The sequence below is a fragment of the Sinohyriopsis cumingii genome, chromosome 10, assembly GCF_028554795.1.
Source record: "Sinohyriopsis cumingii isolate HCF-2022 chromosome 10, ASM2855479v2, whole genome shotgun sequence".
NCBI lineage: Eukaryota > Metazoa > Mollusca > Bivalvia > Unionida > Unionidae > Sinohyriopsis > Sinohyriopsis cumingii.
Genome location: NC_142970.1, coordinates 98,153,738 through 98,225,826, shown reverse-complemented (window position 1 = coordinate 98,225,826; position 72,089 = coordinate 98,153,738). Strand labels below are relative to the sequence as shown.

At 36.8% G+C, this 72,089-nt stretch overlaps 1 long non-coding RNA gene and 2 other non-coding genes across 3 annotated transcripts; all 3 read left to right on the top strand.

Moving 5' to 3' along the window:
• Positions 1-23,832: 23,832 nt before the first annotated feature.
• LOC149790702 (uncharacterized) lies at positions 23,833-46,466 on the top strand. The gene is made up of 2 exons (XR_016423888.1): positions 23,833-23,933; positions 45,206-46,466. It is a non-coding gene; the product is annotated as an uncharacterized LOC149790702 (long non-coding RNA).
• Positions 46,467-53,558: 7,092 nt separating this feature from the next.
• On the top strand, positions 53,559-53,632 carry Trnar-acg (transfer RNA arginine (anticodon ACG)). The gene has a single exon. It is a non-coding gene; the product is annotated as a tRNA-Arg (tRNA).
• A 13,740-nt stretch (positions 53,633-67,372) lies between these two features.
• Positions 67,373-67,446, top strand: Trnar-acg (transfer RNA arginine (anticodon ACG)). Its single transcript has one exon. It is a non-coding gene; the product is annotated as a tRNA-Arg (tRNA).
• Positions 67,447-72,089: the final 4,643 nt, after the last annotated feature.

Sequence of the window (72,089 nt, the reverse complement as noted above, 5' to 3'; positions counted from 1 at the left end):
GTGACTCATTTCGATCCTCGTTCTTCTGCTAGAAACGATGTGAAAGTAGATCGATGGTTTTGTGACCATTATGCTTATCTTTTGTCTCAAGCTAGGAAACGTAGTGTCCATCAATGGCCTAATGATTTCCAACAGTGGAAATCACGATTTCATTCACAACGTTGTCAGCCTTGCTTAAAGTAGACTGTCAATTGAGAAAAATGCTGTGTTTTGAAAAAAATTGTTTGATGTTATAGTATTGGGTTATTGTTAAAAATGTTAGAGTTGTTGTTTAGTGTTAAGTGATTTTTGAATAAAAAATGTTGTGTTTTGAAAAAATGTCTTTGTCTTTTGTTTAGCTAGAAGAATGTTGGATTGATGCTCTTTCATTTCTTACTATCCCTCTCATGAACGTTGCGGCTCGAAAACCGTGTGGGGGATGTTTTCCTTCACGTCCGCGCTTTAACTTTAAGAACCGGGTTGTTCCCAGTCTAGCCATCCATTGTCGACTCATCCTCCTAAGAAGATGTGCTCCAAACTAGCTAAGCTCAACGAAGCCTACGTGAATCTGCATAGGGTCAGACACAGTCTGATACCGAAACCAGAAGAAATAGAGAATGTGAGAATGTTAAAAATCACTGAAGACCTGATAGAAGAGCTCTTCAGAGAAGAAATGAACAGGGAGAAAGAAGAATGGACAGAGAAGTACAGACTTCAGAGACAGCAGCAACAGCAGCAACAGCAGCAGCAACAGCAGCAACAGCAGCAGCAACAACAGCAACATCAGCAGCAACCTGAAGCTGACAGAGGCTTTGTCGATTGTCGTATCGACACCAAAGAATTCTTCTTCTCTTTCCGAAGAAGCAGACCTATTGCCAGAAAGTCTATCCTCAGAGGACATCGCATTCTTAGAAACTAAAAAAGAATGCCATAGCAAACAAAAAAACAGCCCTTTTCAGGGCTACCCAATACTCTAGAAAAGAAATAACTATTAATTTGCCAATGTGTGTAGGTAGAGTAGAGTGAAAATAAACACTAACTCTTCATTAATAGTGGAAGTGTATGTGTTTGTGTGATTGTGTTTGTAAGTGATAAAGTAGGTTGGTGTGGATAGTAGATTAAAATGATGTTTGTTTTTTTTGGGCTGTTTGAGGTGTATATTTTGGGTTAGATTGGATTGCTTTGCGTATGTGGATAGTCTATTGAAGTGATGGATAGCATAAAAAAGTGAGCTAGTGTTTCTTTTAGGTCCGCGCGTTGTTGTTGTTGTTTCTTGGTCATGATCTAGGTAAGATGAATTTTATGTTTTTTAGGGGGATGTTTTCCTTCACGTACGCGCTTTCAGTATAAATTGAAACTCGTTCGGCAGTCCAGCTACCCTTGTTGATTGATCAACACAGCCAGAAGAATGACTAGCAGAATAGTGAAACTGTTAGAACTCCAGATGCACCTGGAATATGCCAGGCGGATAGTAAACGAACTATCAGCGGAGGCTATAGTAGAAGAAGCAAGAATAAAGAAGGAAGAAGAGGAGAGAAGACAGAGGGAAGAGGAGGAAAAGAAAAGAGAAGAGATGATGTCGTTTAATATTCCTGAAACAGAGGATTGGGGTGCTGAAGCGAATCATCCTCCCTCTGCGCTCCCCAGAAGAAAGGTGAAAGAAGACTGGGGAAGAAGATGCGTGTGTGGCGCCAGGCCAGGAAGGTGCAACCATTAGATAGGTGCATCAGGAGTTCAAAAAAAAAACAGCCCTTTTCAGGGCTACCCAATACTCTAGAAAAGAAATAACTATTAATTTGCCAATGTGTGTAGGTAGAGTAGTGTGAAAATAAACACTAACTCTTCATTAATAGTGGAAGTGTATGTGTTTGTGTGTTTGTAAGAGCTCAGGTATGTTTGTGTGAATAGTAGATTATGGGTTTCTTAGCAAATGTGGAGAGTATAGTTAGGGTTATATTATATAAAATGAGAAAGTAGGGGGATGTTTTCCTTCACGTACGCGCGATGTTGGTCATCATCTAGGTAAGATCCATTTTATGTTTTAGGGGGATGTTTTCCTTCACGTTCGCGCTTTTCGTATAAGAACCCACAGTATTAGTTGTTCAAACCATTCTGCAAAGAATACAAAGAAGATGGCGTCAAACCAAATGGACAAATTACAAACCTTGCAAGACGTTTTAGACAACTTAGGAATAATGGAACAGATGCTAATAAGACTGGTTGAAGACCATTATTCCTATAGTCCCCATCGTGTGAAGATGGAAATTAACAATTTAAGGAAAGCAAAGGACAAGATTAGTGGTGTCATGAAAGAGATCAAGGAGGAGAAGGAGGATGAAGAGGAAAAGATCAGAATAAGAACATGGAACGAAAAAATTGAAAAAGAAGAGGAAAATGAGAAGAGGAAGAAAGAAGAAGAGGAGGAAGAGAAGAAAGAAGAGAAGGAGAAAAAAAAGAAGAGAAAGAGTGTTGGAGCTAAAATAAGAAGTTGGTGGAGGAAAAGAAGAAATTAGAAGAAGAAGAAAACCCAAAGGCCCTTTTCAGGGCCAGCCATATTTCTCGAAAAGAGATAGCCTTTCAATTGCCTACCCCTTTTTTAAAAAAAATTTTTTTAAAAAAAAATTTAAAAAAAAAAAATCCCATGTTAAATTTCCCTTGTCGCTAGACAAGCCCAGGGTTTTTTCCCATGTTAATTCCCCTTGTCGCTAGAGTGGCCCACGATTTTTCTCCATGTTAAATTTCCATTGTCGCTAGAGTGGCCCAGGGGTCTCTGTAATGCTAATTCCCATTGTCGCTAGGGTGGCCCCCTTCACTACTCTTGACCATGCTGTTATTTTGAATATTCGACCGTTTTCGCTGTGTAGCAACCTTGTCAGCAATTACCGTGTAGATATTTTATACCACCATAAACAAACAAGCAAAACAAAAACAAACCGAAACTTCACAGAGACTAAAGCAAGATCAGCAAATGTACTGTCTCTTTTCCCTGGCATTTAATAGTAACTTATACCTTAAATGCTGAATCCACGTAAGGAAACCAATGACAACCATGACCTTACAAATGCATGTACTACGTGTTTATCACTGACATAGCCCCAGTAAAGTTATGCCTGTTGTAAATGAATGAAGTTCGGAACCCCAAGTGACCGGTACTCTTCTCCGGTTCCTCCTCTACCAAATATACTTGCTGCCTTTACAGCCTATCCCATGTCTGTTTCGATTGTCTGGGACCGTCCATTTAGTACGTACGCATGGAACGGAGGGGGGTGGGATTAACCCAAATGCATAAGCTTATGTCTACTGACAATGTACGTACGCATAGGAAACGGGGCGGGGTGGGGTGGGGGAATCTACAATAATTTGTCTAATACGTAACCTGTACGACGAGGTTCAGTCGGTATTTGAATTTTAACGGACACTAGACAAACTTTTTAAAGTTACGCAGCTTATTTCTTTGATGCAGCCAGACGTTCAACGTCGGTTGACTAGTGGACTATGTGTTTTATTAAACACGTTAATATTATTAATCCTTGATTGTTTCTGCGTGGATTAAATATAAGCCGTTCTATGTAAGGGGGGTGTGTCCGTCAAGCGTACGTACGAAGGTGGTGTTTGTGTAAAAAAAATACTGATGTGTAGGTGGGGGGAGAGGATCAAGCTTTGCCAGATTTTGCGTACGTACTAAGTAGATGGCCCCTTAGTGGACCTGATGTCCGCTACTGTGAGGGAGCTTAGGTAGTTTTGAATGGTTAGGTCTGGCCTCTCCATCTTAAGCTATTGCAAATCAATGCTGCCACTGGAATGGGGCATTCGTGGTACTTCTCCCCCTTCAGTTTTATGTTGGTGGCTGCCTTCCTAAAACTGATTTTGGAGGCTTTTGTGAGAGCGTGTCTCTTTCTTTTAGCTGATTTTACCCGATGATGTTCTATCTGCAGTAAGGCGGATTTTAGATTAGCACATAGTCTTTCGATTTCCGTTTCCTTTGTCTCGTCTCAAACATACTGCCATGCTTGTTGAACTTACGCTGGTTTGTTTGTGACGATGTTTGCTACAGGCTTTGGAGTCCATGTGGCTAGACGCTGGGATTGATTTCCCGCTTCCGCCTCATATTTTGTTTTCTTATCTTGAGTCTTTTCTTCTGTGTCCTTTCTTCCTCTCCTTTCTTTTCCGGCTCACTTGGTCGGATCAATTTTTTTCTATTGTTTTAGATGCTGTTTTTTGTGATCGTCTGGGTTGATCAGTAGGGGCGCTCGACTTCGACTGTGTCCTCCCTCTTCGCCTGCGCTTTTCCCTTCTGTCTTCCCTGAGGCCTTCTTGTATATATCGCTTTATCCTCATTTGTGTTCAGCTCACGTGTAGTGTATTGAGGGCATTCAGCGGATAAACCGATAACACTCGGCATATGAAATGTAGGGTATGAACTTTGAATTTTTGACATACAGCATTGAAATTTCAACCACCGCTGTGTAAACTAAATACATCAAATCTACTAAGTCGATATAAGAAAAGAAAACTTTAACCACAGCTATGTAAATCAAATGATACATGTTTTCTTTGGTTTTTGTTGAGGTTTTCTTTTCTAAATCGACATATGAGGAAGAACTACATGTAAGATCAAATTATCGACATTGAAACATCCAACTGTTGCTTCCTTGTTAGGCCATATTTTGTCGCCTAAGGCGCCTCGTACAGGAGGTCATATTTTATCGCCTAAGGTCCTCGTATAGGAGGCCGACGATGGCCAAGTGATCAATGGGACACACCGTTACAGATATCACTCATTCGCACATCAGTCTGTGAGTATTCAAGTATCGGCTCGGCAAACCTGTGTATATGAGAAAGTTTGCCAGTAGCTTTACCCTAGGTCAGTGTTTCTTACCAGGTTATTCCTCCGCCAAGTATGCTGGACGCCATGAAAATGGCATTAAATCCACAAAATCAAATAAGTATGTTGGATTTTGTTGACATGTGCTTAAGATTGTTATGTGTATATCTGAAACTGTTTTAAAAATCCCCTTTGAACTTACTGTTCACTCTTAAGTCATTTCAGCCCAGGTGGCAGATTTATAGATCGCCACGAAAACTGACAGTTCAATATATAACTATCCGTGTATATGGGTATAGCTACGTATTCATGTATCACTCTATTATATGCGTGTCTCTCTCTCTCTCTCTCTCTCTCTCTCTCTCTCCACACACACGCACACAGAGTAAAATCTCTCAAGGCTGAAACAATCTCACGAAACCAAAATAAACCACAAACCGAGACATTTGTTCTGGTCCCGATTTTTCCTTCTCTAATTTGAACTGAAGTGATGTTGTAAGCTGCAACCCTTCTACTCTCAAACTGATACAAAGTTCCGGTTCCGGTAATATCTACACTGAAATGAACCTCATTCGACCGAACGCTATGTGGCGCGATCGCTGCTAGATAAGACTTATGAGGTCTGCCATCGGTCACGAAATAGCCTACGACCACGCTTCAAGTAAAACAAAGACCAAAACTCTCCCGCTGGCAAAAGATACAATGGATGTAAATTAGTAACATTCACACCTGGCTGAAGTGAACTCTTGCACAGTAGTGGTTGATGGTCTTCAAGCAACCGTTTCAACTTAATACACAACGCTAATTTCCAGGCCTTTGACACTTTTACCAACAATGAGCAACAAAAGAACATTTTGCACAAATATTCGCAAATATTTACTGGCTACTAAGCTTTGATCAAACTTAAATTTAAATTAAACTTAAATTTGTAAATTTAAATAAGAGGAGAAAACGCATGTTTTGTTTCTTTTCTTTTTCTCTTTTTATTTACGGGGGTGGGGGGGGCTTTTTTTTATTCAAAACTGGTTTAAACACTGACATTATCAATTTCAACAGTAGGTACTAACAAATATGCGCATTATGTATCACTAAGGAGAATTAACTGATTATATCGACTGCTCCAGTGGCCTCAGTGGTTAGAGAGGCGCCTCGGATGCCGCGTTCGCGGGTTCTAACTCTGGCCCAATCATATAAAGACTTATTTTAAAGAAATTGTACTAATAGCTACCTCGCTACGCGCTCATCATTAAGAGGTTTGTGTTAAGACTGGTCGGCATGGTATCAGGAATATGTGACTGGATGGGACATCATGCTACATGCATGCGGCATGTTGCCTCTGTGCTAGACATCACTGTAAACTGCCACACCGCAGACATCGTAGCGATATCACTGAAAAAATTGGAACGTACGTAAAAATCCAAATCTCTATCACACACACACACACACTAATTACATCGCTTTTAATATGAAATTTGAAACTTCAATAAACCAAACACCGTTCAAAACCAAACTTTATATTTTGCCCCATGGGATTTAGGTCTTCAGGCACACACACACCAACACATACATCATAGCTGGTGATCAGTTTTATTTTCGACTCTGTATAATTAGTAATTTCAACCATGCTTCATTTATCATGGAAACGTCAACACTGCATAACAGTCTGATGACGAGTCGCGTTCATTTAAAACGAGTCACCAATGAAAATGTATTACATTTTCTTTACTTCATTAGATCTGTACATGCACTTGATTTGCTTCTAAGCTATATATAGCTGTTTTCTATATGATTTATTGGTTTATCTACCCAGTTTGGACAGTTGATTGCAGGAATTTTCATACTAGTCAACAGCTTTAACAAATAATTTAAATGTCTCCATGCTGACTTGGTCATGCTATTTTTTTAATATTCGACTTTTTATTTCACCGTGTAGTGACCTTATTAGCTCCATTTTGCCATGTAGCCTTCATATCACCTAAAGAGCCCCCCCCCCCTTCCCAGAAAAAAACTACAACAAAAGAAAACACCAACTTAACTTAGACTGGGGGAAGATTCTAATTGTATTGGACAATAAGTATGATCACCAAAAATGCACTCTGTCCTTTCCTTGGCATTCATTAGTAATGTATACCTGAAAAGTTTAACCGATGTCAGGAAATGGATGACAACCATGTCCTTTCTAATGCACGAAATACAGGTTTATCACTGATATAGCCAACCATAACACTGTCACTTTGTCAACATGACTAAACATTCTTAAATGCATGGGACCCTTTCATGTCTATGACATGGCAGTTCTCTGACCTGGAACACTTTGCAACTTTATAGTTTTATTTTGCCCATTTTGTTGATCTTGGATGTTTTCATGTGCCGTCAATCATATTGTGACTTTAAATTTATACTTAGTACGACACCAACAAAGTGGCGAACACAGTGGAAACGCCATATTGACTCAGACCACGATTACTGTGTTTCCAATAAAGTCCCTACGTTTCTCTGTCAGTATAGAATTTTCCGGTGTGTCTAAATCATAATAAATCATGTGTTAATCTAAAGCATCTTCAAAGATCAACTCACAGTGAAGTTTTTGTTGCAGGTTACACGTTATTTTTTTTTTTTTTTTTTTGAGAGGCAGGACTGTAAGCAAAGCAGCATGCATTAGGTCACATATTTCATCTCCCTCACCAGCAGCAATGCTTCATTACGCACAGTGCAAGGTAGTTAAAATATGCATACCATAACGCTCATATTCTAAGGAAAAAACCAAGTCCCTTTAAATCATCACCAACAATCCCTAAATCTAACTCACTATCATCAATTAAATGAGGGTGAAAAACATGATCTAAAAATAAATTGGGACTACATTCGTGAGTACTGACTCGGAAGTAATAACTGACTTTAGTCTATATTTAGAAGTAATTTATGATTATGTACCGATTCAGGATGGCGGACAGGTGGTTGCAATCTTTGTACTTGCTGGGTTCCGCGTGTGTATTATATCGTATGCTTGATAATGTAGGGAGTTTGAATAGACACCTTTAGGCCGAGCACATTTTTCACCCTGTTTCGTAAACTTTTTTACTTAAGGGCCACGACAGTACTGTGCCAACATACTGATATCACATCTCTGTGGACCCTGGTTCAACTTACGGGTCCCATACTTGCGAGGACGAGCGATTGTCTCGCTGGGCTCGTTAGTTTCCTACTGTGGCTTAGGTTTCATCTGTCCTCAAGACTGTATATGTTATTATCTCAAGCAAATTCGACACAAGACAGTTAAAGTTTAAGAAACAAATGATTTTAGTTCCATTTCAGTGAGCTCATCTTCTGGATTTTTTTTACCGCTTTTGGGATATGTTTTTTGGTTTCTTGACCCTTTTTCTTCGTTCTGGATTTGCGTGCGTCTTCACGTAATTATACGGACATAAATTAGATAGATAAACAGACAGGCTCATACATACATACATACATACGTACATACATACATACATACATACATACATACATACATACATACATACATACATACATAGAAAGGTAGGTAGGCAGACAGACAGATCGATAGATAAATAGATTTCAGTTTTCTAGGCAATATATGTTGCAGGGAGCCCCTGGTTGCCAAGAGGTCGAAGGCGATCGAGTTTACAGACCAATGTTTCCTCTGTCCACGTGGGTTCATGTCTCAGCTCTGACAACTTGGGTAACTTAACGGTGCTTGCCTTAGGTCGGTCGTTCTTCCTCAGTTAAATATTGTTGCTGCCATTTATAGCCTTGCATGTGCTCCAAATGACGTCATTAAACAGAAAAATAATTATGACACAAACATTTTACTGGTCCCGAAAATTTCAGTTTAGTAAACCGCAACCCCTCTCTCTGAAAACTGAAAACAAACTAGGTTCTAGATTATATCTGTACTGAAATAATAATAATAATAATAATAATAATAATAATAATAATAATGAGGACTTTGTATAGCGCCTAAACTTCAGAAGCTATAAGCGCTTTACGACATTAGACAACACCTATAAGATAAAAAACATATATAATGATATTATTACAGAAAACAAACACCATGAAATTAGAAAACATAAAAACATGCTGTAAATAATTAAGGTACGGAACATTATTAGGTCTTTTAGTTTGTTCTTGCAGTCGAAATAAGTCAGTTTTAAGAACACTCTTGAATGAGATCACTGTGTCTTTGTGTCTAAGTTCAGTGGGCAATTCCTTCCGCGTTGCTGGCCCTGGTATGCAAAAGAACGTTGTCCATATGACTTCGATTTCGTAGTGGGAATAATGAGTATACGGTGAAGTGATCCTCATAACACCGAAACCTATTCAAAGTGGGGGGATGCCGCTACCTGGCGAAGCTCAGATGTCTGTCCACGGTCACGAAATATGTAATGAAATAGCCTAGGACCAGGCCTTTAGTAAAATAGGCAACGACACTCCCATTGGCAAAATATACAGTATAAATCGGTAGCATTTACACATGGCTTAAATGAACTCTTTCAAAGTTAATTCTTTGTAGCATAAATGCCAGTGGCTATCCAAATCAAATTAGATAAAGCCTGTAGCTATGTCCGATGATATACATAAACCTAATCTTCAACCATCCGGCTTTTGAACTTAAAACAAGGTGCGCTCCCACTCATGACGCCTTTACCGACAACAAACAACGAAAGAAAAGTTTGCAACCATCTTCGGTCATAATTACACACACACACACACACACACACACACACACACACACACACACACACACACATGTGTATATATATACATATACATGAGAGAGAGAGAGAGAGAGAGAGTCTTGCCACAATACGACTAAAATTAGATCCGTACTGTCCTGCGTGAAGATCTGACAGCGACCGCTGTCATGTTTGGTGACCTTTAACTATCGAGATCTGAGATTGCTGCTATCCACTAAGGAATTTCCATAGTTGGGACTCATCTGTCTGAAAAAGCGTTTGTAACTACTAACCAATTTAAGATAGTAGCTGTTAATAACAACAATTTATTGTAGCTTTGTGTGTGTGTACACACACACACACACACACATATATATGCATATATATATATATATATATATATATATATATATATATATATATATATATATATATATATATATATATATATATATATATATATATATATATATATACAATGTGTGTGTGTGAGTGTCCTTAAACATAATTATGTCGTGTGGAGGACTTTAATATCATGAATATTGTCATCTAAAAATGAATAAAATTGTCAACTTTTCAGTAAAAAAAATCTTTGTTACATTACAGGGGCTGTGTGGACGAGTGGTATAGGGGGTTTCACGGTTGCAACGATCGTAGCGCCTAAAATTACCTCCCTTAGCTCCAATGCGCATGGCCACAAAAAATTTCCAGTTCCGGATAGTTCACCGTTCTACACTTGGTTAGCGAAACATAAAGTCGACAAAGTAAGGTATCTTAGCTGTACTACAGATCATTATGGTTAAACCAATTAATTAATTATGTATGTCAAACATATTTTGTTCATACTAGGAGAATAATTATAGACATTAAATCAGATAATTAGATTCAGTGTCCATACTTAAATTATATCAGATAATTAAATAATATTTACTTTCCATACTGAAATGATATCAAATAATTAAATTAAATACACTGTCCATACCTGATAATATAGATTCATTAGCCATAATTTCAGATACATTTGTAGGAACATTTCACTCTACTCTCCGATTTTAAACATTTATTGCACGTTTTTGGTTATATAACTTTAACGAAAACAATCTCAAGTCTCAATAATTTGCATTTTTCATATGTTGATATATCTTTCTTTCTCAGTTATTTTCGCAAGGCAAGTAGTTCGTTTATAACACGAGTTAAGAAAGTTATAACACAAGTTCGATAAGAAATTATAGCACGAATTCGATACGCCAGCTGATTTGTAATGCTGAATATTTTAAACCAGAAAAGTTTTTTTTAATATAAAAAATTGAAAACAGTATATTAATGTATTCAGTGGAACTTAACAAAGCAATAATTACATTATCTATCATAACGATAAATGAGTGTAATTAATACTGCGTAATATTTATTCATATTTGGGTTTAAATATCGTACAATTTCAGATTAAATAACATGCCCAAGAACGTGTTTTTGTTGTTTCAGTTTCTTTTTGATTTTTGAAACATCAAATATCAGACTGTACATGAAAAACAACATAAACAAACAGCTTAAGAGCAAAAAACAAAAACAACAACAAAAACAAAAGCAACAAAAACACAGACAAGATATATATCTATGTCTCTAGTATCATCTGGAACAGCCTTCTTAAAATTAGTTTAGTTCTGTTTAACTTTCCTTGCATCAAATATGTAAGTTTTAAAAATCCAATTATTTCACAGATTCCGTCATATTACTTTCGTTCGCCTTTGAAATCAATATTGATCCACGTGACCGGATGTACAGTTGCAAACAGTATGATTTAAAAAAGAGACTGCTTGTAAGAACATACTCTTCAAGTCAATAATAAATGGATACTCACAAATATTCATATTTGTTGTCTTTATCTATCAGTCACTCTTTCTAACTTAGCATCATTTTATACTCGTTTTTAACCAGAAGTATGTTTGTGTAATATACGTATACGAACACACATTCATTCGAGGATATACATACACATGTACCAGATGAAAGAAGGCAGACATACATACAGACAGACAGGCAGATAGGTGAGAGCCACAAATGTCATATACATGTATAGTGTGTCTAACATCGATATTTCTTCAAATTGTATGCTCTAATATTTCCAACCGTTCAAGGAAATAAAATTAAAACAATCATCAAGGAGACTCGTGCGTGCGCCTGTCTGTTCAAGCGTGGTTGACATTTGTGCATTTTGAGAAAACTCAAGTTATTTCATGAAAAATATAATGAACATTAGTAGAAAAGCAACAGACAAAATCAATAATTAAAAAAAAAACTTAAAAGTTTTTTTCTCGTTGTCGTTCAACCATCATTAACTGCTATGATTGAAGCTGTACAAAATAAATATATTTTTATTATTCTTCAAGCGAGATAAATTGCAAGAACCTTTTACGCAGCGATAAACTTTCGCACAATCCAATAATACAAACTAAAGCATAAGGTAGTAATGGAAAGATAACGAAGTTCTGAAATGGGCAGATAATATTTATATGAAAGCTTGGAACAGCGCAAGTAAATGACAGAGAATATTGATAGAATTTCTTTTTAAGATAGTGAGATATCGATCCTGCTTGCATGTGAGCTGTCTGTCACATTTTCTTGATCTACATCTGCCATCTTAATTGATTGAACTATCCGAAAGTGAGTTGCACCGTTATGCCCTCTGGTGTTTTCAAGGGGAGATACTAACCGTGAAACATCACTGCCATCTCACCTCTGCGTGGGTTACAGTCTCGGGCTCAGCAAATGTGGGTATGTGAGGAAGCCTGCCAGCAGCTTCTCATGGGTCGGTGGTTTTTCCCAGGTTCTTCCTCCACCAGTTACACTGGCCGGCCGCTATGCATAACCAACCTATCAAGCTCTGATAAATTGCGTTAAACGCCGAAAGAACAACAGCTGATAGAATACTATGTTGGCGCTTGGAAATATAAACTTTGTGAATAGTGCCTGCTATTCAGAGGTAATTTCTTTATAGAAAAGGAAACAGCCTATATCATACCATAATGCAAAGACATCCTGCCCTGCTGATAACACGTCCTAAATTGACATGCCACTGTCATGTCCGTAAGTAGTTAAATATCTGTCTCCAGATTAATTAGTGGATGACGTCATTCACACGAAAGTCAATATGAAACGTTTCCCCTGAAATCAATGGCTGACAACTTTGACATCGGTGTGGTCCATCATGGATCAAACGTACAGAGTTCCGCACTATCAGGAAGATGGCTTTGGGGGATGTTAGCTATCTGCAGTCTCTGTCCAACACCATTGAGTAATCTTGTTCTTTTTATCACTTTTAATTTAATTAATTTAAAAGATGAATTGTATCGTACTTAGCAGGCTAGTGTGTGTATGCCATTAGAAAGTAGTATGGCTTACGTAAATCACGCAATAATGTTCAACATTTAGTAGGAGCATTTTCAGTCTGATTAAAACCTCTAATTTTATCAACCAGTCAAATGAAGTCTTATATCTTCGCTTTAGGAGACTGAGCAGTGTCGACGATGAGCACGAATGTGTACTGAGCAATCTGATTCACGTTCAGATTTTTGAAAGCTGCATTTCCATTGGCTAATTCAAAGGTCCCCAAAACATATTCCTTAAGCGGTCGTCGTCAGATGTTTACGTAGAAAGCGGAGATCTGATTTTAATCAGATTGGAGCATGTTGAAAGTTTGTGTCACTACGGGTTTTTTTTTCTTCAGTTTTATAGGTTATGTGTGGAAGTAGGAAATTCGTAGTTATTTTCTAAACAGAAAGATTATAAAGAAACGTTAGGTCAGGTGGATATAGCGGACAGGAAATGGGGACATGGTCGATGATGTATAAGGTATGCAAGGGACATGTTTAAAGGGATATAACGACAAAAGGAAAGAAACGTGAATCGAACGTGAACAATTCATAAATTGAACAAACATTTTTTAGCAGTGACTTTTGTTTTGTTTTGTTCTGATTTATTTAATGCCACCAAGTCTTCGTGTAAATTTAGTAATCGTCAATTTCATGTAACAAATGACTGAAAAACTATGTAACCCATTTCTCCACAGTATGTATAAAATTCGGAGATATTAGCAACTGCAAGTGTTATTAAGTTATAAAATTGCAATTAGGTCTCCCCCACCCTTCCTCTCTCTCTCTCTCTCTCTCTCTCTCTCTCTCTCTCTCTCCTTGACATTTTGCAAAATAGGCTGTTTGTAGTTTACAATAATTGTACATGAGCTTCGTTATTTACGCGTTTTAAGTGCTATAAAATACATTTGTTTTACGGTGTTCCTTAGACATCGCAACCCCACACCACATTTCATCATTATCCATAGACATCCAACTCCCACTCCACATTTTATCATGATCCGTAGACATTCCACCCCCACCCCCACACCACATTTCATCATTATCCATAGACATCCAACTCCCACTCCACATTTTATCATGATCCGTAGACATTCCACCCCCACACCACATTTCATCATTATCCATAGACATCCAACCGCCACTCCACATTTCATCACGATCCGTAGACATTCCACCCCCACTCCCCATTTCATCGTGATCCGTAGACATTCCACCCCCACTCCACATTTCATCATGATCCGTAGACATTCCGCCCCCACTCCAAATTTCATAGTGATCCGTAGACATTCCACCCCCACACCACATTTCATCAAGATCTGCATCTCCGGAGAGTAAAAGTTATTAATTCTCGCAGATTTTGCGGCCATTACCATAGTATCGATCCCTCCCTACTGAATCTTGAAAATATCTTCAGTTATATCAATTTTATTTGGAGCATATACGTCCAAATGGAGAACAAACAGGGACAATCGCCATCTTGGATATAAACGTTGAGACTTGGCGACAGCACACTCCAATATGTGAGTAAAAGCTCCAAGTATTGTTGAGCTTTTAGCCTTTGAAAGCCATTTCAGAAAATGACAATGTTCATTCGGCATTCAATTCTGGGGCTGAGTTGAAGAGCGTTTTATGAAAAGGGACAGACTTACAGGTCAAACGGCGGTTAGTCAATCATAACACGTGCTTATCAAAAGTTTGTAAACTAAGACTGCCATGTAACAAATTTTTGCAACTTGACGCGGCTTTTATTTCGTCTGCGCAATAAACTTTTGGACAGAGTATTACTTGACGCGGCTTTTCTTTCGTCTGCGCAATAAACTTTTGGACAGAGTATTAAAGTGGCCTTTTAAAAAAATGTCGTTAAAGGAAACATTCTAATACATACGATTTATACTCACTTGTAAGTCGAGTCCAGTTTCAAACAACATGGACCCTGATATGCCGTTGCACAATGCGTTGACATAAAAGGGTCTACATTGTTTGTTCTAAGGATTATTCCTAGCAAATTACGTAGACACAGATCTGCCTGCGCATTATGAGATGGTAGGACTAATATTATATTTATGGCAATAAAATATGTTTTCAACTAAATTGTAAGTACCCATATCTCCCTGGAAGTGATGCGAAATGTTTCTAAATGTATCATTGGTGCAGCAGATTAACACCAGAAGCTTTATCAACACCGTCCGAAAACGTGAAGATGTTGCATACATATCCATAAACAAATCAAACAGTAATCTTACTTAATACAATTATTGCCGAATTTCACATAGAAAATAGCAGTTTTCTTCATTGTGCGAAGTTTTCTATTAGATCGACCGCCACACTAGTTCATTTTATAACTGCTTCAGTTTTCAGCCTCGCTTTTCGGCATGCTGAGAGTGTGTGTGTGTGTGTGTGTGATATTTGTATTTTTAACGTAGCTTTAACAACTTTTCAGTCGTATCGCTATGGTGTATGCAGTGGCAGTTTATAGTGATGTCTAGCACTGAGGCAACATGCTGCAGACATGAAGCATTAATTTCCCACCCAGTCACATTATCCTGACACCAAGACGACCATTCCTAACACTAACCTTTTAATGATGAGCGCCTAGCGCAACTGTTAGTACCATTTGTATAAGCCTTTGGTATGACTCGGCCTTAGTTCGAACCCGCGACCTCCCACATCTGAGGCCGACGCTGTAACCACTAGGCGACCGGATATTAACTAAAGATGCAATAAGCGCATTTTATATATATATATATATATATATATATATATATATATATATATATATATATATATATATATATATATATATATATATATATGTGTGTGTGTGTGTGTGTGTGTGTGTGTGTGTGTGTACAATGCACACATGCACACAGCAGAGATCTAAAATTTGCATACTTTAAAAGGAAATAGACGTTTAATGCTTTAACTTTGATATTGCTTACCAGGCTTCTAATGCATCTAAATCACATTTATTTTATTCCAAAGATTGAAAGCTAGTACGAGTGCGAATACAGACGTAGATAATACTCGTACAAATCAGCTTCTACACAGTTAATCATTGAGAAATTAAAATGTTTAGTTTAACGTAGGAGATTTCTAAATCAGACATAATCAGGACATTTTGAAAAATATGATAACAGTACGTACTCTGTAAAGTCCAAAGCTGAGAGGGCAGTACTGGCTATCAGTGATAGGTAGCAATTAAATATGTAGCCCAAAGTTTGTTTATTAGTACTTCCTCATGTAGACTTCAACCACCATGTAGCTACAATGATAAGGTGAAGATAGTATACTATAATTGAATTGCAAGCAGTCTTCTCCTACTGGCTGCTTAACATCAGGCACTATTGAAAAACTAGCACGGTTTATTTATTTTTACTTTAAAATAAAAAAAAATTAAACCAGTGACATATGTTTACATTACTGTATAATGTTCACCTAAAACATGCATTTTTCATTGACTCCATATATATTAATTTTAATTGTTATACCATTGTACATGTGTATATGGCCTAATACAGAAATAAAATTGTTTTCTTACTCATCTACCAATTGCATGTTGTTGTTTTCTCTCTCTCTCTCTCTCTCTCTCTCTCTCTCTCTCTCTCTCTCTCTCTCACACACACACACACACACACACACATGTTCATGGAAAGCATTTGACATTGTGTGGACACAAAAAAAAAAAAAACATAAGTATAAAATTGTTCCATCCAAAACGTGAGAGAAATGCCTATGTAATATGTACAGACAAATTAATTCACGCGTGAACTTGGTAACAAATACTCTGATTTAGTACGTGTAAAACTGGTGTTCAACAGGGTGCAAACCATTTCCCCATTCTATATGTGCTCTACATGTTCGGTTACTCAAACACTACATTTTCATATTGTTAATATCGTACTATATAAACATAAAACTTCTCGTAAGAAAATTACCGTACTCTTAGACACGCCCCCCCCCCCTTACTATTCCCATTCAAAACGTTTAGTACTAATGGTGTATGTATACTTGTCTAATTGTATGTTCAAGAGTCGCATACACGCAAAAATCAATCAATCGCATATTGGTATACTCAGCTCCTACCCAACCGTCCCCACTTTTTTTTTAATTTTTTAAAAAGGTAAAATTCCTCTATATTCGGTCTGATGATGCGTACTACAGGCGGTAATAAATTTGAACAAAAATACTGTAATTGCTAAAGAGCAATGATGATTTTGTAACTTTACTGAATTTTGAGAAGTCCCTAGACTGTAGTACCCATTTATTATAATATCAAATTTAAGCGTGGAGGAAAAGCCTACATTGTATTAAAACTGACATATGCACATTCTCATAAGGCGAAGGCATGATAGCGATAAATTTACAGATATGGTGTAAATATAGCCGGATGAAACCATGTCGCCTGCCGTCATCTGCACGTGCCTGTCTTAAGCTACGACTGAACTATTTGGGCCAATCAGTTGATGCTGCATCGTACTGTATGCACATGCCCTAGGTACTGTTATTTCTGTGATATTTCCTGAAGCTTTGCTAACCAGAGTGTTAATTGGATTTAACAGAAATCAGTACTGAAATTTACACAGAAATAAAACGTTTCTTTAGTTCAATTTATATGCTTTTGCATAGACGACAAAGCAAAAGGTTATGATTCGGCCAGTACTGGAAAGATCAATTTTCAGTTATTTCACTCGAATTCAGCTAGCTTTAGAAAATACTCAAAAAGCAACTTAACCTATACTTTTTTATGTGTTGTGTCCTCGTTAGTGCCTAACATTAGTTAACTAATCTTGGTGCAGTTGTACTTATATCTAATGCAGTACAATTTATCAAAAATGAAGTAAATATAGATTAATGTATTGGAAACTTAATGCTAGTGTGTAAAACAAGGTTAATCATTGTATCGCATTTTATTCCTTACATGTTTTTATACATATGATAAATTCTCTCTCTCTCTCTCTCTCCATCTAAATGTTTAAAAAATAAAAAAAATGAAGTGTTATTTGACAAATTCTGCCTATCGATCTTGTCACTAATAATTTCACAAAAAGCACATATGGTCCAAGAATTGCAGCGTTGTCTAAATAACGGAGAAATATGACCCAGTTATTTTTTTTTTTTTGTCATTTATCTCAAAAGGATGCAGTATATGCTATTGTACCTAACTCGTGGAGCATTCTATATATTGCCAATGTTGTACACAACTGGGTACAATAAATTCATCGTAACCCTACACTGGTCATTTTGAACAACGATGGTATCTTCAAGTGCACATTCAAATGTCGTTGAAACTGACCTTTATCGTCATGAACTGGTATCAGTAGTAATATATTATCGAATGACACTGATGACATTTCAACGACAGAGATAAAGACATTGGGAAGTGGATCGATATATCGATATCATTAAACTAATCTATACTTTTCTACCCTAATACTAAATAATATTTAATATTATTAGTAATACCTATTACACTATGAAGAGTCAAAACTAGATCGAATAAATGTGTGTGTGTGTGCGTGTGTGTGTGTCTGTGTGTGTGTTTTGGATTTTTAACATAGCTTTAACAATTGTAGTCATATCGCTACGATGTCTGCAGTGTGGCAGTTTATAGCGATGTCTAGCGCTAGTGCATCATGCCGTAGACATATGACATGATGTCCCACCCAGTCACATTATCCTGACACCAGGCCGACCAGTCCTGACACTAACAACTTAATGCTGCGCGCCTAGTGGGGCAGTGGTTAGTACCGTTTTTATAAGCCTTTGGTATGATTCGACCGAGGTTCGAACCCGCGACCTCCCGCATCCATGGCGGACGCTGTAGACCACCGGAGCGGTAAATACATGTATTTACTGATAAATCCTTAAAATCGAAGTCCTTACTAATTAGCAACGCTTAATGAATTTCATGCACTTTAGTATTCTCCTAAATTGCATTTTGAAACAGAAAAAGGAAAGTTTAATGTATGTGGAATAGGTTTGATTCTTAATTGTGTTGTTTCTTTTTATACTCATCACAGATGAACATTCCTCTGTTGATGTAGCTAGTGTTTAAATATACGTAACTATAGTTATAAATTTTACTTTATCTTCTTACATTTTACAATCTGAATTTATACAGACTGCTTTCTGCATCAAGAATTAATTATGAAGTTTATCGTTTTCAACATGTCCTTGAATTTTAACCACCATTCGAGTTATTATTTCTCTAATATAACTTGTGTATGTCAGAAAATGTTACTTCAGCACATGTGTGGTTTGAATAATACAAATTACTCGGCTTTATGTTTCCATCTTGAAATCAGTAATAATTTCTTTCCTCGCAATTTTATTTTTAGTTGCAGATGTCTGCAGGAATTTGGTGGTGGGGATACTGCGAATCCGAATAGAACTTGTGACGTTTGCTTGAGTTGCATAACTTTGGGTTAAATGTTTAGAGCTGGTTCATCTACGACTTTTTACTTAATCATATAAACATACATACATACATACATACATACATACATACATACATACATACATACATACATACATACATACATACACACACACACACGCACATACATACATACATACATACATACATACATACATACATACATACATACATACATACATACATACATACATACATACATACATACATGGGGGATGGAGGGAATAAAGGATGGATGGATGAATGGATGGGTGGGTGAGTGAATAAGATGTGTAGAGATGGGTGCATGTTTGGATACATAGAAAACGATGTAAATGCATATATTAGTATATTAGTATATACGAACTAAAGTAAGTTGTAGAAGGTACTATTTTTCTTCGATGGAATGGAAGTGTCGATGTTTATTATCGACATATGTTTCAGTTTTGTGATTCTTTTTTGCACTTTACTGATGCAGCTGCGAGAGACGGGTGGGGGGTTAAAGTGTAGCTGGGCTTGATACAGGATTTAACATGTTACCTTTTTGTCTTGTATTACATAGATAACAGAAATGCTTTATCTACTTCTCGAGTTCAGGACACTAATTTATCAATCGTATTACCTACGTGACTGAGGTATGGTAACTACTCCAGACTCAGTACTAGGCAGTGAAGGGTCAAGATAATATATTCTACCTGGTGTAATATACTTACAGTGATCACATGTACCTGATGACATGACAGTCTGTTTTACCCAATGGCGTTATACATATCACGTTTGCATCATATCACGTTTACATCCTCGTGGTTCTTATCATTTTAATCGTGGCAGGTCACCGTTTAAGAACTCGGTGAATGGTCATTATTGTACCAGGTTTTTTTGGGTTGTTTTTAATATATATAAAAAAGCAAAAAACAAACAATTTTGATGTTGTGTTGTGATGTGATTTGGATTTTTAACGTAGCTTTTAAAAAAATTTCAATCATATCGCTACGATGTCTGCAATGTGGCAGTATAGTAAAAGCAACTTTGGAGTTGTATGCTTGATTTTTCATTTTTACATTTTAAAGTATACAGGGAATAAAACTGCATATACAGATTTTTAGTTTGTTATCTTTAATTTTAGTAGCAGAGATTCTTGATGAAGAAAAGTAATGATGTACATACCACTCTATTTATACCACTTGTGTCTCTCTTGTCTGATTAATATATATATATATATATATATATATATATATATATATATATATATATATATATATATATATATATATATATATATATGATTAGTATATGTGTGTGTGTGTGTGTGACTTTTTCTTAAACCTCTTAACAAGGGATCGCATCGGGTTTATCTGATTCAAGATAGTGCATGATCTTGAAACACAACAAAAAAAAAATCAAATTATAAAATATAAGAGATTTGGTGAGTAAACTAGCGCACTTACAACATGGAATCTTTAATTAATTACGACCATATCAATATGTCCATAGAAATACGAAAAACAGTATAGGTTTGATTGGTGTAGTACGGCCGTTCTTTAGACACTCGCTTTATGCTATTAATGACACAAAATTCAAGAAGTATTGGAATATATTGATACCGGATGAATATTACCTTTGATACGGTAAAAAATACGAAATTTTTACGGATGAATTTGCAACATATTTTTTTTACTGCTATTAATATTCATACTGCATACGTTGATGCAATTATATGCAACTTGCATTGTGTACAGCATGATAGCACACAGGCTTAAACATCTTTTTAAAAATATCGCGAATATTGCGTAGTATTTCTCATAATATCTATGCACTGAACAATTAAATACTTTATAGATAAAAAACAGAAAAGAAATTTTAAAAAGATGGTAACATTGTGTGTTTTTATTACTATATGACATAGTGACTGTCGCATACATTCTTCGTCGTTGTGGGGATTAGAAGGAGTTGATTAGAACTTTGAATAACTGTAAATGAATCGAAGGGATAGGTAACAGTTGGGTATATTTCCCCCCACCCCACCACACAACACAACACCCAACCTCCATCTTCATTTTTTATATTGGTTAGTGAAGAAAATTAATTTAAAAAATTGGCATGTTTTTAAGGAAGCATCATTAAAGATAAATAATAGTATTTGGTGATTTTATGAAAATAGGAAGCAAACAAAGTCGAAATAATTAAGTAGTGTATTTGTACCAAGGCGATTTTCCGAAGAAAGAAAAAGAAATGAAGAAATGAAATCTCAGGCAAGATTTTTCATGCGATTATTTAATGAACCCCAAAAACGACGAATGTGAACGCGTGTTCCTGCAGTAACCTTGTCAATGATAAACCCTGTACATTTAGTGTCCTTTAATGACATTTAAATTGTCTTAAGATACCGATAATGTCCATGCGTACAAGTAATGACAATGTCCGTAAGTGAGGTACACAATGCACCATAAATCTTAAAGATTTTGTGAGATACTACAGAAATCTTTGACCAAGCAAATATATTATTAACTACAACATAGAGGGAGCGAATGACCGTAGGATATTGCTGTGACACGTACTTGAGAGGGCGATATAAATCTGTGATGTAGGATAAAGTCAAGCTAGATCTATACTGGAAATTGGATTTATAACTTATGATGTACATCATATAAGTACTGTATATCTTATCAGATCATGTAGATATTAAAAATATAAGACAGAAGTGGTGCAACAAAAGAAATCAAGTGAATATTCCCATAAACAATCCTTCAATAAATGCATATTTATATACGGAGGTTTATGTGTGTGTGTGTGTGTGTGTGTGTGTGTGTGTGTGTGTAGAGAGAGAGAGAGAGAGAGAGAAATGGGTAATGCGAAACATTTTATAGCGCGATACGGTATATCATTACAGTGGTCCCCCTTATGAACGGTCCCCTGACCAGCGGCCACCCACTCTTTACGGTCAGAATCCCTTGGTACCGACGAGGTTGTGTTCAAACGTTCCCCTCAAGAAAGGCTACCCCTCTAACGTGACCAGTGGCCAACAGATTGGTGCACACATATAAAATTTACCCCTCACAAACGGCCACATTTTATTATTAACATATGTTCAGAACCAATATTTAAATTACGGTAAGTTAAGTATTCCGATTACCTATACGCGATGTCGTTTTCCGGATGTCAGGTTTTCGTTACTGAAAGAAGTGTTGGGTGAAGTACACCTACCAGTAAGGTTATTATTTTAACACTAACGCAGACGTTTGCAGGAAATGGGGTCAGCAATGCTAGTGCTTTGTGGTTAACACAGAGGACTTTTTTTTTTTTTTAATTTATTTGACGCTTACGACCGGACGTAATTGTCAAGATCAAAGCATGGTCAGATAGGCTAAAAATAGATTTTGCGGATTAACACACACACACACACACACACACACACACACACGAACAATCAACTTAGTACAAAATAGGGTACCAAAGACCCAAAAATCACGTGACAGTACATGTATCACTTCCTATATAATAAGGTTTTTCGTGTACAAAAGTTTCTTCTGCAAAATTACAGTATCTACAATTAGTAACATCGGAATAAATCAAATAGAAAACTTTAAGATGTCATCACGTAAACGAAGAATAATGCTTCAGAAGAAAAAGTAAAAGTTATTTGACATGACGACAATGGGGAGAGTTCACTTGCCGAAAGATATTATGTTGCATACATACATACATACATACATACATACATACATACATACATACATACACGAACCTCCGTATATGAATATGTATGTATGGAATGGACGGATATTTATATAAAAATATTTATTTACTTGATTTCTTTTTCTGCACGTCTTCTGTCTCATATTTCTAACATCTAAAGGACCTGATAGATGTACAGTACTTATATGCTGTAAATCATAACTTATAAATCTACATACCCTACATCACAGATTTATATAGCCCCGCCCCCCGCCCCCCCCCCCCCCCGTACTTGTCAAAGCCATATGTTACGTTCATACGCTCACTCTATGTTGTAGTTAATAATATATTTGCTTGGTCAAAGATTTATGTAGTATCTTACAAAATCTTTAAGATTTATGATGCATTGTGTACCTCGCTTATGGACATTGTCCATACTTGTAAGCATGGACACTATCGGTATTTTAGCACACTCTAAATGACATTTAAGGTCACTAAATATACTATATATGTCATTCACAAGGTTATTGCAGGACTACACGTTCACGTCCGTCGTTTTCAGCTTGTTAAATCATCGCGTGAAAACGTTTGTTTGAGAGTACCTTTTTTTTGGGTGGGGGGGAGGTCTCCTTGTTGCATATACACTTTGCAATATTTTTTATTATTTGTTTGCTCATTTTGACCATAAAATCATCCAATATTATTATTTATCCTTAGTTTTGCTTGCATTATAATATGTCAAATTTTGAAATATTATTATGATAATATTCTTCACAAACACATATAAAGAAAAGAAGATTAAGGGTGCGGTTGAGATGGGGTGGGGGGAAATATACACAAAATGTAAACCCGTCCCCGTCATTTCATTTACAGTTATTCAAAGTTCTAATCAGCTCCTCCTAATGTCCACAACGAGAAGAATGTAAGCAACATCGTACAGTCACTGTGCAGGCACGTAGGTTCAAGGAAGACAGGTAAGAGTCCCTATAAAATCTCAAAGTTTTACAGTCTGCAGCTTTTAATAAGAACGAAGTTATAATCATAGACAGTTCATAATATTTTATGATTGTAGGGCCACCCTAGTTTTCACTGCTAAATTTCAGTTAAACAAGAATTTACACTTAGTATCATACACGATTTTAGTTGTTTAGATTTTTTAGCCCGCGTTGAAATTTCAAGCTCAGACACGCCCACCGCGTTCACCACCTACCCATCCACTTACCTTAAAAAATATTCCTTACTATAAGTACATGTAGATTACATGAAAATTAAATCAGGTTTTTCCCATATTGGGACAAAAATGATAATCATTTCACATTTGACACACCGGGTGTCTATTTTATCGCGAAGTTTTGAATCCTCTTTAATCTTTCTATTTTGAAATCAAGATTATTTTGACTTCTGGCAGAGAAACTCAGTATTCCCCAATGCAAATGAAAATGACACTGTTTAAAACTAGGTAATAAAGACTCTCTCCCTCTCTCTCTCTCTCTATCTTTCTCTCTCTATCTTTCTCTCCCTCTCTCTCTCTCTCTCTCACACACACACACACACACACACTGACAGTCTCAACATGTGTGTGTGTGTGTGTGTGTGTGTGTGTGTGTGTGTGTGCTGTTTTGTATCGTAAAAGGAGAAGAACATTAACAGGTACAGGTCTTCGTTCTATATTGTACCTCTTATAATCTCAAATTACAAATGTATGGAATAAAATATGTTTAAAGTAAACTAATACTTATCATGAACTTTTGGACCGTTTATAATCTCATTTTGTCAACCTTACAGCTGATCTCTGTTTCCAGTTTAAAGTGTAATCTTGTTATTAGTACATTGAGAGTAAATAGGTCTACCATAACGATAAAACATCAATTCTTTTGTGTTTACCCGACAAAAAGAAACCTTGATTGAGCACGTTTTAATAGCAAATAGTGTTTACTTCTAAAATCAAACATATCAGTTTACAATAAAACCAGACGGTATTTTGATAGGCGTTCAGATGTAGACAATTACAATTTACTCGACAAATAACAACATAATTACACAACTTGCTGCAAAAATGGAAGAAGTGACATTTGGACCGACGTGTTGGCTTGATTCCAGCCTCCCAGGCAGATATTGGCAGGACATATGAACTTTATAAGTTAAACGTTATAATTCCATGTTGTTCATGGGGTTTTTTGTGTGTGTTCTTTTTTAAGTCTTGTTTTGTTTTGTTTTAAAGCAGATTTCTGTGAATATTTCTCTATGTTTGAGCTTCTCCGAAAAATAACTTGAGGTTAAATAAAAACAATAAAATCCCTGTTTTAGTCAAACTGATTATAAAGGCCATTCCGAGTCCAAGATATAGATGAAGATCTGTTCGTGTGTATATCCATAAAAATCGTCTAGTAACCAAGCATTTAATTCCTAGGGTGGGGTGGGGGCAAGTGATGTTTTTGGTAGAAAGAAACGTTTCAGTCCCTCAAATGGCTGGAATATATATATATATATATATATATATATATATATATATATATATATATATATATATATATATATATATATATATATATATATATATATTCTTGCTTTGATATAAGGAAGCCAGACTGAGACAAAATTACGTCCATTGTATTAGTTGATAAAAATTACCTTCACGTACAAGAAACAAATATAGAAAATCGCAGGCTACCCCAACCCCAATAAATGAAATGGTCAGTCCCTTAGGGAATACTTGAAGCAAATCAAACAGAACTCATGTCACCTGTGAAATTATTATAAAGTTGGTATCCAAGAAAATATTGTCTATTTAGAATTAGAAATGTATTTGATTTAATTTCCAATTGTATAATTCGGTTCTGCTAAGTTGGTGGTATTTTCTAGACATTACAATTATATTTTGGGGCTGGGTGGTGGTTTTACAAGAGAAAATTAGTTCATTTGTTATCGTTAAAATGTATAGATCGTACAACAAATAGTAAAACACGACCACCCGAGGAAAAAAAAAAACATCCCAAAGTTTTTACGTTTCAATAGTATTATCGAACATATCCAAACAGGAAGGGCATACATTGTCTCATACCGTCAATACTCGCATGATAAGTTGCTGGAATATACTTCATATACTGACAAAAAGACTGGATGTTGATGATAGAATCTACGGGACAAGCATTTACTCTATAATGCAAAAAAGGCTGGGTGATGATTGTGACGTCCTTTGGGCAAGTATGTGCACTATATAATGCTACAAGGACTGGCGGTTGACGGTAGAAAATACGGGGTAAGGATGTCGACTTATCATGCTAAAAAGACTATGTTGACTGTAGTATCTATAGGGCAAGAATGTAGACTGTATCATGCTAAAAGACTGGATGTTGATGGTAGTATTTATGGGGTAAGGATTAGACTGTATCATACTAAAAAGACTGGATGTTGACGGTAGAATCTATGGGGTAAGGATGTAGACTGTATCATGCTAAAATGACTGGATGTTGACGGTAGAATCTATGGGGTAAGGATGTAGACTATATCATGCTAAAAAGACTGGAAGTTGATGGTAGTACCTATGGGGTAATGATGTAGACTGTATCATGCTAAAATGACTGGATGTTGACGGTAAAATCTATGGGGTAAGGATGTAGATTGTATCATGCTAAAAAGGCTGGATGTTGACGGTAGAATCTATGGGGTAAGGATGTAGACTGTATCGTGCTAAAAAGACTGGATGTTGACATTAGAATCTGCGGGGTAAGTATGTAGACTATATCGTGCTAAAAAGGCTGGATGTTGACGGTAGAATCTATGGGGTAAGGATGTAGACATATCGTGCTAAAAAGACTGGATGATGACGGTAGAATCTATGGAGTAAGGGTGTAGACTGTGTCATGTTAAAAAGACTGGATGTCGACAGTATAATCTATGGGGTAAGGATGTAGACTGTATCATGCTAAAAAGACTGGATGTTGATGGTAGAATTTATGGAGTAAGGATGTTGACTGCATCATGCTAAAAAGACTTTTAATGCTGATGGTAGTATCAATCGGGTAAGGATGTAGACTGTATCATGCTAAAAAGACGGGATGTTGATAGCAGTACCTGTTTGGTAAGGATATAGACTTATCATGCTAAAAAGACTTAATGCTGATGGTAGTATCTATGGGGTAAGGATGTAGACTGTATCATGCTAAAAAGACTTAATGCTGATGGTAGTATCTATGGGGCAAGGATGTAGACTGTATCATGTTAAAAAGACTTAATGCTGATGGTAGTATCTATGGGGCAAGGATGTAGACTTATCATGTTAAAAAGACTTAATGCTGATGGTAGTATCTATGGGGCAAGGATGTAGACTGTATCATGTTAAAAAGACTTGATGCTGATGGTAGTATTTATGGGGCAAGGATGTAGACTGTATCATGCTAAAAAGACTTAATGCTGATGGTAGTATCTATGGGGTAAGGATATAGACTTATCATGCTAAAAAGACTTAATGCTGATGGTAGTATCTATGGGGTAAGGATATAGACTTATCATGCTAAAAAGACTTAATGCTGATGGTAGTATCTATGGGGCAAGGATGTAGACTGTATCATGTTAAAAAGACTTAATGCTGATGGTAGTATCTATGGGGCAAGGATGTAGACTTATCATGTTAAAAAGACTTAATGCTGATGGTAGTATCTATGGGGCAAGGATGTAGACTGTATCATGTTAAAAAGACTTGATGCTGATGGTAGTATTTATGGGGCAAGGATGTAGACTGTATCATGCTAAAAAGACTTAATGCTGATGGTAGTATCTATGGGGTAAGGATGTAGACTGTATCATGTTAAAAAGACTTAATGTTGATGGTATTATCTATGGGGTAAGGATGTAGACTGTATCATGCTAAAAAGACTTAATGTTGATGGTAGTATCTATGGGGTAAGGATGTAGACTGTATCATGCTAAAAAGACGGGATGTTGATAGCAGTACCTGTTTGGTAAGGATATAGACTTATCATGCTAAAAAGACTTAATGCTGATGGTAGTATCTATGGGGTAAGGATGTAGACTGTATCATGTTAAAAAGACTTGATGCTGATGGTAGTATTTATGGGGCAAGGATGTAGACTGTATCATGCTAAAAAGACTTAATGCTGATGGTAGTATCTATGGGGTAAGGATGTAGACTGTATCATGTTAAAAAGACTTAATGCTGATGGTATTATCTATGGGGTAAGGATGTAGACTGTATCATGTTAAAAAGACTTAATGCTGATGGTAGTATTTATGGGGTAAGGATGTAGACTGTATCATGCTATACGGACTGGCTTTTAATGGTAGAATATAGTGGGCAAGTATTTACATTATAAAATGCTACAAACTGTAAGTAGTTAATGGGGGCTATATAGCGTCAATGGAAAATACAATAGAGACCCCCTTGGGCCTGTGTAGAGTCAAGACTTTGCAGATCACCCAGAGCACGTTTAGCGTCAAAGGGAATTGAACATGGGGCAGATTTGTCCTATCTCTTCTTTTACTATGGGAATTTTGTTCAAGGAGGATTTTGTTCTGTTGGAGGGAGGTGTCTAAGTTATATATATCGCATTGTTGACCTCACCTAGGGGTATTTGCCAATATATGTAAGCACGGACACTTCCGGTATTTTATTCATCTTGAACGCCATTAAATTTCAGTAAATATACAGAGTTTATCATTAGCAAGGTTACTGCAGGAACACACATTCCCTTTTCTTCGTGTGCAAGCTCATTAAGTCATCGTGTGAAATCCCTTGCTTGGAATTTCGATTTTTATTCGACAATTACACTTTATTTTAATATCATTTTTATACATTATTTGTTAGATCCAAATGACCATAAAACCATCCAATCTTGTTTTCCATGGTCTTCTATACATATCATTAGTGATGCTTCTTTTATAATGTGCCAAAGTTTGAAACTAGTATTATTTTCAACATTTTTTTTTCATAAACCAGTATAAAGACTAGGAGATAAAAGGGTTCGGGGAGATAATAAAACGCCTCCCTATCTCCACAACGAGGGTGAATTTATGCGACATCGTAGAGCCACTATGAACGGACACAGCTATGGGAAAATTATGTCCACGTGAATTCCCACATGCTTTGCAGTCTGTAGCTTTTAAGAAGAACAGAGTTAGAACTTTAGCCAGTTCATTTTTTTTTTAAATTGCAGTCCCTCGCCTTCACCGGTGAATTTCCGATGACTTAAAATTTCTCTACATATAAAAAATAATTTTAGTAAACTTTAGTAACCCGGGTTTGAATTTCAATCTCAGACCCACCCACCCCATTTAACCCCTACCCCACCGATTACCATAATAAATATTTCTTATTGGTATTACATGTAAATTACATCAACGTTAAATCAGCGTGGTTCCCGTATTGACATAAATGATAAACATTTCACTTTCGAAGCACCGGGTGACTGTTTTCCCGCAGAAGTTATTGATCCTCTTTAATCCTTATTTTCTTAAAGCAAGATTATTTTGAATTTTGGCAAGGAATCTCTGTATTTACCAATACAAATGATAACGACACTTTAAAACTTGATTAAAAATACACACTCCTCTCTCTCTCTCTCTCTCTCTCTCTCTCAAACACACACACCCTCTCTGACAGTGATTTTTCCTACATGTTGTCAAATGCGATGAATAACTTTCCTCACCTGTTGATAAATTAGAAATGAAGTAAAAATTATGTGTTAAATACGAACTGTGAAAACGGTTCGTTGTTTGCATTTCATATTCTTCATTATACTGTTTGTGTAAAATTATCCGTTTCCTGGACAAATAGTAGCTGTTTACATCATCTACACCCACCCACCACCCACCCCGAATTTGATTTGCTTTATTATTTCACAGACAATTGCATACACATTTGAGCAGATGCTTTTTGACTCGGAAATCCATTTTCTTTAGAATTGCGCAGTTGAAATGGAATTACTTCCACTGGAATATGTATTGATAATGGGTCTTGCATTTATCTACAACAGATCGAGTTTAAAAGCATTTACAAGGAAGGACACGTTTGACTTTAATTTAAAATATTTTGTGTTATACAGTACAGTTGTTTGTCTTACTTTTTCTTTCATTATTGCTTCAGTAAAGGTTGATGTTGGTATTTAATTTCGTCATGAAAAGTAAATAAAATATATACAAAAATGAGCTGTTTCCTCATTAACAATAATAATTACTTGGCGTTTCTAGCTTTAGTTTTAGTTATGTAAAAGAACATTGTACATCCGATATTGTAATACTATCAAACAGTAATTAATAAGCATTTAGTGCAAGAACATCTCGCTTCATGAGGGTGGGGTTTAGATGGTAAAGGGGTAGGTCAAGGATTTGACTACATACTAATACGGTACGTTGCAGGGATATATCAGGTTAGTGTGACGATATAATAGTGACTTAACTAATTTCTTAGTCACTATTAGGATCTTTTGGATCGTCTAAACTCTCACTTTGTTAACGTTTTTTTATGTTAGTTTCAAATTTAAAGTGTTCTGTTGTTATCATTCACGTTAAAAGTAAACAGGTCTACCATAATGATAAATCATAATCTCTTTTGTGTTTACCTGACAAGAAGAAACCATGATTAAGCACGTTTTAATAACAAATGGTGTTAGCTTCTGAAATGAAACATAATAATCAAGCATAAAAGAAATCAAGACGGTATTTTGATCCGCGTTGGGAGTAGACAGCGGCAATTTTCTCGACAAACAGAGACATAATCGCCCGACTTGGCAACAGAATGGTTATACGTGCTGACTTGATCCTATCGATATTTGGTCATACGTGCTGGCTTAATCTAAGCGGTATTTGGTCATTCGTGCTGGCTTGATCCAAGCTGCTTTCACAGGACAAACGTTATAAAAGAAAAGTTATCATTTCAAGTTGTTGTTTTATTTTTGATTTTATTTAGGGATTGGTTTTAATTTATTTATTTTGTTCGGTTTTTTGGTTCTTTTTATCTTTTGTTTTGTATTTTTCTAAAGTAAAGTTCTGAGAATATTTCTCTGCTAATGTTTGAGCTTCTCTGAAAAATAATTGGAGTTTGAACAAATGTCCCGATATATTGTCACGCTGAAGTGAAAGTCCCTCCGAGTTAAAGATGTAGATAAAATCTTTTTTGTGTATGTCCACAAAGATTTATTAGTGTCCGAGCATTTAATTGCTGGCGGGAGTAGGGGACTGGTATGCATTTTTTGAGCAAAGGTTTCAGGTCATCAAATGGCTGGAAAATATATCCTTGCTTTGACCTAGAGGATCTAACAAGAAAAAGACTATTTGGTCCATTGCATTAGTTGACAAAAAGTTATGGTAAGGGGAGGTTGGAACATTGGAACCTTTTTTGTTGGGGGAGGGGTGCAGTTTCAGGCCCTCAAATGGCTGGAACATGCAATCTTTCTTTGATCCAAAGAAGCAAACAAGAAAAACACTATTAGTCCCATTGCATTAGTTGACCAAAAGAAAGTCTTGAGGTAAAATATCCCGTCTAGAATAAAGATCATCTCGCCACCCCACCCCCCAAAAAATATGAAATGGTCGGTGCCTTATGGAAAAGAAGAAATGATTACTCGGGGTTCAGATAATTCAGAGTTCATGTCACCTGTGCAATAATTGTTAAATTTGTATCGTTGGGATTATTGACAATGTAGAATTTCAGATGTATTTGATTTCATTTGCAGTTATCTAATTCCTTTATACTAATTTAGGGTATTTTCTAGACATTACAAATAACACTAAAAGTGGAATCGAACAAAGTAAATACTGTTACCCTAAAACCAGTAAAATAGATTAGGTCGCCATGACGTTGTAAGTTCCATTAAGTGTATTTGTTGTATTCCACTATCACTCTTGCATCCGGCTTTTGCATCCTAGCGAAAATGAAGTCATTCAATTCATCTAGGATTGTAACGAAGCTTGCCAGACTGCATGTTACTAATGCAATTTTTATTGTTTCTACATATTCTATAATGAAAAATTTCGAGTTGTTTTCCATTTACATTTCGTCTTTGTGATATGTAAACTTCTTATTCGTCACTAAGGAAATTATATCCAGTCATATACTTTGAGGGAATGTACACTATATAATGCTAAGAAGACTGGACGTTGATCGTAGAATCTACTGGACAAGTATGTACACTATATAAATGTAACGGTGCAAAATGTTGTGGAATATTTCACAGTGCATTTTGTCGGGGTCGGAGTGACACGTAAACATTAAGTTTGACCTATAGGATAGATTCGTCTTAAATTTTCGACTGCGGGGAATGGAATCTGCTCTGTTTGGAGTATAGCTGCATTTTTGTTAGTGTGCGTTCGATAACGGCCAGAAACATGGAAGATTTCAATGTGAACGTAAGATCAATAGCGGGAAATGACACGAGTTGAGTCAAACCAGGGAAAATATTAAGAAAATGTGGGCTATTTGAAACAGGTGTCATAAAATGATATTTTCCAGAATAGTTATGAATAAAAAGGGACAAGAGATGATTAATTTGACTTCTGTGGGAGTGATAAAGACTTTTGGCGGGTAAAGACGTAACCTTGATTGGCTAATCTAAACGGGGGGGGGGGGTGTTCGCAGACGGAATTCGGGTCTTTAAGGTAATCCCCCTCGGGATATCAGCCAGTCCGAGATTTCCTGCCGAAAGGGAAAGCTAGTTCCAAAATCAGTAGAGAGTACTCTTCTCGTTAAATAAATCGTCCAGGACAAGCGGGTTTCGAAATTTGGGACCTGGATCCAGAAAAAAACGGAATTTTCTGATGATAAGTATGCGAGGGCTCGGGAAGACACAACGGTATTGTTTCGATTGCATACAATGTATGTTCATTGATGTAAGTTTGTGATTATTTGTTGAATTTATCCATTTTAATTTGTACTTCAATTTTTCTTTAGTTCAGAAGTTAATTGCTTTCACGCATTTTGTCTCAAATGTTATATTACTCAATTATTATATGAATGAGTTCAGATTTGGTTGTTTTGCATGTAGTATGTAGTGTAAGATTTCATGTATTTCTGCTGACATAAATTGTGCGAATATTTATGTTATCTGTCTTAAATAATTTGTATCTTTTATGCTAAGGATTGAGTTTTCTATATCTGGAAATGTTTGTCAATGAATCGCTAATTAGCAAAGTAACGTAGTTAAGACAAGGAATGAAATAAATTAATTAGTGTGTAATCAAATTGTTAATTCTCTTCGACTAAGAATCAAGGAACGTCTGCAAACTCCTATAGTTCAGCTGTAAATGTATAGCCTCAGCGGGGCAGTAATAGTATCTGAGAGGTGTATGTCTCGGTCTCATCTGGAATGCAAAAGCAGCTAGACAAGACATAAATTCACGTTAATAGGGCTGTGAATGTGTATTAGGTGCGAAATGACCATAGCTAGTTCTATCGAGTGTCGATAGACGATACCAGACGCAGAAGGAGCAGGAATGTTTGTTGATCCTAAGAAAACGACAAAATCCTGACACGTATTTAGGCTGGTATTTTGTATATGTATTTTAAGGAAAATAGGTCCATACCTGTATTGCACAGTGGGTAAAAGGGCACAGTCTGCAACCAATAGTATTGATGACCCGAAGAGGAGAGAGAGAAAGATAGAGAGAGAGATAGGCCGACCTATCACCAACAGTGATTTGAAAAAGACCGGAACCACCAAGTGACATGCCGGCAATTTGAATTCGACCAATCACTTGATTATATGAGGAAATTTATTCTGTCAGTATAACATAACGGCTTATAGCATAACGCATACTGAAATTGGCATAACTTTTGTAACTATATTTCTAAGAGAAAGCGAATCTTTCAAATGTCATGTCGATTTAATTTTGTTTAAGTAGTTGATTAAATTGTTGTATTTCGCACACGGGGCTCGTGTTATTCTTTTAAGTATCTCTGCTCAGATCACTATTATTCCACCCATAAATTTCATATTTTGTTGTTTTATTTACTCAGTTCGGGCAACAACACTGTGGTCGATCATGTCCTGTATAACGATAACCTAAAACCATAAGGAGTTGTGGATATCACACATCTTCACCACCTCTTGAGAATAATGTTAAGAAGAATGGATGGAATGTATGTTACATAATGTTTCAAAAATTGGATGTTGATGGTAGAATCTGCGTGCCAAGCCTATAGACTATATAATGCTGAAACGGGACTGATGTTGATGGTAGAATCTACTGAGCAAATATGTACATTATATAATGCTAAAAAGACCAGCTGTTAATGGTAGAATCTACTGGGCAAATTAATCAACATTCATTATTTAAATATGGATACGCCTATGTATTGGGGCCCCGAGTGGCCGAGTGGTCTAAAGCGCTCTCCGTTACGGATCACTGCCATCTCACCTCTGTCTGCGTGGGTTCGAGTCCAAGGCTCGGCTAACGTTGGTACGTGGGAAAGCCTGCCGGTAGCTTCTCGTGGGTCGGTGGTTCTTCCCTGGGTTTTCCAGGGTTCTTCCTCCACCAGTTATACTGGCCGCCATGTATAGCCTATTCTGTGCTGAAAAATGGCGTTAAACCCTAGAAAAACAACAACAACAACAAAAAAAAAAGCCTATGTATTGACCTTCGTCAAAGAAATCATGCTACATAATTTTAAACAACCCGGTGGAATCTGTTAATTGTATAGATTTTAAGTCTCATTTCAACATACCTCAACATTTTATTAGGACAGAATTTTTTAGTACAAGTAACAAGATTGAAATTTTCTCTAAATTGTATTAAAAGTAAGTTGATAAATTATATTGAAAGTAAATTTCTATTAAAATATATTGGGATTGAATCCATTTATTTCGGTATTACAATTATATACTACTTAATACAGATTGCGCCCTTATGATCAAGTACGAACCGTCTATACATACATTTCCCATGTATCCTAAAGTCGGCACTCAAAAAGACTACATGTAAAGTACCGCATTGCGGAAACCTAGAAAAATCATAAGCTGTTACTAATCGCGCTGACGTTGTAGAATTGTCTGTCTAATGACGTACATAGATCTAGACGATAATCTGTAAGAGACTACGAAGCCTTACTTTGAGATTCTGGCCATGGCAAAGAGCTAGGAGCGCGCCATATTTGGCGTTGTCTTAAGAAACTGGTATATAAAGCCCCAGCCACGGGCTGACACTAGTTTTGCTAGCCAGAAAACTCAAATGGCTTTTGTCTTTACAGGTAAGATTATGATCTAAGTACAACTTTTCATAGTATAAGACTTTTTAGTGTTATAAGAATTTTTAGTGTTAAGATGTTAACCTAACATCAATATGTTTAAACATTAGTTTATTTTAATATTTCTTTACTATTATTTAGCATAATGTATTAGAAAGTTTAATGGTTTGAAGAAGTTATAATTGCTTATAATTATATTATTGATTATAGTAAAAGCAACGTTCGCTACCAACTCATGCTAAGTAATAGTTAATTTAGAAATAAAATACTCTTTAAATAATAGAGTTTAATATGTTGACTTTTTAGAATAAATTCAGTAAAATATATTTCAATTACGATACTAGTCTGAAATATTGAACTTTAGATTATTTTACTATCGTGAATTTATTAGATATTTAATTATCTGTATTACATTCTAAACGGCAGTTATTATACAAGTATGGTGTTGGCAAATGAAAGAATATCGTAGTTTTATATGTATTTCTTATATCCGAAAATTGAGCTTGTTGTAGTTTGGTATTGAAATGTAAGTTTATTTCAATAAAGTTTGGCTAGCCAGAAAACTCAAGTGGCTTTTGTCTTTACAGCTCGATCCCGAGTACTCTCGCATGCCCTAAACATGTAGCTGTATTTACAACATCAACAAGTGACACCTCTTTCAAGAGAATTGAACTTCCTTTCTTTTCTCTCTCTCTCTCTCTCTCTCTCTCTCTCTCTCTCTCTCTCTCTCTCTCTCTTTGGAAACAGATTGCCTTAGAGTTTACGAAACAAATCTTCACATAAAAGCTGGTGAAGAATTCTCTTCGTAAAAATTGTATTGCATGGCTTATAAGGTTTTATCTCATGTAAGATGTTGCTCGCATACGCATATGACGGAGACCAGTAGACTTCGAACACCCCTATAAACCAATGAGTAAGTTCTTTGTGTTAGTGACCTACTGGATTTAAAATCCAACATTTATTTGTAATTTTGACATATTAGTAAATTACGCAAATATTACCTGGGAGTCTGCTATGTAATTTTTTTTTAAAAAAAAGCAAGAAATGCACAATATAATCATACAGAACTAGATTCCTTGTAATAATATATCATATTATATGTATTTAGAATAAATCATGCGCAATACTTCTTTCTTATGGCCGATGGCCTTTACATAGTTTTGCCTTGACTTTGCAAACTCATAATATCAAGATTTAATTAATCTGCCTTACTCCCTTTCTGAATGACTGAATTAAAAGTGTTCCTGTTTGTTGTTTTTTGTCTATATTTTTATAGTCTTGTTTGTAACTACGTACCCCTGGAAGGAGATTGAGATGAAATTAAATCATTGAGAGAGAGAGAGAGCATAATTATAACAGTATAACCAAACAGGTGTGTTATAAATTTATCCAACCAGCAATCTAATATTGCCGCTAGTATACGTGTCAATGTATAAACGTACCCAAATCCCTTTAAAAGAGCTTTTGATAGGCTGAGTTCGCTAAATGTTTTTACGTAACCCTGTGGTCAGATAAACTGGAGATTACTGTGTCACTTGATGGTGGAAATGTTTCTTTGCGCATGTCTCCTGTGACAAATGGGCTATAACAGGAACTGTCAAGAGCTACTGTTGCTAGTTTTAATTTATTTTCTTGCATCAAATCAAACAACAGAAAGGCGCATATTGGAAATAAGCATTAAAGACTTAAGAGTTCCTCCCATTATTTGCTCAGGATGATTGTCCCTGATACGGAACACAGTGCATCCATTTGATACTGAGTACGACACATAATGACACTATATATGTATAAGCACGGTATTCATAATCGTACTTCAATTCAGAATCAGCTGTTTCGCCCTTGTGATGACCTGTCTAATAACCTGTGTTTTATTTATCAAATAAGGTGTATGACCTAAGGACAATCCAATGTTTTTCGGCACATCTGTTAAACGAAATTTAAGTGCCTGGCGCAAAATATGATCGCTGCTTTAGCGAATCATTTGTATATATCAAAATCCTTCGCACCCTACTGTGGTCCGAAATGAAAAACAAGAAACAGAAAGAAATAAACAGTTTAGAAACTTGAAAAACAAACAAACAAACACATATTACGTAGGCCAGGGTCAAAGAAAATGTGTTGACCCTGTGTGTGTGTGTGTGTGGCATTTGGATTTTTAACGTAGGTCTAACAATTTTTCAATCATATCGCTACGGTGTCTGAATTGTGTCAGTTTATAGTAACGTCTAGCAATGGGATATCATGCCGCAGACACATAGCATTATGTACCACCGAGTCACATTATCCTGGCACAGGCCGTCCAGTCTTAACATTAACCTCTTAATGCTGAGCGCATAGCGAGGCAGCTGTTAGTACCATTTTGGTATGACTCGGCCGGGATTCGAACCCCAGCAAATCTTCATTATTGTTATATATATATTTGATTTAATTTAATTGTTTGTCTGTTGTTTTTTTTAATATTTTATTCCATTACACGTTATTGTAATGTAATATTGTTTATTGAACTTTTTTTTATAAAGAATTACGTTCAGCTCTGTTTGACCTGATATTTTTAAATTTTCATTGGTAAACACCTAATAATAGAAACACTGTATCTAGTTTCTGACTTGATTCAGAACCAATGAGTTTTAATAAACAACTTTTTAAAATTATTTTTGTATTCTTTCTCAGAGTAAGAACTATTAAGTTAAGTCAATGCCATACCTGGACGACGTGATAATTATCATGTAACAAACTTCCATTTCTAGAAGGTTGACCTCCATCCGGGAATCTGTTTTGCGTCTTAGTTAGAATTATTACTGATGTATTGAGAAAAAATTGTATGTCGTGCCTTAACACTTGAGACGTCAAGTTGCTTTTTTTGTGTGTGTCCAGTTTGGCTAATTATTTTATTTTCTTATTTTGAATTCAAGTGATTCTTTCCCATGGAAATACTAGTGCTCTAAATTAATTCTTGGACAAGGAGAATCGAAATTTATACACAATTCAAAACTGGAATAATATTTTCAGTGATTTTACAAGATACTGTTCACACTGCAGCAATTTGCTGACTATTAATAACAGCATCCTCTTCCATTTTGGATTTCATCGGGATTCCAACTCTATTTTGTAATTCTCGGAATATTTTTGGATTTGATTCGTAAAACCGTAAGTTCTTTTTTTTCTCATTTTTTACTTGATATTCATGGGAAATAAAGTATTTGTTAAATTTAAACAAAGCTTGTTGTCTTCACTTTGTTCCTGTTACGTAACATTATTCTCTCGAAAAGCGCATAAGCTACCATAACGATTGGTTTGGTCTGGTATTTTACGGTATAGCAACACAAGTAGGTTGTTGTTGTAGGGTTTAACACCATTTTTCAGCAGAATATAGGCTATATATGGCGGCCAGTATACATGATGGAGGAAGAACCCGGGAAAACCCCAGAGAGAACCAACAATCCGCGAGACTTTCTCACATGACAACATTGGCCGAACCCGAGACTCGAACCCACGCAGACAGAGGTGAGATGGCAAAGATATGTAACGGTAAGCGCTTTAGACAGCTCTCACACTCGGGGCCCCCACTTGTGGCGAGATAATTGGCGTAAAGTGCCATACCACAGAATCAGACCTAGGCTGGTCTGGAGGTAAGATTCAAACTAATACCCTTTCGGTCGTGAGTCCGGCACGTTAACCACTGGGCCATCATGGCTCCCTTTAACGATTGGTCTAGAGTACCGATACCATATGTTTAACATACAGTCTCATGTTCTCATCTAATTATTTTACGAGTTAAGGAGCCAGTCTGTTTGGTGCAATATCAAATACCCTATGCAAGAGAATAAATGTCACCAACTGGCAGAAAATGATTAATGGCATTTCAATCGTACATTTATTTCTTTCTGTGAAAGCCATAGTTTCGGACAAATTACAACCAGTAGTGGGTTTGAACCTAAAACCATTTCCATTTTATAGCTGTCGGTGTATAGGAACTCATAGGATGCGATTTAAACTGGGCCGGAGTTTTCGAGGTAAAGAAAATTTCTGGAATGCATTTCATTTTTCTTTCGATTAAAAACTTTAATCTTGTATATAGTTTTGTCAATCTTACCACAAAATAATATTACTTATACAAAATATTAACATTACAGTCTTTGGGAATTGAATTAGTGTGATCTGTCCACACGCTATTATGACATGTTCTACATTTTAATCAAAGATTTCATGAAGATGAGAAATTATTAACCTCAAAGAAGCGAGCAGAAAGTAAGTTTCATATTAAAGGTATACCTAAATGCGAAATACAGTAAAAGGGAATCTTGAAGTTATAGTTAACATGCACTGAAAAGACTTGACCATATTCATTAAGTTGGATACGAGTATTTAATACTCCTCCCCCACTCCCCCGAATGCGACCGTTATGGAAACAGTAGAGCGCCATTTTGTAAGCAGCCCGATACGCAAGCGCAGTAGAGGAACTGTGCATAATATGATAGTACCAGTCAAAGTTGCTTCTTGATTTGCAAAAATGGTTTTAAAAAGTTTGTATATTTCAATTCAGTATAACTGACGACCACTAGCACATATTTTCGTTTCATTAAAAAAATTCTCATTCTTTTTTGTTGAGCACTGACTTAAGTATCATATTCTTGCCACAAAAAGACAATTAATGCATTTCGTAATCATTTTCGTACAATAGCTATGGCCACAAAACGACAGTTACTGTATTTCGTAATCATTTTCGTACAATAGTTATGGCCACAAAAAGACAGCTATTGTATTTCGTAATCATTTCGTACAATAGCTATGGCCACAAAAAGACAGTTATTGTATTTCGTAATCATTTCGTACAAATAGCTTTGGCCACAACAAGACAGTTATTGTATTTCTTAATCATTCTTTTTTTCTTTCTTTCTTTCCTTCTTTCTTTCTTTCTTTCTTTCTTTCTTTCTTTCTTTCTTTCTTTCTGTCTTTTATCTTCTTCTTCTTCTTCAAAACAGTCTTAAATTTTCAAAAGTCAAAATAATTGTTGCGCCAAATTAAGCTGTTATAAATGTCGTATTCCCCTCCCTGGTCTGGGATGCGGGAGTTCGTGGGTTCGATCCCCGGCCGAGTCATACCAAAGACTTACAAAAATGGTACTAACAGCTGCCTCGCTTGGCGCTCAGCATTAAGAGGTTAGTGTTAGAACTGGTCGGCCTGGTGTCATGATAATGTGACTCGGTGGGACATCATGCTACATGTCTGCGGCATGATGCCCCAGTGCTAGACATCACTATAAACTGTCACACTGTAAATATCGTAGCGATATGACTGAAAAATTGTTAAGCTATGTTAAAATCCAAATCTCACACACACACACACACACACACCTCCCTGCTCCCCCCATCATAGTCTATTCTATTATGTCTTTATCTGGTGCTGTTTTCACAACACCTGGGAATAATTATGGCGAATTATTTCAGACGACTTAAAGATAACATACGATAATGTCGTATGTTCAAAACCATCAGTTTAACGGAACAGTGTCAATCATGTGTTCCTGCAAATAAATACTTGTATTTCTGAATCCACACACACACATACACACTATACACACAGAACTGACTTCCGGTATCCATTCTTTATATATGCGGACCGAATAGTGGAGAACTCGCCTTGGGAGAAGACGCCCAATGGAGAACTCATCCCAGGTGTCAGGAGAAGTCGCCCCATGGTGGTCGGAGAAGTCACCTGGAAAAGTCACCCCAAAGATCATAGATACTACTTCTGAGATGTCGCAACATTGTGGTTACCACTTTATTTTTTGTTGTTTCTCCTCAATTAATAACTTATTAAATTTACAAAATGTTCAGTTTTCCATTTGGTCAACTCCGCTTCTGTACATAACGAACTAAAAATGTCTTCTGCCCCTTTCTGATCTACTCTTCCAGTCATGAGATGCATTATTTTATTTGGACAATAGAACGGATGTAAGCATGATGTGACGTTTCGAGTTTTATTGATGAAAGGGTTCCGATCTAATAATCAAAGCCATCCTGAAATGATTTTATTCCAAGAGGTAAAGGTTAAATTCCATTAAAAATAATGGCATTCATTGAAAATAAATAGTTTAAAAAAACGGTTACAATGAAGGGTCTGTTTTTGATGGATGGAGACAGCACTCATGAGGTAATTGGGGAAACTATAAAATAATGTGATATATGATGTAACAAACGGGGCTGCATGAATTTCTTACCATCTTGGACACCACATGGATGATTATATCATCTCGTGTTTGGTAACTTTGAGACAAAAAAGTCTGATATAACGCCTGACAATGGTGACAGTTGTAATCAGCATCAACAACAGCAAACAGAGATTCCGCAATGACCGGTAATAATACAGGTGTAGTCCGATATACACAGGGCCTAAGTAAACACTTGCAATGGGAAAAGTGTTGGGGTGGGGTGGGGTATATTTGACTTTCAGTGCGAATTTTTATCAGGATGAATTATAATCTCAGTTAGGTAATTAAATCATTCAAGATGCGACTTCTCCAACCATTTGGGGCGACTTCACCACCCACCCTAAGGCGAATTCTCCATGGGGCGACTTCTCCATGCGGCGAGTTCTCAATGTACCCTGCAGACCATATAACGGTTTTTTTTTTTTGTTTTTTTTTTACAATGTCTCTCTATCTGTGTATGAGGGAAAACTTGGAGCCTAACGGTTCAGACTTCTTCCGCATGCAAATTTAACGCTTGCACAAATGGCCGTTAGTCTTTGACTATGAATTTATAAATTACTTAAAGTGTTTATGGGACACAAGAACAAAAATAAAACATTCAAATATGTAGTATTTCTTTTTTGGGGTGGGGTGTGTGTGTATGCAGGAGGTAACGCCATATCATTTTGAATATGGATGTTCAGCCTAGAGCGCCCCCCTCCCCCGCCAATGATCTGTACACGTGGACATACAGCAACGGTTGAAACATTTTCCTTTAGAATGTACAAAACATACAGCCGTAAGACATCATCTTCTTTTCATATTATCATAATGACTTTCAATTAAGACATCCTTATTCGGCAGTTCTAGTAAAATTATTACGCAAGTATTTTTGGTACTGCAAACCTTACGAAAATTATTAAAACATTTTTCAGACTAATACATGGATCACATCAACAACCAGCTTCCATTATTATATAGCTCTCTGCAGTAACTACATATACATCATTAAGTATATATAAATGTAATATTTATCTGTGTTATTCAACGACCTACATTAAGTCAGTAAGCAGAAGTTTATAGTTCAAGTTTTCTTGTTTTAGGGCTAAAATTTTGTGCACAGTTTTCAACTTGATGGTTAAAATTTAATTGTTTTAGAGAAGATATTTTTGTGTTAAGTTCTCAGCTTTTTATTCAGTCCATAGATGTTGATTGTTACAATTTTATTGCGATGGGGTTGATATTTTGAATGAAGTTTTCAGCTTTGTGTTGAATCCACGGACATTGTTAAAATTTCATTGTTATGGAGTATATATATTGTCTAAAGTTTTCAGAGTGATGGTTAAAACTTCATTGTTATAGCGCAGACACGTTGTATAGAGCTTTTTATTGATCCACGGATACTGCATTATCACGTGATGCTGATTCAGCTAAAATAAAATCCGACCATGTACCATAGTACATTTAAATTGATATACAATCTATATATTCCTGTAATAATCAGTAAAATAGATACCGATATGCCTAATTCAATATGACCGTACAGAAATAATTGATATGTAAATATATCCTCATCACAGCAGATGTGCAAGGTCCATAATCCCGTGTCACGGCTTAATTGGAGTCACATAGCCTCTTCATGGTAATAAACCCAAAATTCCTAATTACTGATTTTTCATGCACTGAGAATCAAACATAAGGACTAAATTGTGTACCTAGAATTTATTGCAACGACACCTGCGGATGTACTCCCAGGCTTATCAAATACACACATCATCGGGTGGAACGTTTCTAGATACTCGTACAAAAGACCCCCTTCACCCCTCCCCATCTCACCAGCCCCGGTATTCATGTACGTTTACAACTCTGGGTCTACGCAATTAGCAAATTGGAGAGCGTTGTAGACTGTGAAATGCGCTGTATTGCATGGGATGACTGTGCTTTCATGTCCCCTGTCTCGGTCATGCTTGAAGCCTGATATTCGATCTACAGAGATTTTGGTCTATATTAGCTATAGCTGTCATTTTTCCTAAACGGATAACATATATATCATACTGTGTCGTTAAAAGGATTATACACATTGGCATTGTCGAACAAATTAAAGGCATGCAGTTTGTTGGCTCGGATATACAGGAAAATCCTTGAATCGATTGACTTCATCGTACTAGGTTTCAAGCAAATGCTATCAAAGAAATAAATTATGACTTTAACTTGTTTAGGTTTTAAATTTGCCTTTTTGCTGAACAAATAATGTTTGACATATTGAATTCCTTTTTTTACGAACTAGCCTATATGGTTAGGTTTAATTTGTTGAACTTATTTTTAGAAACGTTATTTTGAAAACGTTACTTATGTCACTGGACCTTTGATCAAGAGCATCAACAAGTAAAACCCTCATCTCCATACCTCTGTTTAAAAAATAAAATAAATTTATAAAGAAAGAAAAGCAGATGTTGCGCCATGGTTTGTGCTCCAGACTTACGAACCAAATGGTGCGGGTTTGGAGCCTACCATCGGATCAATACGCTTACGTAACCGCGGTTTGGTTTTAAGGCAAAGAACTTTGTTCCAATTGCATCGGCACTCATTAACCTACTAGTACTAGCCTTAGTCCACGGTATTTCATGTGGCATCGTAAGTCATTACTTGGGTAAGCGAATAAATGTTCCAATATTGTACATTGTCTTCAAAGCTGGCAATTAATCTATAATGCCACCCTCCATGACTGCATACATTTTGTAAAAATTTGGAACAATCTCTTCTTTTATACCATTTTTCCAGTTAATCAATCGTACCTGATTAAACCTTTTAAATCGCTAAAAATCTATACTGTCAAAGTTTAAATCATGGTATAGGTTAAATGTTTTAAACAATTACAATTATGACCTGTAAATTGAAATTTATAAATACCGTATTGTCCTGCATATAAACACCTTTCTACCGTGTGTTACTACGCATAAAAGTATTTTTGCCGTATGGACATGCGCGTACAGAATATTGTTACGCCACTGAACTCCATATACAAACTTTGCTACAGTATTGACCCGTGTACGTACCTTACTGCAAACAGTGCAGACTTTATGGACTCAGGTCACGAATAATTTTCCCGTATAGTCCTTACATTTGTTTCTCAGTGCTGAACTTTCCAGTGAGTCCAAATCAAAATAAATGCTAAGTTAATCTACAATATCTTGAATGATGATCTCACGGTGAAGTTCGTTGTCATACGTTAACCGGCATTTTTTTTTTGTAGAAGCTGGACTGTATACAAAACAGTGTAGGTAACAGATTTCACTTCCGGAACAGCGTCATTTCCTCACTACTCGCTGTGCATTGTCTCCAAAATACACACATACAACCACACCAAAATATAAAGGAAAAACAGTTTCCTTTAAATCAATACCAAGAATGCATAAATCTAACAAATGCATCATATACAGAGTCAGAGACTAAGATATGCTCTAAAAATAGACTGTGACCACATTCGTGGGTACAAAACCGAAAGTAATAATTGGGGCCTGAATCCATATGGTCCTGGTGATGGCAATGATCCACAGGGTCCGTAGAGGTCCGTTGATTTTATGATCTGTTAGTTATTTTATTTTATGAGTTTTCAAATTTATTGATTTATGGATCAAGTAGTAATAGAGTTTATCGGTGTGATGGGTCCATTACATTCAGGAATAAAACGTTTCCAGAAGGAAAGTTACAGAAAAAAAACTTATCGCATGCAACATTGTACAAGACACTGAAACCTCACCCACGCAGTACATGTAATACGTTCTGATATAATGATTTTTCTATGTAGATTTAGGTATTTAAACAATTTTACGCATTTGTTTTGCCGTTTTTTGTTTCAGTTACACCAACCACCGACCATGTCCCAGCTGTGGAAAAACTGAGCATGTGGCAAATGGTTGCTTGAATCCAGCCTCTACTAGACAACGAGCTGCTTCAGACGTAGAGAAAAACAGTTCAAATTAATACCATCCAAAGCATAATCTAGACATACAGTTGAATGAAAACCTAACGATATAATAATGCCCTACAGAAAAGAACAAAGGAATAGAAAAGTATTGAACTAGAAATAAATACATGGAGTTGGAGAAGACATTTTTCAAAATGGAATGACGCGGACGGGGCGCACGAGAGAAGACAAGGGCGAATTAACTACCCCGCCCAATCAAAATGAAAAGGAAACAAAGAAGTACAAACAAAAACAATACCAAACAAAAAAAAAAAAAACAAACAGGAAAATGACGAAAAGAATACATATATAAATAAATGGAAAGATAGATCAAAAGCAATCATCAGAGTCCAACTTTCATGATGTTAGGGCTGCACAAGAGATATATTGTCAACTTATAACAGATTTGATCTATAAAAAGTCTAGAATATAATGTACTGCAAATGATAAACGCTTTGTAAGAAAAGGGGTATTTATACCCAAAAAATGGGTCTTACTTGCAGAGATGTTACTGTGACAGAACAGTCAAATATATAGAAACACGTACGGACAGAAAAACAGGGCTGAATATACGGATGTAAATGGAGCGAAAAGCAAAACGATGGGCATACATACATGCGTGCGTGCGTGCGTACATGCATGCATGCATGCATACATACACACATACATACATACATACATACATATGTAGATGAATGGATGGATGGAGGGATATAGATAGGTAGATAGATACACACACACACACACACACACACACACACATATGTATATATATATATTTAGAGATTGAGAGACAGACAGACAGACAGACAGACAGATAAATAAACTCTGATTCGCATTTCACTTCGAAAACGGCGACTTTGGTTCATGATAATATATTGTATTTTAGACTGTTCAGACAGCTGTGTAGGTCCTTCAGCTACACCAATAAGAATGAAGGCGTTAACTGTTTTCAAACAGCTTCAAAAGAACTAAACTAGAGTGTACGGATAACAATATTCACGATTTTAAGTTGCAACCAAACCATATTGAAAATGTTGACAACAATTACTGATTTGTTATGCCGTTGATATATGTAAACAACAAGGACATACCTTCATCTTAAAGGTAACATACATTTTCAAAATGAATTAATAAATGTGTATTCATATTCAGTGATTATATTTCATACATACATTCAATACCTGTCCCTATGTGAATAGTCCATTTGTTCCATGCCGCAAACTCATCAATTGCACCGTGAATCATTTTAATGCCATAATATTTCTTTAAACATGGAATAAAGCTTAAAGAATGTTCGTCCATCAAATTCGTACTCTTGTTCGCGTTTTGTTAATTCTTCACTAACGCAGGTGTAATACAAAGACCATTTTACCAAATGAAGATTATAAATTATATACCCAATGATCAGTTAAAAGCAAATAGCTCCATGCAGAGTGTTAGTTTTTGTTTACCTGTCAATACGAATTTTCTTACCTCAGTATTCGTTCGTTTAAATTTGCCATAAAACGTGCTATTGTTATTAATTGGCTATTGTATAGGAATTAGCAGGTATATTTGTAAATCCAGTCGCCCACTAAAAATCAGTTTCATTATTTAAATCAGCGGGTAAATGTTTTTGACAATTGTCTCAGGTAAACAGGTGAAATATTTATAATATTTTTTTTCGTTATTTCCAAATCGTAAAATCATCCTGAACACAACATAGAAAATACTTAATTACGATGTCATATATGCATGAAACATCCATAAACTATATCCATTACAACATATCTCTCTCTCTCTCTCTCTCTCTCTCTCTCTCTCTCTCTGGTAGAATTTAAAGAGCAGAATTGTATCTTCTCGTTGTGTTCAGATGTGTACTGAATTAATTCATCCTCGATCAAATATCAAACAAATCGGGGAATTATCGAATTCTTAAGGCTGGCGATAAAAACTATTTTCTTGTTATAGTTGTTGTAAAACCCATTGTCTAACATACACGGTTTCATAGAAACTCAGCACTGTACGTTTGGATTTGCTGGTTTAACGCCATTTTTCAGCACATGATAGGCTTATACATGGCGGCCAAGATATTTGGTGGAGGATGAATTTGGGAAAACCTCGGGAACCAACCACCGACCCGCGTGACCCTACTGGAAAGCTTTTTCACATATCCACCTTGGCCGAACCGAATCTCGAAACCACGCGGACAGAGGTGAGAAGTCAGTGATATATAAAAGAGAGCGCCACAGATCACTAGGCCACCAGGGGCCTCATCTCAGATTGTACAAACAACAGAACTTTCTTTACTGACATAATAAATTGTCAATAATGTGAACAAGTTAGACTGGTAATATCAGACAAAAAAATAAATAAAAGTAAAACAAATTTTCAATACCACAATGGATTTGTAGGCATATTTGTATATAAATACCACAATGGATGTGTTGGTAGTGTGTTTTGGGTTCAACGCCATTTTGAAGCACATGATAAGCTATACATGGGGGCCAGTATATTTGGTCAAGGAAGAAGCCGGGAAAACTCCGGGAAGAACCACTGACCCATGGGAAGCTACTGGCAAGCTTTCTCTCATACCGACGCTAGCCGAGCCGGAGACATGAACCCACGCGGACAGAAGTTAGATGTCAGTGATATGTACAGGCCAGCATCGTAAGCCACAGTTTTTGTCAGTTAATCTTGTAAATTATTTCCTGACTTATCAGTGATTCAGCACGAACATATTCATCATCGTTAGCAGTTGCTGAGGTTGTTGCTGTTGTTGTGTTGTTGTTATTGTTGTTGTAGGCTATATATGTCGGCCAGTATAAATGGTGGAGGAAGAACCCGGGAAAAATCCCGGAAAGAAACACCGACCCACGAGAAGCTACTGGCAAGCTTTCTCACATACCCACATTGGCCGAGCCCGAGACTCGAACCCATGCAGGCAGAGGTGAGATGGCAATGATCTGTGACGATTAGCGAGTTAGACCACTCGGCCACACCAGTTGCTGAAGTAACTGTCATCATCAACGTACTAGTTGTAGTAGCAGCAGTGGTAGGAAACACACGCCCAACAACACATGAGTGCACGTGCACCTAACCACGTGTCTGGAGAATGCCGTGATCCGTGGAAATGATTGCTTCTGCTCATGTTCCGGTGCATTAGAAAATATAACCCTCACTATTATTCCACCTGGATAAAGCACAATGATAAATAAAATATAAATCTTAATTATGAAACCTGCTTATATCTACGAATAAATAAATATCGTGCTGACAAGCAGCTGTGTTCAAAATAAAATAAAACTTCCTAGGACATTGCAGATTTAAGCTTTGCTTTATTCAATGGGACAATTGGGGGGGGGGATTTTTTAAACTCTACAAATCTATCATCATGTTGACATCTGCAACAGGACAGAATCATCTTTACTAATATAATAATAATATATATATATATATATATATATATATATATATATATATATATATATATATATATATATATATATATATATATATATATATATATATATATATATATATATATATATATATATATATATATTCACGCATATTAAAACCGAAGATGAAAAGCTATATACGCATATACAAACCGACAGAATTGGCATTGCTGAAAGAATAATTTTCTAATAATGCGCACATATTATAACAACTTGTACGCTGATAACAATAGTCACGAGACCTTGGAATATATGTTTACCATAACTTTACAAAATGGACTTGTCCACGTGGCATCTGATCTCGCCATTTGTTTTTATCGTCAAATCTCATTCAGTCCTGAAAATGTCAATAACATCTTGATTATCTCTTTACCAGCAGCATCAGAAGCAGCAGGAACAGCAACAGTAGTAATGGAGGCACTAATTGCAATCATCCCATCAAACCATCTATGATAGACTTTGGGTTTTTATAAGAGCTACAACAGAAATAGAGCACACATCAACCCATATAAGAATAAATTTATGCACGAATTGCCCGTAACCACAGTAAGGATAAGAGGATTGCATGTTTGAGTCTTGCTCGGTTCGTTTAGAAAATGTTTTCCATGGCGAATTAATTTTTTTCAACAAGCAGATAGCAAATTTCTTTATTTACATAAAATACGCCAATCCTGGAAACATCTTAGACTTGTCAACTCAGAAAAGAGACTTAGCCAGATCTGTTCATACACAACTCTATGACATGGAATTGTCCAAAGCACCTTTGACGTCGCAATTTGTTGCTTCCAACGAACATTTAACATCGCCATCAGATTCGCTATCAAATTTTATATAGTCACGCAATTTTGACCTTTTCCTGATTATATAGTTACAATTACCATCATGATTGTGGTGGATTATTACCTTTTGATAGTGGTTATCAATGTCTAGAGGATGCTCGACCACGGTGTTTCAGCCTGGATAGAGAGAATAATAAAAAATGCATTTAATTGATGGAATAAAATGGAGATCTGAGCAGAAACACACAATAGAACATCACGGACCCCCGTAAACACAATATACCAATTTAATTAATTAATTATATAAACAAATTAATTTGTTCAAGGTCGATTGTAGGATGCACCTAAACCAGGAAAATAAATTAGCACATTGTATTAAGGCCTAAATCCGGTCCTGGTTGCAGTAGTGATAGTAGTAGCTGTATTTGTTGTTGTTGTTGCTGTTGTAAAATGGAGTAAATTATACCAATCCACACATAAATGAATGCGCATGTCAACAGCATGTAGCTGAAATTAAACACGGTGGCTGACTATGAATCAGTAGATATCAGATTTGATTCAAGGCCATTAGAAGATATATTGTCTTCCTCTCCTTGATAAAAAGTTAGTGTCTAAGCATTAACATGCAAAGAGAACTTTCCACATTGCCATAAAACTTTGCCAATAATGGAAACAAATTAGATATTAAAGCTAATTCAACTTCGCAAAGACGTAGACAAATTTGATTACACATTGCTCAGCCTGAGTGGGACGAGGTTTCTTTGCTTGCTTTAATGCTACAGAATATATTATGTTTCATGTACCACAGTATCATCATTAGAAATATATATTTTTATTCCTGCGGATAAAAACCGGTGATGGAAAAACTATTATCTCTGCATCTACAAGAAGACAGCATTTTCTTTCTTTACATAACGGTTTGTCAGCAACGTGAATCTGATCTATTCCGTTTATATATATATAAAACTCTGCTTACTGTTAACGTGACATTTGACCTCATTTGTTTTGTTGTTGTTGTTATAGGGTTTAACGCCATTTTTCAGCACACGATAGGCTATACATGGCGGCCAGTATTAATGGTGGAGGAAGAACCCGGGAAAACCCCGGAAAGAACCACCGACCCACGAGAAGCTACTGGCAAGCTTTCTCACATACCCACATTGGCTGAATCCGAGACTCGAACCCACGCAGACAGAGGTGAGATGGCAATGATCCGTAACGGAGAGCGCTTTAGACCACTCGGCCACTCGGGGCCCCCATTTGTTTTGTAATAATGACAATCGCAACATTTCACTCTCCTTTATAATGCGTTCATCGTCATTCTCATCCTACTCCTCGTCGTGATTATCAGCAGCATTAGTTGTATTATTAAAAACAGTAGTAGGTGCAATTGTCGTTATCGTCGTCGCTTTTTTTGTAGTGTTAAACACACACACACACACAGACACACACACCTTGTAAACTTTTTAAATGCCCGTTGCTAAATTGTTTTTTTAAAAAAAGAGAGCCTGATCACGTATCAGGAAAATGCATGTTTCCAATCACCCTGGGATTGGTTGGAAGAGACATTTTTCTCATACAGAATAAAATCGATAAGACTTTTTTTTATCTCATCATCTACAATGTACATTCTTTTCTTTATCGACATAATAATTTACCAAATTGTTTTCATAACTTTCACTTTTAGACACATAAGAAAACCTTACTCGACCTAGTCAAACCTGCTTACACAAAACTGTATAACAATGACTTGTCCACGTGACATTTGACTTTGCCATTTTATTTGTGGTAAAATATCATTTAGCCACATTTTCCGTAATAATGACTTGATCATGGTCGATCGCCGTCAGCTGCAGCTTCTATAGTGGGCCGGTATGTCACATCAGAGCGTTACAACTTAAAATACACGTACCTCCAAAATTTTCAATAAAATTACTTTGTCATTTCTATCATGTTGCATCAGTACTCAGCGTGTGAGGAACTGATTACGATGAATGATTTTTATTTCCCATTCTATCGTGACCTCCGACAAGATGCTTTCTAAGGAGAAACTATATGGCGCCGTAGCAGACAAAAGCTGGTCCAAAAAGAACTTTGCCGTTGAAATTTGAATGTCATATGTCCAGAATTCCAATTTCACGTGTTGTATCAAAAATGTTTGTTGAATTAAACAATAGTGGTTGGTTCAAAGTTACATTTTCTATGTCGGTGTTTTAGATTGCGTCGTTTGAATTACACGGCGGTGGTTGAAATTTCAATGTCATACGTTGAGAATTCCTAATTTACGTATTGGTTCAAAGAGTTTATGTTGAAAGTTCCATTTCATATGTTGAGTATTTAGATTTCATCAGTTCAATTACACAGCGCTGGTTGATAATTCGATGTCCAATGTCGAGATTTTAGACTGTATCTTCTGAATTACACGGCGGTTGTTGAAATTTTGATATCATATGTCGAGAGTTTCAATTTGACATGTTGAATCACGTTGATTGTGCTGAAAGTTCCATTTCGTATGTTGAGTTTTTAGATTGTTTCTGTTGAATTACACAGCGGTGATTGGACATCGTATTGTTTGTCAGAACTGTTATTTTTGTATGTTGAAATGTGTTGGTGTTGAAAGTAACATTACACAATGTCCACTTCAACAATTCAAAATAATATCGAGTATTCATACATCATTTGTGTATTCATTTATGAGGCGCCATTAGATTTCATGCATTTACAGTTTGAAACTTAACATTCACATGTCGAGAATTACGAGAGTTTCTCCGCTAGAGGTCGCTCTCGTGAACGGACCGAGTTAGTTTTAAACAAGGAGGCTGCTTCTCATTACTGTGAAATTCAACAGATGAAATCTAAATACTCGCCATATGAAATGGAACTTTCATCACAAACAGTTACATACAACGTGTGAATTAGGGATTCTCGACGTATGATATTGAAATTTCAACCACCGTTGTGTAATTCCAACTATACACTGTCGAACGTCGACATAGGAAATAGAACTTTAAACCACCACTGTATAATTCAACATATAAAATCTAAAATCTCGATCAAGAAAATGGAACTTTAAAGGACACGTGGTATTGGATTTTTCAACATACGACATCGAAATTTCGACTGCAACTTTCTGATTGGACCAGCTTTTGTCCGCTACGGTGCCTTATAGAGAACATCCTGTTATCGCGGATGAAAGTTTTATAGAAGTGTTTAAAAAATCCAAAATAAATAAATAAATAAAAACAAAATCATTAAATGTGAAGTCATGTTAAGGCAGCAGAGTTAATAAATTAGATCATGAATATAATTAAGATTTCTGCATTCCCGATTTTGTAGTAAAGTATTATGTTTCGTGATCTTCTTATAGTATCTTGCATAGTATATTTGTTGCTAAACTGTATATCCCATGTCTAGAAAAACACCTTTTATGAATATGAAAGGATGACATGGTTCATTACCTTATCTTTATAATACGGATCGAAGAACCTACACCGAATCGAAACTACGAGTTTGACAAGACACCCTTAATGGGCCCACAAGTTAGCATTGCTTTTTAAAAAATAAAAAATAAAAATAGCTCCAGTCATGTGACCAGTTTAGCTCGTATTGCTTAAGTAGAAGAGTTGTTGACAACACGGGGGCTCGTACAGCTGACCTGTCATATATGTACTATATAATAACTAGTTACTGTACTATATAATAACTAGTTACTGTACTATATAATAACTAGTTACTGTAGGTTTTTGTTACCAGAACTACTTATTATATAGTACATGTATGACAGGTAAATTGCGAGCAGCGATACAACCCCCTGTGGTTGACAATGTGCTCTGCACGATTCCATGAATGAAAAGTAAAGGGAAAGAAAAGGAGTGGGACAGGTTATGATATGAATAAGAAATGATCACTTACTGAATGAATACATGTAGGAAAATCTAAGATTTTTTGCACCTTATTCTTCAAAAGCGTTGGAGAAGTAGAAGCAAAACAACATGACTATTCATGTGAACATATTAATCAGCAAGGGCCTGTGGCCAAATTGGATAAGGCGCCTGACTACGGATCAGGAGATTGCAGGTTCGAGTCCTGCCAGGCTCGGTAGTATTTTTTTTTTTTCTTCTTAAATTTTCAAATCACTAAAATGTACGATTACAGACTATTGTCTCAATATCTACAGGCTTAGAGATTTTTTTTGTTTTAGATTTTTTTTTTATTGCTATGATAATTTGCCAATAATGTGCACAGGTGAGGCGGCTAAAAGAAAAGGTCTCACCAAGCTCCTAGTTATATGGTCTTCTCCGTGCTCCATTTATTTGGCATACTTTCTTATTTAGTGACACACTTGTAAACAAATTTCCATCGTCATCTTCAAGAGCAGCATCAAAATAATAGTAGTAGTAGCCAAGACATATCCATACACAGTGCCGGATTAAGGGCCCCAAGCACTTATTTTGGTGCCCCCCCCCCCATGTGAAACTCAAAATAAACAATATTGAAAGTTAAAAAGGTGGGAAAATACCAGTGTTGCCATCATTCCAAATAAAAATAGTTGTACGTGCAGATTGAAATGATCATATTCATTCAATTTTATCATCAACAGTTAATTTGAATTTTTTCAGGTACCCTTGTTCGGATGGTGCCCTGTATGATGCGCCGCAGCAGACAAAATTGGTCCAAACAGAACTTTGCCGTTGAAATTTGAATGTCATATGTTCAGAATTCCAATTTCAGGTCTTGTATAAAAAATGTTTGTTCTTAAAGTTCCATTTTTTAGGTCGAGACTTTAGATTGTATCTGTTGAATCAAACAGTAGTGGTTGGTTGAAAGTTATATTTTCTATGTCGGGGTTTTAGATTGTGTCGTTTGAATTACACGGCGATGGTTGAAATTTCAATGACATACGTCGAGAATTCTTAATTTACGTATTGGTTCAAAGAGTTTATGTTGAAAGTTCCATTTCATATGTTGAGCATTTAGATTTTATCAGTTGAATTACACCGCGCTGGTTGAAAATTCGATATCCAATGTCAAGTTTTTAGGTTGTATCTTCTGGTGAATTACACAGCGGTGATTGGACATCGTATTGTTTGTCAGAACTGTTATTTTTATATGTTGAAATGACGTGTTGGTGTTAAAGGTAACACTACACAATGTTCACTTCAACAATTCAAAATAATATCGAGCATTAAGATACATCATTTGTGTATTCAATTATGAGGCACAATTCTGGACACATGATATTGAAATTTCAACCACCGTTGTGTAATTCAAAATATACACTATCAAACGTCCACATAGGAAATATAACTTTAAACCACCACTGTATAATTCAACATATAAAATTTAAAATCTCGATATAGAAAATGGATCTTTAAGGACACTTGATATTGGATTTTTCGACATACGACATCGAAATTTCAACTTCAACTTTCTGATTGGACCAGCTTTTGTCCGCTACGGCGCCCTGAGCACGTGCTTATTATGTTTAATGGATATTTCGGCAATACAGGAAAACGTGCACAGATAAAATGTCCGGTGTCAAATTTAATATGGCTAATGAGTTCTGGTTGTGACATATGAGGGTAAACTCACTTGATGAAGTGTGATTTTTCCAAGCGTGTGCATTGAATTGACTATTTTAGTTTTAACATTACTGACCGGAAGAGTATGTGTGTGTGTGTGTGTGTGTGTGTTTGTGTGTGCGTGTGTGTGTGTGTGTGTGTGTGTGAAATGTTTTCCACCATACGTGAAGAATTATCTTTGGCAATGAGTTCCAAGTTCCAGCCTTGATCCATTGAGGGCGGGTAGCTGACCCAACTTCAATACCACCAGTAACTTCAGTAAGCCAGCAAGCAATCAATGAACCAGTTAGTGTCGGGCAGGTAGTATTTTAGTCTGATAAATCAAACCCCAAATCTGCGATAATACTGATGGACTGTTTGTGGATATGATGTTGCCAATTAATAACAATATGCAATTTTGTTGCACATAGATCTTTTCGAAACAATTCGCTTGCAGTTTAGACACTTAACCGTACTTGGAAGAACAACCGTATGTAGCCACGAAATTTAAAACGGCCATAGAACTATTCCACGTGAGTTTGCAAGTCATCAAACATAGGATTTTCATGCACATATACCGCATAAAGAACCATTCAATCAATGGTACCTGAAGAAACACGAGAAAATACGGTGTATACAATGCACGCCGATATGTTGCGGAAAGGACTGTCTGCAAAAGATTTCTCGATTTTATGAATAGGCGATATCCTACCGTCATATACTTTATCAGCATCCGCACATATTTGGAGGTCTGATTTATCGGACAAATAGTAGCTCTGGCGCTTCTCGTTCTTTTAAAACGACTATACAGTTGCAGCTGACGTGAAAGACATGAAGATTTGGGTTGTTTTGTGGGAATTCACGCCATTTTTCAGCACAGGACCACCAACCCACGGGAAGATACTGTCAAGTTTTCTCACATACCAATGTTGGTCGCGCTAAGACTCGAATTCACGATATGATATATGTGAGTGACTTGCAAAGGAGAGTGCATTAGACCGTTGGGCCACGCCAGTCCTTAGACCATTTGGCCACTATGGACCTTAGACCATTCGGCCGCCCTGGCCCCTAATGTGAAACGGATTAAAGCACTTGATGTATCAGAAGTGTTGAAGAAAGTATGGAGGAACTGTCTGTCTGTGTATACGATCGTGCCTAAAGGTTCAACTTTGTATTAGGTGACCTTACCAAATAAAGAATTAGCAGGTAGCATATTTAGTGGAATTTATATTTATAATTATCGTTATGACTGTACTCTCGAGGCTTCTTCTGAGATTCAGAGAGGTCCAGATCACTTCTCGAGTTCGAGGTTCCTAGGCTCTGGCTATGTTTAAATTTGGAAATGGATCGAAAGAGAGGTCCAGGCCACTTCTCGAGTTTGAGGTTCCTAGGTTCTGGCTATATTTAAATTTAAAATGGATCGAAAGAGAGGTGCAGGCCACTTCTCGAGTTCGAGGTTCCGAGGCTCTGGCTATGTTTAAATTTGGAAATGGATCGAAAGAGAGGTCCAGGCCACTTCTCGAGGTTGAGGTTCCTAGGCTCTGGCTATATTTAAATTTAAAATGGATCGAAAAAGAGGTGCAGGCCACTTCTCGAGTTCGAGGTTCTGGCTATATTTAAATTTGGAAATGGATCGAAACAGGACCATATAATTAACTATATAAAGATTTTAAAGACAGAAAAGTACACAACAAGAGTATTTGAGAGATATATTTAAAAAATATTTAGAAAAATCGTAAAACCCAGGTTCCTTAGGGGTTAAGGCCCGGGTTATATGGCCCCTTCTTCCCCACCCTTCTCCTATTGAGCTGATACCCTCATATATTCTGACACTGTTACAGGATCAATAATTCGTTTACCTACGTACATTTCCAACAAAGAAATTGGGATCAAGTTAAAACTTCAACCTCCCGTTGTGCGTAATTACACAACAGATAACATCCAAAAAGGCTGAAGTTCGGAATGTAAGTGGTCTGCTTTACTTTCAAGTACTGCATGATATAGATAACCAAGTCAAGTTTATCCCCATATGGCATCATCCGGGGCATGTTATGAAAGATTGCTCCGATTTCTTGTGTTACAAGTGTGGTAAGTACGGGCATGCTACTAAGAAGTGCAACAGGAAAGGACGCAACAACTGGAACTTTTCCTCTGTTGCGTTGCAGTGAAATAGATGACTCGTGGAACAAATATGCCCATATATGTACGCGATACAAAACTTATACAGTGCAAACTATAAAAGCGAAGAATACAAGATGAAAGTCTATTAAACAAGTGCTGCAATTCTTACAGATAAATACAACGAAAAGTAAAACAAATAAATGACAAATTATTTCACAACGGCTGGGTTATCTAATTGCATCGCATTTTTTAAAATTATTTTGGCTTTAAATGAGTGTGCATCTAAATTTACATGGCTTTCGAGACCTGAATAAAGGAAAGTCTGTATTTGGAATATTTAAATACAACTGAACCATATTTAATTTGTGCAAGATGACGAGATTTGCTGAACGTATTTGGGAAAATAATGTTTCAAACCAGGTTCGGATTTAGACATGGTGAGGCCCTAATCTATGGAAGCTGTACAGGCCCTATTTGGTAAGTGTTAACAGAGAATAAGGCTGTATAACAACTGGACGTGGCGATTTTTGGCTACTTATTAGAATGTAAATTATGCATTTTATATAAAATATATTGCATAGACCAATCATATTAAACATATTCTGCACACACAAAAATAAAGTGTTAAATTATTACTTAAATGTATATTATAATAAAACTGTAAGTTGCCAACAAGCAATTATTTGATATTAATAAACATGAGAACACTCTTATTTGATAACGAAACTCGCGTCACAGATAGCAGTGCTCCGTACAAAGCAAACCGCACCTAAGTCTAACAGGACTTTTCACGGGATGACGAAGACGATGTAAAATCAGATATGGAAAATGGCAGCCCGACACCCATCACTTCAACTCTTTATCACCATAAGAGGAAAAGGAAAAACACCAACTCAGGTGAGTGGCCCCAAGGTACACGGGAAAATAACCTGGCCAAGCGAAATGGCCCCGTTGACCAAATTCCACAATGCATAACCATATTAAATATAAAGCAAAAATGAAAATTAATACAGTGCAGGTACAACCAGAAAGAGCAGAACGTGTGGTAACAAATGAACGACTGCGTGCACACAAAATAATCAAAGCAATGACCGAACAAGGACGAGACTGACGAACAATCAGGCAATTCAACCGAACGTATTCAAGCGACTATGACAAAAACCAAATGACAAAAGAAAGCGAAACAGATAAATTAGACACTACGCCTGAATAACGGCCAGGATGAAAATACAATATAAACGATATTTATAAAATAAAATAGAAGAAAAGCGGAATAAAATATAAAACTATATAATACGGTTTCACATTAATCATGGATATCCTTACAAAAGAAACCTACTGAAATATCACAATTTTTATCCTACAAACAACATAATCAAGAACAATCAGGAATGGCCTTAGCAAACGCGGGTCCCGATTTGGATAATTATGACAGGGCCCCTTGGATTTACGCACGGGTCCACCTGTGAGTACGGCATTTGGAAATAAACTTCTAAATAAGTTTTACATGGTAATAAATTTTCTTCGATCGCTTTAAAATGACTTTCTTTCTGTAGACATATTTGTAATTATTTGCTAATGCGCGCTTCTCCTCAGCGCAGATCCAATCGGACTAAGGCCGGACTTTAGAACAATAATGATATCGTTCCAACCATATGATATGTATAAATCTAAGAAGAATTTTTTAATCAGTTATATATACTCTAATGACGAGAAATTTGGTGGAGAATCATACATTTTGTTTAAAGGGATCCATAATAAACAGAAATATTGGTCTCTTAAGGGAATACTTGACTCACTGTAGGGTAATGATTCCAGATGACAGGCCTACTAGAGGGCTGCGTCGCTAACGCGTGCTATACATGTTCCAGACAGATTCAAACATGTTATGTCTAATAAACTTTATCAGATGATGTTTCCACTTCTCATGAAATAAAGAGGAATCGCTCCGGTGGCCTAGTGGTTAAAGCGGCCGCCTCGGATGCGAGAGGTCGTGGGTTCAATCCCCGGCTGAGTCATTTCAAAGACTTACAAAAATGGTACGAACAGCTGCTCGCTTGGCGCTCAGAATTAAGATGTTAGTGTTAGGATTGGTTGGCCTAGTGTCAGGATAATGTAACTGGGTGGGACATCATGCTACATGTCTGCCGCATGATGCACCAGTGCTAGACATCACTATAAAATGCCACACTGCAGACATCGTAGCGATATCACTGAATTTGTTTTTAAAGCTACGTTAAAAATCCAAGTCACACACACACACACACACACACACACACACACACACACGATAAATCATGCAAAAAGAACATTAATAGAGAGCAGGTACACACGGAACGGACAGGACTAATGGCGACAATCCAACGACTGAATGGACAAAATATAAGGAAAGAAAGACGAGAGGCATGCGAACGGACATACGATTCAAACGATCACAACGAAAACAAAATGATAACGGGAAGCGAATCAGACAAATGAAAAATCACGGATGAACACCGTCAGCATCAAAGTGCAATTTAATGATCAATAATCAATATATAAATATATAATACTCTTTCACATTAATCATGGAAGATATATCTATACAAGAACCCATCGTATTTTCATAATGTTTAACATACAGACAACATAATAAAGAGCAATACCTATATAATTTATGTTTTAACTCTGTAAATGTTCTAAAAAGAGGAAATTTGGGAGAAAAATCATAAATTTAGATTAGGGCACCCAAACTAAAAGAGAACTATTGGCCTCTTAAGGGAATACAATAGAGCCACTGTGATGGAAGGGGTCCAGATGGCAGTACTGTTAGAGGGCGTCGTGGCTAATGTATGATGGATACTCCACCCACTACATATTCCAAACTATTATCCCTACAAAACTTTGATGTCTAATAAACATTTTCAGATGATATTCCACTTTTCATGAACTTATGATAAAGAATTAAAACAAAAATGAACCTTGCACTAAACAGGGGAAATAAGAAGGAAACTTAGATAAAACCAGCCTATAGGTGCAGAAAGTAAACAGAGACTGGTTGCGCGGAAACTGCAGGGCAATGCTAGTCGCTCGCGCGAGATAAACTGACCTGCAGTGGAGCCAAAGAGAACTGGTTACACGGCTTCTAGTCAAGCAAAAGAGAAACATTTCTGGGAAAACATCTTTTTTCTTTCGACTAACAAGTCTCCCCTGAAATAAATTAGTACTAGATACGGAAAACACAAATACGCCATTTTAAGTAATCGTGTATTTAAGTACCCTCTCAATGGATTCCTAAGTACTCGTGCTTCGTTTTTTTTTTTTTTAAATTAATTTCTGTTTGAATCTTGGCCATGTTTTTCCATTGGACCAGACAGCAGTTTCGATGAATAAGTTTGTCTCTTCTCAAGCTATTAAAGAAACGATACATGAATAAAACCCTGACCGCGAATCAGAGAAGACAGAAAATTACAATTGTATAATAGGCCATATGCAATTAGATTAAAGATATTGTTACAAAAGAATCAAACTACACTGTATCAAGTAGAAGAAAACTGTATCTTAATATAGATAACAACATTAATAACTTCTCTTCATGTAGGATCATGACCGCCCCAGGCCCCGCTCTTGAGGGGGCCCCGTGCTTCAGGCACAAGGTCGTCCTTATGAGTTTGTCAAGCTATATTCTCCGGTAAATTGAAAACGCTGATACAGGCCGCACGTAATGCACGCAAAGTTGCGAAGTCTACTTAGTCAACTTCTGGCCCCGCGCGGTCATGGTCGGCCCTAGACCTTGCGTACTCCAAACGCCGCCTCCTTGTAGGATACATATCTTTCAACGCTCTTATGTACTTGATTTTCTATGATCCACCCTCTTTTCTTTCGGAGTCTGTTATTTAGCACGGAGAAAGTGTAGTCACTCGATATTAATATATCTGTACTGAAAGACTACATATTGTGTAAATGTGGATTACAAAATAAAACACAAACATACTATTTATAAAAGATAAATTTAAATACAGTGGTAAAACTGATGTTCAATTTGCCTGTTGCAAACAAAGCAATTTTCCACCACGTTCTTGATCTACACTGCATGAAGCTTTTTTAAGGTTTGCCTTGTATGTTGTGTATTTGGTTTTTTTATAGTAATTATCTTTAGGAATAAATGTTCCTGATGGGATATAATAAAAACGCAGTAACCGTCAATGTCTTTCTTTGAACTTCTTTTTCAGCAATATTTGTTTGTATTTCGTGTTATATATACATGAACACTTTCTATATATACAATTACCACGTCATTATTTACAAGGAAAATATATGTAAAAACACTTTCTAAATTACAATTACCTGTGATATGCTAATCAACAAAAACAAAAACCAAGCGCTGTTTGTAACATATTCTGTACAGGATAATCCTTGCATACGAACATATCGTTGTAGCTTTTAGAGTTGGATTGTTATTTCTAAAGAAAATAACATGTGTATATAGATTGTATATTTGAACATCCAATTTGCATTGATTGTTTGGAGAGAGAGAGAGAGAGAGAGAGAGAGAGAGAGAGATTTCCTAATTCCTAAGTCGAATGTCTTTTTCAGTTATTAAATATAAAAAATAAGGCGCCTGCCCACGGATCAAGAGAGTACAGACATACCGGGCTCGTATATGATTAAAAGCTAGTGTTTTCCTCATCTACAAGTAGATATAAATGTATTTACTGAATAATTTTCCAGGGACCGTTGACCTCGTCTTTGTTTATCATCCGATCTTCGTTAGTTATGACATTTTCCGTGGCTCTTTCTTGATTTCGTCACGTGTCTATATCGTTAGCAACAGACGCAGGAGCTGCAGCAGCAAAGCCACACGAATGAGTCCTCCGGCGAAGAGCAAATGGCCAAATTCAATACGAATCAGAGAATTACAGACTCGAGTTTTGCCGTTAGCAAGAGATATTTGTTTTCCTGCAGATTAAACACGTTGATAAAACGCTGTTATATCCATATCAACAAGCGGATACAATCTTCTTTATTGACATAATACTTTGACATTAACGTAAACAACCTACACTTGTAAACTAACGAAGACAAATTTATCCGCGATTTAGTTACATGACAGCAGAAGACATCCGACATCAATTGAGATTCTTATCTTTTACTCACTTCCTGCTATTAGCAGAAAGGCTTTAAGACACTGTATTATAACACTTCGGTAGATTATAAAGTTAAGTAAAATATAAATCTTCATTTTGACACTTGCATAAATCGGTGAATAAGTAAATATCGTGCCGAAAAACGCGAGTTCTTTAAAATCAAATAAACCTTACTGGGTGACATAAGATAAAAGGGTGCTCGGGATGACAGGAAATATGTTGTATTTATTTTTTTGTTTGTTTAAAAAAATATATAAAAATATGCCTCTATCACCTCACGGTATCTTTGGTAGATATTTGTATTGCCACAGAGTATAACCAATAATGAAAGCTATTTTCTCGGCTTGTACAAGCAGACATAATTTAGTTTTCTTTACATAACATTTGGTCAATAAAGTGACCCATTTAGACTTGTCATCGCAGAAAAAATCTCACATGAGACCTACTAAAATCTGTTTATATATAACTGTGAACTAGAGTCCTTGACATGACCTTTGACCTCACTGTATTATAACATTTCGTGTGTAAGGAGATCTAATTAATCACAAAATTTCATACGCCTTTACAATCATTCCAGTGCTGCAATTAGTTGTTATTGTTGTTGTTATGGGGGTTTAATGCCATTTTTCAGCACACGATAGGCGGCCAGTATTAATGATGGAGGAAAAACATGGGAAAACCCCGGGAAGAACCACCGACCCACGAGAAGCTACTAGCAAGCTTTCTCACATAACCACATTGGCCGAATCCTAGACTCGAACCCACGCAGACATAGGTGAGATGGCAGTGATCCGTAAGCGCTTTAGTCCACTCTGCCACTCAGGGCTCTTGCTGCATTAGTAATAATGGTTGTAGTTTTCTTATCGTCGTAAGGGGTAATACTATAAACGGTAGTAGTAATTCTAGTAGTTGTTGTTGTTGGGTTTAACGCCATTGTTAAGCACACGATAGGCTATACATGGCGGCCAGTATTAATGGTGGAGGAAGAACCCGGGAAAACCCTGGAAAGAACGACCGACCCATGAGAAGCTACCGGCAAGCTTTCTCACATACCCACACTGGCTGAATCCGAGAATCGAACCGGCGCAGACAGAGATGAGATGGCAGTGATCCGTAACGGAGAGCGCTTTAGACCACTCAGCCACTCGGGGCCCTCAACTCTAGTAGTATTAATAGTAGTAGTATTAGTAGTAGTAGTAGTAGTAGTAGTAGTAGTAGTAGTAGCAGTAGTAGTAGGTGCAAGGACACAAACATGATAAAACATTGTTGTTCACATACTTTATAAAGACGTGCATTATTTCTACCCAGGTATTATATATGAATTTGTACCTGGATTATAACATGATAGGGATATTAAAGAAGCGATTCAGGGTCCGATCCCATTCGTCTTTCAAGACCCCAGCTTGTGTAGCTTCGTATTACAGAGTAATGAAAATTTACATAAGATAAATTGAAATGCTGTGGTTGTTGTTGTTGTTGTAGGGTTTAAAACCATTTTTCACCACACGATAGGCTATACATGGCGGCCAGTATTAATGGTGGAGGAAGAACCCGGGAAAACCCCGGAAAGAACCACCAACCCACGAAAAGCTACTGGCAAGCTTTCTCACATACCCACATTAGCCGAATCCGAGACTCGAACCCACGCAGACAGAGGTGAGATGGCAGTGATCCGTAACGGACAGCGCTTTAGACCACTCGGCCACTCGGGGCCCCTAAATGCTGTGGTAATATTGACAATGTTTTAGGTCCAGTAAACTCAGAATTTATATCACTTGCTATGAACAAGCTCGTATAAGAATTATCTTGCACACATAGTAGAAATTCTTTTTAACATTTGTGGAAATGGTATTCGTAATAGCATTTCTAATGAATAAATTATTCTTTATGGAAGATAAGAAAAATTTCATCTGTGAATGTCTATTTTTGGAACTCTTTTCTGAGCGATGCTTGATAGTAGGGCCGGCGCCAGACCCGGCCAGACTATCTGGCGCCCTAGGCATGGTTAGATTCAGGCGCCCCCCACCCACCCCGAAAATATCAATTTCCAAATTTATAAACAATAAAAAATATTTAAAAAATGCGCCCCCCTGAAATCAGCTATCTAGGCGGCTGCCTAGTTTGCCTGTATGACAGCGCCGGCCCTGCTTGATATTGTATATAAAAGAAAAAAGAACACCATGTCGTTTGTTTTTGCGACGAAAATAAATACAGAAAGATTAGGAATGACATAGTATATGCATATAAAACTGCAAACAAAACAGATTGACAAGAAATGATCGGTAGAAATATTTACAATAACATTACAGATTTTAGATATCGCACTATATATATATATATATATATATATATATATATATATATATATATATATATATATATATATATATATATATATATATATATATATATATATATATAAAACCTACATTAAAATAGCATCTCTTTTAAAGTATTGGTTTAAAGCAATTTCATATATCAATAGGGTTAGTATATCAAATTGTGATTTATCCTATGAACAACATACGTACATATAAATATTGTTTTGACATAGGTTCTGTTTCAACAGTAGACTATTGCTTCTAATTTCTCATAATCTTTGATGAATTTCTACTGATTAATTATTAGCGTTGTATTAAAATAACGATAAAAATGTTGATAATTCCCGTCTTCTAAATAAATTAAAGATGATGTAGAATTTCATTGAAATCCTATCTTCTTTCCCTTTGATCTCTCTCTCTCTCTCTCTCTCTCATCAGGGGAAGTATGTGGAGTGAGAGGAAAAAATAAAATAAAATTGTATCAAGTAGCCTACAAGTACCCGGAACTTCGTAAAGGTTAGTTATACAGTGTTCACAATACGAACGATGCAACTGTTCCGGTGGCCTGTGGTTAGAGCGTCCGCCTTGGATGCGGGAGGTCGTGGGTTCAAACCCCGACCGGATCATACTAAAGATGGTACTAACAGATACCTCGCTAGGTGCTCAGTGTTAAGAGGTTCGTGTTAGGACTGGTCGGCTTGGTATCTGGATAATGTGGTCAGGTGGGACATGATACTACATGTCTGCGGCATGATGCTCCAGTGCTAGACATCACTATAAACTGCAGACATCGTAGTGATATGACTGAAAAATTGTGAAAGCTACGTTAAAAATATTAATTACACACACACACACACACACACACACACACACATGATAAAAAGTTGTAATAGAGTGTCAAGATTATACGATTTATTTATTAATTAGGAGGAAGACACATCTATTCAAGCTTTGTTCTAGTTTCTTTCTTCCTGTTTTATAAAACCTATTAATATGGGTCTAAATACAGATTGTTTAATATTAAAATGTCTCAGCATTACTATCTCACTGTGGGTTGGTAAGGCAGCAGCCTAATTGACCAATAAATAAACAGGGATGGGTAGTAAATAAATGCCTTTATGGTAAATCTCCCCAACCCCACAACAAAACTCTCTCTCTCTCTCTCTCTCTGTCTCTCTCTCTCTCTCTGTCTCTCTCTCTCTCTCTGTAGATAGCAGCGAAAATCATCGAGCGTGGCGAAATTCGAATTTTCGCCTGTGTCATGCGACTATGTCTTTGGACCTATGAAATGATAGCATCATGTTGTCACACGACTCAACGGAAAAGGGAACGTTAGAAATGGAGAATACATACTATTGATTAGTTGGTAGCGATTTTAATTAAATATGAATAATGACTGAGATGAACTGTAACTACATTTAAATGTTTTGATTGCTTTGATTATTGTTAAATCATAGGTCTGTCTTATATTTAATCAATATGAATGAGAATATAAGTTCAAAAACTAAAATAATTCACTTATCAATGTACAAATGAGATTGCGATTACTAAGAAAAAAGTCAAGAACTACGTTTTGTAACGGTACACACTGGACAGGGTTGTGCAGAGTTTATTCATTCCGTCAATATACAGTTTTTTGTAGTCAATCGTACCAGTGTTGCAAATGCAAGTATCTTTAAAAGCTAAGATTTAACCTAATTACTCAGCATCTAGAACCAGAAGGAACTTTCGTTATTGTCATAAAACATTACCAGTAAGGTGAACAACATAGGCTTGTAAACTCCGAAAAGTTAATAGCACTTTATATGTAGTTTAATCTGTTTTTCATTTGTCTACATACTCCACTTGTCTAAATGACCTTTGACCTCGCCATTTTCTTCTTCACATCTAGTGCAGTCATTTCATTTTCTGTCATCGTTTGTCTTGTCAGCAACTGTTATCAATCACGACATTATTTTTACTTTACTTTGAGTCTTCACCAGCAAGGTGGTAGCTTTAATCATTGTCATTATCGTCGTCATATTAGTAGTGCTCGTCGTAATGCTAGTTTGTAGTAAGTGTATTAGTAGTAGCATCATCAGCTGTAGTGTAGCAAAATTAATTGTCATCATCGTCGTAGCAGTATTAATAATAACAGCAACAGCAGCATTAATAGTCGTACTAGCAGCTGTAGTAGTAGCAGGCATAGACACAGAGGCGTAGCTATGATATTTTGCGCCCGGGGACGAACTATAAAATTGGCGCCCCAGCCCCCTCCCCGTTTAATCACATTTTTGAATATTACCCTTGTTTACTTATTATAATGTAACGTTGTAAGCCTCATTTTGGCGCCCCTGTACCTTGGCGCACGGGGACATATGTACCCCCCTGCCCCCCCCCCCCAGCTACGCCTCTGCATAGACATCAACACAGTAGTGTTCGTTCTAATGCTAGTTTGCAGTAATGGTAGTAGTAGTAGTAGCAGCATTATCAGCTGCGAACAACAGTGTGAACAGCTGGGACCTGCATCCTGAGAATAAAACCGCACCTGAGACTTAGCCAAATCATCTAACCCTAGGGCATGGACTTGTCCACGTGACCTTTTGATTACTCAGAAAATATTTTTAGCCAAGATATTCTTCCTATGCATTCCTAAATTTTGAGTATCAGTATTAGCAGTAGTTGTAAGATTGGTTCAGCAACGTAGACACGAGCCTTTGTATTCATGAAGGGCCCGTGGCCAAATTGGATAAGGCGCCTGACTACGGATCAGGAGATTGCAGGTTCGAGTCCTGCCGGGCTCGGAATAATTTTTTGTTTCTTTTTCTTCTACGTACACGAAAATATTTGATTGAAATTAATTTTCACAGCATTTTCAGCTAAGTAGGTTTTTTATTTTCCTTACTTAAATGTATATATACAGTATTCGATATGAGTAATTAACTATATATATATATATATATATATATGTGTGTGTGTGTGTGTGTGTGTGTGTGTGTGTCCAGCAGAACATTTATCACTCATTCTAAAAGCAAACTTTAATATTAAAATCATTCCACTTCCATTGCCTAATAATACAATTATACTCTCTCAGCATCACAATGATACAACAATGATCTTAGCGGACAAAAACAACCCATTATTCCATCCTTTACTGTGCTTGATTCATATTATATCTGTTCAGGTGCAAAAGATCACAAATAAACAACGGAACTTCATATGTATTAGATCTACAACACTCTCCCATGAAAATTGTAAATTACTCCAAACTGAATTATGCGATAAACGTGCCTTAATTTTGGGATCCCTGTCCCTGTATCAGCAGATAAACTGGAATGAAAGATTACCTGGTATTAGGAACATAGTATTATTGAGGACAGATATATTTGACAGTACAGGTTAAAGTCACTGCTTTCGTACTAGTTCACAATTTCAACCTGTTCTTGATATAAATGTTAAAGTTATATCGTCAGAAAATCTCGGTTGGTTAATGATTATACAATAAATGGTCATAAGCAAAACTTTGACCTATAACTGATATAAAGCTATGTATCCATAGCAGTCAGAAACGATACATTGTTGGTAATTGCAATGTTATGTGAATAGATAACCTTGATGACATCTTATCTTCTGCTTTCTACATGAAGTTGCCATGGAATGTATTACTCATGCCCTATGACGGTCTGAACAACCTCTTGTCCAGTGTCTGTGTCTGAACAACAACCTCATGTCTGGTGTTAATGTCTAAACAACCTCATGTCCTGTGACTGTCTAAACAACCTCTCGTTTTAAATCTTAATGCTGCTTCAGGCGGTAAAACACTGCTTTGCACTCGGTTTATGAGGAAAGAATAGCTTGTGGTGAGGAAATTGCATACGAGATCGCTCGTGGGTTATTGCCGAATAGTGCTAGCAAAGAAATGACACATGAATCACACAAAGAGGTCGGAGTAGGCCAGATAGAATAATACGTGCTTCAGTTATATAATATAATGTGTTATTAGCAGCAGAAATCATAAAGTATATCCCAGTGTTTATTACTTCTGTCCATATAGAATATTGATAATTTATAGACTCTTATGTGCTTTGGTTTTCCAAAAATCAGCCTGTTTCACTTTGGGTAGACTATTTATTTTGGAAGCATTTATTCACTCTGAATTTATACACTTGCCTTTCATTTTTTTAGATTGTGTAGGTTTGGATTACAGTACAATGCACACCAGAATAGTTGCAAAGAAGTACTGAGATAATGTGGTAAAACTGAGCATTTCGTTACACTTGTTCTTGGCTTGTCCTAACTCTTGTAAGGATAATATGTTGTGTGTAGAAGGGAATCTTGTTAAAAAGTTGTGGAGTTGTTGTATAAAAAGTCATGTCTTCAAAGCAAAATATGTTAGAGTAAACAGGGGAAACATCCGTAAATTCCGTAAATGCTTGAAATTTAACATTATTATTACACACAAAAATAATATGTTTATGAGCTGTACATTTATAACTTTGAACTGTTATTGAAAGTTTGGAGAGAGACAGACAGACACACATACATAGAGACAGAGACCAAGACTGAGACAGAGAGGGAGGGAGAGAGAAAGGAGGGGTTGGTTTCGTTCGCCCCGATAATGATGCTGCAGATGTCGTTTGTTGTTGTTTTTTTTGGGTTTTTTTTTGGGGGGGGGGGACTTTTGTGTTTTTTAAAAAAATAATTAATTCAGTGTCTTAGTCCTAAATACGTAATTAAATACAAAATATAAAGCGATTGGCTCCAGATCAGGGAATTACAAATTCGAGACCTGCCGAGCTTGTTTGGAAGATTAATTTCCCGCCAATTAAAATATGATTAAAAAAACTAGTGTATCCGCATCTACAGGAAAATTTCTTTAGTGACATAATAACTTGTCGATAATATGTTAAAGTCAGACATATAACTCCGATCTAGCTCTGTCATGAAACTTAGTCAAATCTGTTTATAAATAACTCTGCAAAATAGACTCGTGACCTTTGACCTCTCTATATACACGTGTGTGTGTGTGTGTGTTGTCATCCAATCGTATTTAGTCACGAAATTTGCTCTGACTCTTTCTAGATATCATCATTATAACCATCATATCATTCCACACACGAATGGCTTAGCAGGTGGCTACAATATATACACATATGACTACGGACCAGTAAATTACAGGCTAGGGTTCTGCCGGTAGGAATAGATGTTTATATTCTCAGGGGCTCATATTGTTGCTATCAAGCAGAGAACTGGGCCTATACAAGATTGACATTGCCGTTCTTAGCGAGACACGTCTAGCCGATTCAGGATCTGTCTGCGAACCCAAGGGTGGCTACAACTTTTTCTAGAAGGGGAAAACAGAAGATGAACACAGACTCCACGGAGTCGGTTTTGCCATTCGTACTGCACATTTGCGTCAATTCCCAGTGGTTCCTACGCGTGTGAACGAACGCTTGATACATCTCCGCGTCCTTGTCACTAAATACAGGTATATCACTATTATCAGTTCCTATGTCCTATCTTTGACGAGCAGCGAAGAAGACAAGGAGGCCTTCTCCGAAAGTCTCGATACTTTCGTAAAAGCTACCCCAATTTGCGACAAAACTTGTCGTACTTAGCGATTTTAACGCCCGCGTGGGCCACGCCTACGAAAGCTGGAACTGAGTATTGGGACAGCATGGAAACCACAAAATGAACGCGAATCGACTGCTTCTACTGTCCATGTGTGCAGAGAATAATCTGACTATTTCGAACAGAGATGTCCGCGATGTACGGATAACAAGAGCATTGAAGGGAGCCGAGTGCTGCACGGGCCACTGATTAGTCAGGACTATCCTTTATCTCAATATTGTCCTGCCACAGCGCAAAAAGACGAAGCTTACCCGAATCAAGTTCAACACGTCAAGACTGAACCATCTGCAGGTGAGACAGCAATCTCAAACTCACATTGAAGACCTACTGACTGCGCAAGGACCTCTGACTGGTGACCCAACCTCAAAGCTCAGGGACATGTTGAGTGAGTCTGCGAAGGTCATCCTAGGACCAAAAAGAAAAGTCCACCAAGATGGTTTGACGACAATAACGAAGTGATAACCATCCTCTTTCAACAAAAGCGAGAGGCTTATATAGAATGACAGAACGACGTTGACTCATTCTCAGAACGTGATAATATCAAACACATGCAGAGCAAAACCAAGAGAGAACTCCGCATTATGCAACATAGCTGGTGGGACTGCAAAGCAGATGAAGTTCAGCATTGCGCAGACAATAACAACTCGAAAGAGTTTTTCAGGTCCCTGAAAGATGTCTATGGACCGTTGAAAGCCTTCAGCACCCCGCTAATCTCTGCTGACGGGACCACTCTGCTCAAGGACAAAGATTAGTATCACCGAAAGGTGGAAGGAACACTACTCCAACCTACTGAACATGCCCTCCACCGTCGACTTTTCAGCGTTTAACACAATTGTCCCGAAGCCAACTATATCGGACTTGGACTTTCCCCCTACCACAGAAGAAGTAGTGCGAGCCATCAACATGATCAGCTCTGGCAGGGCACATTGCGAGAATGGAATTCTTGTTGAACACTTAAAAGCAGCTGGCACTAAAGCACTTGAGGCACTTCACAGAATCCTGCTCAGCATTTGGAAGGAAGAATCCATGCCACAGGAGTTCAAAGACGCAATGATTGTCATCTTATACTAAAACAAAGGGAACAAAGCTGACTGCGGAAACTATCGAGGCATATCACCCCTGTCGATTGCAGGCAAGATTATGGCGCTAGTCCTTCTCAACCGTCTGGTCGGTAATGTCTCTGAAGCCATACTGCCGGAGGCCCAATGTGGCTTCAGACCAGATCTAAGCACGATCGACATAATCTTCACAGTGAAACAGATACAGGAAACGTGCATTGAACAAAACATGAACTTCTACGGTGTCTTCATAGACCTCACAAAGGCTTTCGATACGATCAACATATATGCACTATGGGTCATCTTCGCACGACTCGGTTGCCCTTGGAGGTTCATTAAGATGATCCGACCTTTCCACGACGGCATGACGGGACTCGCTCTCTACAACGGGGATGTCTCTGAGCTATTAAACGTTTCTAACGGCGTGAAGCAGGGTTGCGTTATCGCCCCAGCATTATTAAACCTCTTTTTCATATGTGTCCTAAACCATGTTACGCGTGATCTGCAGTAAGGAGTGTACATAAAGTACAGACTTAATGGCTCTCTCTTAGACCTTCAAGGACTGAATGCCCGGTACAAAACAATGGAGTAACTTATTCTTGAAGCACTTTTCGCGCATGACTGTGCTCTCATAGCACACACGGAAGGAGATCACCCGATCATCGTTACTCGCTTCGCGGAAGCCTCGAGAATCTTCGGACTCACTATCAGTCTGAACAAGACAGAGGTACTTCACCAAAGTGTCCCAGGGACCATAT